Raw genomic sequence first — 72,089 nt, 5'->3', positions numbered from 1 at the left:
CAGCAAACTTCCAAACGATTTTTGAATTTGTATAAAACAGTTTTACATTTAGCTAGATAATAGGAAGTTATACACTGCATGTTTGAACTGTACATAATAGCTATGAGGTTCTCGTGAATAATAAAAAATAAAAAAAATACTAAATGAAGAGACAAACTCTTTTCCTGCATGAAGGTTACAAATTAGTCTGAATTTGGAAAGTAAATAAAATTACTTTTACAGAAGACTATTACTGCGTGAGCCAAGTGCACTTGAGGTGGGATTGTAGAATACTGTGATTTGATTATGGTTTATATCCTGTCCACTGGCTGATATTCTGAGCATACACTGAAAAATTGCCATATTATTAATACATTAAAATTCAGGTTATACTACACCTAACAATAAAATTCATATCCCTAACCTTAGGGATCCAGGCGACAGACAGCCAATAGCTGCAGGGTTCCACCCTCCGCGACACTCCTGTCCTCCCTCAGCCTAAAACCACCTAGCATCTGCACCCTCCAGCACAGTGAGTTACATAAAAAAAGGAGAAATGAACGGAGGGAGAACTTGGCCACCGCACTGGAAAGTAAGGTGAGTTTTAGCTTTCTTTTTTTTCCTTTTGGGATCAGGGACCATGATAGGAAAGGTTACTTTAACCAAAAGATTATTTATTTATTTTTTGTTTAAGTTGGAACTGAGCTACATGGCCCATTGTTCTGCTACTTTGTAATACAAGAATTAGTAACACCTCGGAATAAAATGTCTGGTGACGACAAGTGATATTTTACTATCTGATGAAAATTCATGTCAGTGGCATTTGGATTGAGGCAAAAATATTTATTTTCACACATACAGAGATTATAGTTTATATTTACAAGCAAATTCGGCCACATGTTCTACAAATGCCACGAAATATGTCTGACATCTTTCACTCATGTCAAATACTTCTTTTGAAGTCAGATTCCAGAAAGTGGAAATGTGGTCAGTGGCCTTTCTTGTAATGGTCGATAGATACCAACATCCTGAATCTATATATTCATGAACATTCAGATGATAGTCATAGAAGAAACCTGAAACAAGTATTGTCACCACCAGGCAAAGAAGTAGGACTCTAATAGACAGCACCTGAAAGGGAAATTTTAGCCGAATGTTATATTTTTTCTTGGGAGATTCTGGTGGCAAACTAAGTTTATCCACATCTGCAAGTTTAACGGTATCCCACATGCTAGTATCAAAATTCTTCATAGATGGGCTTACTGTCACATCAGAGACTGATGGTAATGGTGCTTTCTTGATTATATTTATCTTCTCCCTAAATTCCTGCACTTGCTGTAGGAACAGAAGAGGGTCAGATATCTCCTTGAAATCCTCAGCAATATCGCAAGCCTTTTTCTGGTCCTTCAGAATAGCATTCAGTTTGTTGATTTCTGGATCGTATGCCTGCATCACACCCAGCTTCATGGTTTCAAAATCAGAGAGGATCTCATTTTTCTTCTGCTCCAGGACATGTTGCAGTTTTTCAAAGTAGGCCTTTACTTTATCCGAATCCATAGAAAGTAAATGGAGAGCCTTCCTTTTATTTGTTTCCAAGGTTTTAAGGTGGGACAGCACATCATCACAATGCCAGTTCTCGGATTGCATTAGCAGAGACTGGACGGAACTCTTCTCCTGGTTGTAAGCATTGTCGATTGAGGAAAACGTATGACCTTTGTGTTCCTCACTGGTGGCACAGAACCCACAGATGAGTTTTAGATCCGTTGAGCAAAACATATTTAAAGGTTGTCCGCTGTGCACTTTGCACACGGGCATCTTTGGGGAAACCTTAATTTTATTGTATTTCTCTACAATCCCTTTCAGCAAATAGTTGGCCTGATAGCCATTAACGCCCGTTGTAGAAGTCTCCTTACGGCAGGTTGGACACTTCAAAGAGGACGGCCTCCATAACATATTCCTGGAATTTCCTTCAATAATCCCTTCCAAACATTTCTTACAGAAACTGTGTGAACAGGGCAAAACACGTGGGTCTTCAAAAAGACTGCAGCAGACTGGACACGTCAAATCTTCTTCCAGCATCTCCATCACATTCTGTAAGAAAAATATAAAATAGAAGTTATGAAATAATAAAAAGAAATTGTAGGCTTCATTTTCTGTAAAATCTAGAACTGCCTTAGTCAGAAAAAGAAAAAAATAAGTTTACGTTTATTTCTACAACAGTATCTTGTGATCCATGCATACTGATATTTTTCACAAGACCAAGAGTTCTTATTATGTTTTCATAGTGACATAGCAGGATAGAGACAGCTTTTCAATACATGGTAAAAGTTACAAGAAGCAGGGTTATTACACTAAAAGGTGAATTGTAGGGAATTCAAAATAGTCAAACTGAAATGCTATATTATAGGGTGAATTTTTCCAAATCAGCTATGGTGGCCTAAAAATGTGCAATTTGCTTTGAATTCCCATTAATTCACACTTCTGTAAATAACCCAGTAAGGCATTTCCTTGAGTAAAATGATATGGGAGGAGTGTAAAGTGGTAAAAAAAACCTTTAGCTATTCATAGTAATATTTTTTCTACTTTAAAGACACATCTCATTGAATTATGAGTTATAGTGCCTGGAGTCCTCTGGCACCATCTATCTATTTAGAGTTAAACAATTTTGAGCAATTTAACACTTAATAAGGGAGATTATACACTTCATTCTAGTCATACCAATTCATATCATCAATGGGTGTTGTGACAGGCTGCTGGGAACTCATGTAGCATTAAAACATTAAAAACTGTTTATTGCTGAATGCAAGGGCGGCGTCAGGGGACTCCAGACACTATAACCACTTCAATAAGATGAAGCGGTGACAGTGCCTAAAGTGTCCCTTTAAAGTGACACTGTAGGCACCCAGACCACTTCAGCTCATTGAGGTGGTCTGGGTGATGTGTCCCTTTTGCACTTAGTGCTGCAATGCTAAACATTGCAGTTCCAGAGAACTGCAATGCTTATATTGCAGCTCTAAGTCTGCCTTCAGTGGCTGTCTACCAGACAGCCAGTCGAGGGCTTCCAGAATCCAAACTGACTTTTGGCTTTCCTATGGGGAGGTCTAATGTGCGCGCGGCATTTGCCGCACATGCGCATTAGACCCCACTTGTCGCGGGCTGGAGGAGGGGGCGGAGCTATGACCCAGCGCTGAGGGACATCGGCGCTGGGAAAAGGTAATTAAATAAAGGGTTTTTAACCCTTTATTTACCAGGGAGAGGGGTAGGGGCGAGGGAGGGGATCAGTAGTGCCAGGAATACAGCTTTCTATTCCTGGCACTACAGTATCCCTTTAAGTAATTTTTTCTAATTTAAGTATTGTACATTTGGCTTAGAAAAAAAGTGTTTTCGGTTTATGACAAAACATAGAGGAAATACAGGACATACAAGAGTTTATCCATGTTAACTGCTCGATGATCAAGGCCATGTTCACACAGCAAGATCTTTCAAGCTACCTGCAATCAATAAATACCCCATCAACCTCATCTGTGTCAAAACAAATTACTCAGGCAATCCACTACTCTTTCTGCTGTTTTCCTCCATAATGATCTAACTGGAAGCATCCTCTATTCTACATGGTCGATTACTGGCAAGCTCCAAAGATGATAATGAAATACATCTTACCTTGAAGGCAAACAATGCAAATAATGGCCAACATGGTCGCACATCAGATGAGGATCTATCCAACTTTTTTTTATTAATGCTAATTCCGGAATCACTAAATATTTATTTTGTGCTTATAATTTTGATAGGAAATTCGATATTCTGGTGACAATAAAATTTAACTTACACATGTCTACTTAATTGGCTAGCACAGTGTACAGATGGAATCCTTTTTTCACAAAAAAAAACTATATCATGTCAAATACACCCCAGATTTTTGTTGTTGTAGGGATTCTTATAATAAACAAACATATTTTATTTGTTTTTCTGTTTAAAAACACTGGCTTTACTACTGGCTTGATTTCCTGTTAATGACAGTACTGTGTCAATCTAGAAAAAAAAAACGAAAATGTCCCGAAACTAACCCTAAATTTCCCGCCATTTGCCTTAAAATGGCACTGTTACTTGAAAATGTTTTTTCCATAAATCAGTGTTACAAACAATACAAATACGGTAGGTTAATATTATTTCCATCTAACAAAACTGTAGTAAGTTTATTTGGAATTATCACTCAGATCTAACAGTGTTTCAGTCTGAAGGCAGCCATCTTGGAATTGTATTATAATTTTTTTTTAAATGTTCTTTTATATTAACTGATAAAAAAAAAACAAGATGGCAGAGATCATGTGATGCCAGAAGTAAATTTAGAGCCTGAGATTTGAAAAGTGTAATATGAATTTCTGAAGAGATCTCTGTAACTGTTGACAACATTGACTGGGAATTCTTACAACTTACTGTTAATATTAAACAATCACTAACATTTTGTATAGGGACACTGTAGGTGCCTAGACCACTTCATCTCAATCAAGTGGTCTAAGAGTCATGTCCCCATATTTTAACCATGCAAATGGAAACACTGCCATTCTGCAAAACGACAATGTTTTCATTCAAACAGCCACTAGAAGCGCTTCCGAGGAAATAGCAGCGTAAAACTCTTGTATCTCTATCATATGGTCTTAGAGAGACCATTTGATTGGCCCAGTGTGACTTTTTGATGCGCATGCACATGAGCCTACAGGAAAGCATTGGATTGGCTGCGATCATCACTCGCCATGATCTCAGTCGAGGCAGCACAGAGACCGGCGCTGCAAGATAAAAAAAAAAGGCATGTAAACTATGGCACTAGGAAAACACATTTATATTCCAAATACTATAGTGTTCCATTAAGTGTCATGGACAAGGGCACATTTTCAGAAATTTAACATAAATACACTCAACTATTCTAACTTTCCCTGCTGTGCAGTAGTTCTATCTGAAACCCACATTTTCGGGATATCTGTAAAACCCTAAATACGCATAATTTAGTGATGTAGAATATAAGTTCGCTGTTGTGGCGTTTGATACTGTCATGTACCTATCTGCACAACAAAAATAAAGAATATAAAAAAAAAAATTTTTTTAGTGATGTAGTGGCATAGGTTTGAAAAATCACTATAATACAGACAAGTCTATTATCAATTCCAAAGGTAATTCCAAACTAAACTAAACTAAAGGGACTTTTCAGAGAGCAACACTACCGTACCGGCCTGAACATAATTAAATATTTACCTACAGCTTGTAGGAAAAAAACACACACAGACAGGATCAGAATCAAATCCGAATGGCAAAATGTAGGCTAAAATAGCAATAGAAGAGTAGATGACTATTTTCAGACCCGCTATCTGCAGGAGATAAAGAACAAACAATGTTACAAAGGTTAAAAAATAGCTTGGCTGTTTTTTGCCTAAATTTGCAATTCAGGTTTCGATTTACTCCGATATGTTGTTTTATGAATACACTGCACCGTTTTTTCCTTTAATAGTGTTTTCCCAAAATTAAATATTGTCTAAAAACATATATAGTTTATATAGCAATGACTCAATGCTCATGACACATAAGAGAGACAGTGCCCTTTTCACAAACAATGAGTTAATCTTCAGAGGTGTGTTTCATTATTACAGACCTAAGCAAATAAAACGCACTAATGCTTACGCTCCTTTCTAATTAAAACGCCTGCAAAAAAAAGAAAAAGTCCAACCACCTATTCATTGAAGTATGGATGAAAATTAGTCATTATGGGCTCTCCCACATACAAACAGTAATAGCAATCGCAATATACAGACAGACAGACAGTTATGTAGCCTGGATTCTCTTCTGATTTCCACATATTAAAAAAAAACAAAAAAACATTTCTTTAACTCTACAACTACAAAATGGAATAGAACACACACAAGTAAATAGCAATATAGATACATATACATATACACTAATTCCCCCAATTCCCAAGAACAGTCTTTAGGGGGTTGCCTTCAGTCATTACTGTTGCTGTGGACTCTGCTAGAGCCTGGTAGAAGTTGCACCCCCCAGCAGCCTTAGTGCCAGTGTATGGTAAACAGAAAGCATTGCAGGAGCTGGTGCCCTCAGTCAGAAGTCAATGCAAAGCTTGACAGACATTCTATTTGGAATTCTGTGATCAGGCCCCACATAGCTCACCATAAAGCAGCTCTGGACACAAAATCTGAGTTCCTGGGTTAACCCTTCAAAGGCAGGGGGTTTCAGCAGCACCTACTGCATGCTCTCTGCAGCAGCCTCTTCTCCCTCATAGGAATCCAGCTTGTGCACTCCCCCAGCCTGTGCAATGCCAGCCCAGGTCATAGCAGGAGCTGCTACCCAGACATCCCACTCTATGCCACTTCCTAAACCAGGCGCCTCCGCCTGCTGCCCCGCCTAGAGCAATGGCTGCAATGCTTTTCTAGTAGTCTGATCCCTGCCTGTAATTCATTATACTGGTCTGTCTAGGCTAGGGGAAAGCACGGCATGGCGAGGGAACAGCTGTTATTTTACAAAAACAGACAGGGTACTGACTGTGCCATCATGCTGGTGAGGCTGAGAGAAATGCATTCGTAGGATTAATAGAGGAGGCATGTTCTTGTGTGTGAGCATTATTACAATGACCAAATAAAATATATGATACTACAAAAAGTGTAGTGAAAGGAATTTTAATGTATGAAATGTTTATTGCTTATTGTATTACTTGTTTAATAGCAAAGTGAAAGCAAGACACTGACAAAATAAGCACAACATTTATTACCAAACCTGGGAGTTTTAGGACAAATTGTGGTAAATTCAAAACTGTAGAGTGTAGACAAAATGAAATTACCTAAATTTACAATCCTGTGAAGTATACAGAGCTACCTTCTGAAAAGTCCACCATCCAATACTCACGGAACCTGTGTGAAATCCCTAATTAGAGCGTCATACTCCAAACACAAAAATGTGCATTCTGTCACAATTTGTACGTAGAATGCTAGCTCATTTAATTTAAATGGTGGCATGGCAAGCCTCATTACGAACACAACACTCGCTGCATGTGCGCTTTAGGTTTCCCCTTACAATGAAGTCCGAGGAGACAGAGCCTTTGGTGCTAGAAATTGGTACGTGGTTTAAACTGGTTTATAACCCTTTCATTGCTTATGGGGGTTTAGAGGGACACTATAGTGTTGAGAAAACAGCTTTAATAATATATAACCTTATTAACCCCTTAAGGACCAAACTTCTGGAATAAAAGGGAATCATGACATGTCACACATGTCATGTGTCCTTAAGGGGTTAAAGAAACACTATAGGGTCAGGAACACAGACATGTATTCCTGACCCTATAGTGTTAAAACCACTATCTAGCCCCCCTGGGCCCCTCATGCCTCCATAAATATAGCAAAATCTTACTTGTATTCAAGCCTGAAGCTGTAGCTCTGCATGCTGTTTGCCCCAGAAAAAACAAGCTGTCTGTTGACATCTTGAGAAGTGGTGGCCTGATCCAATCACAGTGCTTCTCCATTAGGATTGGCTGAGACTGACAAGGAGGCAGATCAGGGGCAGAGCCAGCATGATTCAAACACAGCCCTGGCCCATCAGCATCTCCTCATAGAGATGAATTGAATCAATGAATCTCTATAAGGAAAGTTCAGTGTCTGCATGCAGAGGGAGGAGACACTGAATGTTTGGATGCATTTTAGGCAGCCATGACCCAGGAAGGATCTCTAACAGCTATCTGAGGAGTCGCCAGTGAAGTTATCACTAGGCTGTAATGTAAACACTGCATTTTCTCAGAAAAGACAGTGTTTACTGCAAAAAACCTGAAGTTGATGAGTCTACTCACCAGAACAAATTCAAAAAGCTGTAGTTGTTCTGGTGACTATAGTGTCCCTTTAAATATCATTAAATAGTATAGACACTCTTCTGTCAAATTTGGAGGAGACAATTTTTCAGGTCCACTAGGATTACAGGATGCCCAGGGCTCTTTCTATATAGTTCAATACATTAACTGCCTTTTATTGGCACCTTCATCAATGCCCCTCTGGATTATAGGGTAAATAATCTTTACTGCACAGGGCAGAGTGAGGGAGAGTGTTTATGGACGGAACTGCTACAAATCCCCATACTGCCATCCATGTGTGTTGCAACAGTCATGGCCATTTTCATAGAAGAGGAATGGCCTGTCCTAGGGTAATAACTACTTACTTAACTAGTTAAGATGTGGAAACCTTGTGCAAGCTTTTAATAACTCCGCCAGGCAGTAAGTGAATATAGTGTTGCCACCAGAATCTCACATACTTCTAAAATGTATGGATTTGCATTGCTGCAGGTGAATTTCAGAAGGGTGTAGCTTTCCTAATAGTATACCGAAATGCCACTTTGAATGTTCAATTTGAGAGGTCACTAGGAATTCTGGTGAGTAAGGAGGCATTTTATTAACATACTAATTGTTATTTCACTGGCAAATAGAGGACACTTTATGTAAGCAAAGTCATTTAGGGAATCAATGTGCTGAGGAATGGCAGTTGTGGGCTGTATCAACAGGTGAGAATTTACCTTGAAAGGCTGGTTGACTGGTAGATGCTACAATGATGCTGAACTTTAAATATTAATATCTAGGGAATGGGTAATCCAGAATGTGTAACATTTGAATTGCAAATAAAAGCAGACTTCTTAATAACCCAAAAGGTGCTAAACTTCAGGATGAGAGGAGAAGATATTAGATTAGATGTATTATACTCTATTCTGGTTGTTTCTTTTCAGTTCCGGTCAGGATAAGTCATCGCCAAACATGCAGAATCGGTCAATTCAGTCACACAAGACAAGGAAAAGGAAACGAATAAGTACGTGTTACTGGATCTTAGAGTGGCCAGCCTTAAAATAATAAATACAGAGAAATAACAAGGTAAATACAGCCAAATTTCAGAGATAACAGAGGTACACAGAATTGATAAACAGACCAAGGCGAAGGATACAGAAATCAGAGTAGTCAAGACAAGCAAGGATCCAAGAACCAGGAAGCGTTCCATGTCTGGAGTGATGCCAGAAAGCTCAGATGATGCCCAGGTGGCCAGGGATTCTCTAATATGGTGTCCAGACAGCAGAACCACCGAGGGTATCGTGACAGACCCCCCCTTCAAGAAACACACTAAGGGTGGAGAGGACCAGCTTGCACCGTATCTCTTCTAATGCATTGGATCGCGTAGTTAACCTCAGGATTCAGCGGAAAATAGGATAGATTACAACTCTTGACCATGGACCCTCATAGGAAAGGAAGGAACTACAGAAGAGCTGAACCGTTTGCAAGTCAATGGCTTTAACAAAGAAACATGTAATACATTAGGAATCCGTATGGCCTGAGACAGAGCTAAGGCATGGGACACTGGATTGACAGGAGTATTCTATAACGACCAATAAAATGATGGGCCAGTTTCAGAGAAGGGACTAAGAGATGGATATTCCAGGTTAACAACTACACTCCATTGACAAATGGGTCCATTGTCGATTTAGAATGAGTAATGGCAGTAATGGACCACAAGGAGTTTTCAGGGGTACTTTGTTTACTGCAGAAGTTGTACAAGAACCAACATATTGTTTTATGTCTTTGTCTATATAGACGGGCACCAGAATTGTTTGTTGGTTTAAAATAAGGTCTTTAAAAAATTGGTTTAAATAAGGTCTTTCTTATTCCTGAGTGTCCTGCTGATTTTTTAGAGTGATAAAATTACAAGACGTCATCTCTTTCCTCAGGACCAACGTATAATTTGTGTAATGGGTGTAATGGGTTATCAAAGGGTGCCTGCATCCTATCAAGTAAAGAGGAGAACAATGACAAGTCAGTTGTAGCAATTGTTCTTTCAGGAGGGACAATGGAAGATATTTCAACAATATCACCTGCCTTGGTGCCAAACAGTCCTGAAAGAAAATCGATCTTGGTATTGCGTGATCCAAGCAGGTATGTTATGACAAGAAAATTAAGACAGAAATAGGGACTGCCTATCTTTCCTGGAATGTAGTTGTCTAGCCTCACTAATATAAGACAGGTTCTTATGGTCTATTATAATCAGGATTGCATCCTTAGAACCTTCCAACAAGAATTTCAACACAATGTAACTCTCTATTGCCAATATCATAATTCTGCTTGGCCTCGTTAGCCAAACAGGATGATACCTGTTTACCAAACTCTGCAAGGTCCATTGCCTTGTCGATATGTCAGGATAGGTCGTTACCCAACACACACAGGACAAGAAAAGGGAAATGGATAGGTGCGTGCGTATTACTGGACCTTGGAGTGGCCGGGCTTTAGGTGCTAAGTACAGAGATATAACTTGGTCTATATACAGCCAATGGCAAAAAAAAGAAATATCCAGTCACACATGTGGTTTCTTCTAAAAGGCAGACTTTTTTTTATTTGAAACAAGGAAGTAGAGACAACATTTCGGCTCCTCTAAGAGCCTTTATCAAGCCTTTTATATACAGCCAAATATCAAGGATAATAGGAGGTACATGGAATCGATAAACTGGCCAAGGCAGGGATAAAGAAATCAGAGCAGTCAAGACAAGCAAGGATCAAACAAACAGAACTCAAACAAGATATAAACATGCACTCGGATATCCATAATGGAAACCATGACAGGGAAAGGAATGGTCAAGAGGAGCGGTTTTTATAGGCACAGGGGTTCTGTAATTGGCCAACATCATAAGTGTGAAGCCGGAAAGTGCACGTGTCTCACTGATGATGTCAGACTCTCAATCATAGCGCATGCCATAAATGGACGTGGGAACGCAGCGGCTGGAGTGATGCTAGAAAGTGTAGGTGGAGGTCAGGAGGCCAGGGAGTCTCTAACATGGCGCTTGGGCCGCAGAACCACGAGTATCGTGACCGTTTTACTGCGAGATGACATAAAATATAAGGAGGACCCATATGCCAGGAAAAATACTTCTTGACCTAGAAAGAGTGACAAATCCAGTGACGCTACTATAAAAAGTCTTACCATTAGGCTATAAGAAGGTATTTCTAGACAGAGTGAGTCCAGATGCAAATAATCACTAATTAAAGAAAGTTTCACATAAAGCAATATAATATCTGCTATTTTAAAAATAAAAAAGAGAACAGGAAAATGTAGGTGCAGAAACTTTCAAATACTGTGATGGTTAGTACCTGAAGGCTAAATACTCTCAAATTGAAACTTTTTACAGTAAACAAACTGACAATGTACTCCTCACTTAATTTCAACAACTGTTGTTGATCGGAGTATCATGTTGAGTCCACTCTCAATTTCCCCTCTTTTTAGCAGTTCTCGAAACATAGCCACCAAGGTCGCCAGTACACAATAATATGAAGTTCAGATTCAGGAATTCTTCTTCCATTTATAATGGGCAAGAACATTGCTATACAAAACATCCTTCATTGCATGTGAAAGTGCCAAAACGGGGTCAATAAAACTAGACTATAGCTGTTCCTAACACGTTTTGCACATGTAACGCACGGAATGCGGTAGCAGGAGCTATGGTTTGGTTTTATTGGCCCCCTGTATTGGCACTATTTCAGTTGCAACAAAGGATTAAGTAACATTCTAAAAGTCAAAAGGTATGTTAGGGGAGTAAATGTACACACAACTCTTAAAACTCTCTGAAACCATGTTAGAATAAAGAGCTAGATTAATCGGATTCTCGTGAGTTCGTGATTACAATGCAATGAGATTTAAAGTGGCTCCGTCACCGTCTGGGATCTTTTCAGATTTTGCAAAGACTCCCCAATGGTGACATCGCTGCTTGTAGTGCAGTGGCCCACGGGAAGCTACGTTTTATTCACCTGAAGCTGTCCCTTGCGGCCACCACCATCTTTATCCGGTGGATCCACTTCAGCTCCTGGGGTTTCATGAGCCAGTAGCCCATGTCAGGGCTTTACTTTCGTACATGCATGAGAGTACATCACCATCTATAGAGGATCCGGCAGACAGGAGGAGCCTTCATGGACATTGTTTTTTCTTTTCTCCCCACAGTAGTCACTTGTGATAGCTGGGGGAAAATGGCAAAGCTTCATGGCGGTAGCTCTGCATTTTGTCAAGTTTTATCAGGTTAAAGGAATATACAATAACAAAGATACCTTTAAACAATTGCTGTGTGAGATTATGGCAAAAAGAGCATGTTAAGATATTTAATTTTTTTTTTGTCAGTTTTCCTTTACCTCCCACATTGAAACCCCAAGCTGTTTTAGTGTGTCCCCCATGATTGGTATAGACACATCATCTCAATGCAACTGGTCACAATGAGTGGTTTACTGTAGTGGTATTATCTGCCACCGAGCAATGGAGACTGACACTGGAAAAAGTCTATTTAAGGTGTTTTAAAACAGTATTTTAATGTACCATACATTTTATTAAACTTGAAGAATGGGTCACAGAGTTCATTTTAGAATTTCAAGAATGGGTTTCTAAATAAATGCAATGCATGCAATTCGAGAGCCTGTCAAAAAAGGTTAAGGACCACCGCACAGAGAGTAGGAGACAACAGGAACAATGTTTCTCCAAAGCAATGTGTGCCATGGTCGTGCCAGGACTGATCTGGACTTTGATGTCAATTGCCAATTCTTTAATATGTGTTTAAAAGTAAACAGAGCATTACGTGGAAAACAGGTTTACACAAGTTATACGTGATTGCAAATTATATATTAAACAATGTACTTTGCAGAGAATTGATTGCTCGCTTTTAATGGCGTTATAATCACAAGATATTCTTAAAGAACTGCTTTTATTTAGCATGCTGCATAATGTCTTCTACATAAGGAGGTACAAACTCTAATCAAATATATTTAAAAAACAAAAAAAACCCATCTGAATAACAAAGAGAAACTTATGTAGAGATACACATTGCTCATTGTTTTATTGCAATTCATTACGAGCTGCTATAACTAAGAGCTGCTATTAGTGGTTATAAACAAAGTGCTTACACCACATGCACCAACACAAAAATAAAGACATTTTCTGTATGGATTCTGTTGAATGGTCAGAATTTTATTTTTTTACTTGTGAATCTACACAGTGTATTTTTAAGGCCTACAACGCCCATTGCTATACAGAAAATAAATACTCATGGAAGAGATATTTATCGCCATCTGCTGGAGCAATGTAGTAGTGCAGAGTTTTAGCACCCCTGGTTAAACAGCTGACATTGTTCATAAAGCGGTTTCTGAACGAAATAACTCATATGTTAGGTTTCAAAAGCTGGCATTCACTGTTTGCAAACCATTTGTCCTGTACACGGTGTCCTAAAAAGTTCCCTTTTGTCTTGTTTATACTTATTCTTATCTGTTCTCTCTACAAAAGTCTACCTGTTCTCATCTCACACAACTTGTGTTTCTACTCACTGCTTTAAAACTATTATTTACTTAGTCTACAGTCTCTATATATTGCATATACCTTTAATAATCTTCAGACTGTTACATATGGATTGTACACTTTCGCTTCTGAGTACATTGCACTTTAAGAGGATACTGTAATCATATAAAGATTAATGTAAGCAAGGGGTTTGGAGGGTACCTTACTGGCCCGCTGGTTGCAGGGAGTGCCAAACCGGCGGGCCGCCATAGTTTTGTGCAGCGTCAATGATGCCGGGTGCTACACACACACCCCTTTTTATGACACAGCGCATGCGCACCGGTGTCACTAGGAATGGAACATAACCACCGCCCTATGATATTTTGGGGGCGTGATTATGTCAACAAGCCTACCAGCCTATAAAACAGCTGAAGTCTAGGTAAACAGTGCCCTGTTATGGCGAACATAAAGGAGGAAAAATAGGAAGCCTAGAACGAGCACTCAATTGTAAGGGGATAACCCTCGGAAAACTACCAAGGTAGTTAGGAACAAAAACAGAGAGAGATGAGTGCCCTAAATAGTTAATACATAACTTTTAATAGTCTATTAAAAAGTGGTAATACCACCAATACAGATAAATAAAAGAACTGTTATGATTCCGGCAGGGCCGGACTGGGAAAAAAATTCGGCCCGGGCATTTTTCAATCACAGCGGCCCCCTGAGAAAGGGCCAGAGAGGGTATGTTTTGTCATCACTAATGACAAGCACGCCCCCTCTCAAAGTGAGCATGTTGGTTCAATGCGCAGAGCCCCGCTGAGGAGCTCTAGCATTAGAAAAAGGCCCTGTATTTGTTCTGCACAGTGCAAGCAAATGTAATAACAAGCTTGCGCTGTGTTTGCTTTTAACTTGTCTCTGGTGTCTCCATAAGTGGGATACCATAGGACAAAAGGGCCAGAAAAGCGTATGGTGCATGTGTTTGGAGCATGCTTGTGGGATTGCGTGTGTGTTGAGTAAGTTGATTGTGGTGTGGTATTGTGTAAATAGGTCAATTTAATTTGTGTTTGTGGTGTAATATGTGGGGCTAGGGGCTGTAGCGAGTGTTTATAGGGGGCATAGTGTGTATAGGGGATGTAGCGAGTGTGTGCATACGGGCTGTAGTGTGTGTAGGGGTTGTAAAGAGTGTGTGTTTAGAGAATGTAGTATGTGTTTGCTTACAAGGAATGTAGTGTGTGCATAGGGGATCCAGAGTTTGTATGTCAGGAATGTAGTGTGTGTAGGTGGTGCAGTGTGTGTGTGTAGGGGATCTTGTGTGTAAAGGACCCAGAGTGTGTATAGGAGATTGTGTGTGTTTGTATAGAGGATTCAGAGTGTAAATAGGGTAAGGGATCTAGCATGCATCTGGAGCGTAATGTGTGTAGTGGTGCTGTAGTATATAATATTGTAAAGCGCTACAGAATCTGTTGGTGCTATATAAATTGCAATAATAATAATAGTATGCATGCTGCACCCTTCACACATACACACAGCACACCCAACACACTGCGCCCTTCACAAATACAATACGTCCAAACACATATATATATATTTGGACGTATTGTATGTGTGAAGGGCGCAGTGTGTTGGGTGTGCTGTGTGTATGTGTGAAGGGTGCAGCATGTGTGTGAGGATTGTAGTGTGTGTGAGGGTGTTCTTATCTACTGTCACATTCTATGTTTCTATTTTTTTTGTCTGTTAACTTACTGAGTGTTATTTTATATATTATACATACGTGTGTGTGTTGTATATGTGTGAGTGTGCTGTGTGTGAGTGTGTTGTGTGACTGAAGGTGATGTGTGTGTCTGAGGGTGCTGTGTGAGTGAAGGTGCTGTGTGTGTCTGAGGGTGCTGTGTGAGTGAAGGTGCTGTGTGTGTCTGAGGGTGCTGTGTGTGTGTGTGTGTGTGTCTGAGGGTGCTGTGTGTGTGTCTGAGGGTGCTGTGTGTGTGTCTGAGGGTGCTGTGTGTGTGTCTGAGGGTGCTGTGTGTGTGTGTCTGAGGGTGCTGTGTGTGTCTGAGGATGCTGTGTGTGTCTGAGGGTGCTGTGTGTGTTAGTGTCTGAGGGTGCTGTGTGTGTTAGTGTCTGAGGGTGCTGTGTGTGTGTGTCTGAGGGTGCTGTGTGTGTGTCTGAGGGTGCTGTGTGTGTGTGTGCCTGAGGGTGCTGTGTGTGTGTGTGTGTGTGTGTGCCTGAGGGTGCTGTGTGTGTGTGTGTGTGCCTGAGGGTGCTGTGTGTGTGTGTGCCTGAGGGTGCTGTGTGTATGTGTGCCTGAGGGTGCTGTGTGTGTGTGTGTCTGAGGGTGCTGTGTGTGTGTGTGTCTGAGGGTGCTGTGTGTGTCTGAGGGTGCTGTGTGTGTCTGAGGGTGCTGTGTGTGTGTGTGTCTGAGGGTGCTGTGTGTGTGTGTGTGTGTCTGAGGGTGCTGTGTGTGTGTGTGTGTGTGTGTCTGAGGGTGCTGTGTGTGTGTGTGTGTGTGTGTGTGTCTGAGGGTGCTGTGTGTGTGTGTCTGAGGGTGCTGTGTGTGTGTCTGAGGGTGCTGTGTGTGTGTGTCTGAGGGTGCTGTGTGTGTGTCTGAGGGTGCTGTGTGTGCTGTCTGTGTCTGATGGTGATGTTAGTATGAGTGTGCTGTGTGTGTCTGAGGGTGCTGTGTGTGCTGTCTGTGTCTGATGGTGATGTTAGTATGAGTGTGCTGTGTGTGAGTGCTCTTAGTGTGTGTATATAGCACAATGATTGAATAAATATTTTTTTTTTTTATTATTTATAAAAACTAAAATTATGTATCCCACCCCCTCCCTTCTTACCTTTAGCCTGGGAGGGGGTGGGAAGCCGGGTTTCCATAGGGGGGTGCCTGGTGTCATGGAGGGTGCCGTTCTGCCTGATCCCTGGTGGTCCAGTGGTGATCTCGCGAGATCTAAGCGTTGCCGCGGCAACGCTCAGACCTCGCGAGAGGACCCGGCGGAGCTGCTGGCTAGAGCTCCGCCGGTGTTCTCTCCTCCTGCCTGCCTCACTACCCAGCACCGGCCACATGTAACAGTGCCTGTGGGCCGGTGAGGGAGATCTTTGATCTCCCCACCGGCCCATGGAGACACACAGCAGGGCCGGCGCTCGGATAGCGCTGGCCCTGCAGGGGCCGGCTGGGGAGATCCTGTGATCTCCCTGCCGGCCTCGGCCCCACGGCCATCGCGGCCCACCGGGCATTTGCCCGGTATGCCCGATGGCCAGTCCGGGCCTGGATTCCGGTAGGGAACAAATGTCTAATACGATAATGTGTCCATAAATATCGTGATCTCAACAGAAGTGTCTATAACAGATTCCGGCGTGAGGGGGGTTAAACCCAATCCTGTAGACCCCCGCCACGTCAGAAATACAAGAGGCTTTCTTGATAAGATAAAAAAGAGAGGACCTGTGCAGAGGTAACCAGTGTCCTCACAAATGTACAACTAAGTACTGAGAGGGAGATGGTTTGTCACAATCATCAGACATGGGTGAGCTCCCCCATGTCTGTTGGCATACCAACGTTTCGGGGGAAGCCTCTATATATAGACCCCTAAGAACGTAAAAGGTTAATAGAATGATATACTGATTCAACCAAGCCTGAATCTATAGAGAGGTCCTGTTCAAAAGTTTTCAGTGTCCTCTCATCAATAGCTAGGTGCAAAAAAGCTGTAGTTTTGCACGTTTAACATGAAATACTGAGACCTCCTGGGTGTGAGATGTCAGATTATTCACTAAACCATATATTATAGGCATAAATAGGTAACGAGCAACACGAATGACTGACATAAGTTATAAGTGTAGGTGTATACTGCATAATAATACATAAATACTGATTAAGTATACACCTATGTATCTCGTGAGGTGCCCTATATAGCCTAATAAATATATGAACGGGTACCACAATCAAAGGTGTACCCTAAATACATACTACATAAATAAGTCGGTAAAAGACTTCAAACTCAGCACGGAAGGACAACGTAAAAATCGGCCAACATGGTAGCTAATAATGGAAGGGTATAAGCCGCTAGTACATGGCAGTGAGACCGTAGCCACTCATCCTAGTTCTTCCTAGTCAGAGTTAAAGTCAGCTCGAGAACCATGATACCACTAGCGCCATGATAAGAGAGAAGTGGTGATGAATCTGGATCGTCGAGAGGCCCCTGACGCGCGCGTTTCGCCCGCAGCTCATCAGAGCGGAGCCGATGTGCGGGAACTGAACCGATATTTAAAGGTAAGTGGTGCGTTTTCATTGGAGGAAAACTAGAAAGACGTCAGCCGTTGCCGGCCTATCCCCATCAGGTAAGGATGTGATGTCACTAAGTGATGTAGACGTCAGACAGGTTAACCCCTTGAGGGTCTAATTGTAAAACCCAAAGTAAAAGAGAGATCAAGAACACTTATATCCTTACGATAAGGGGATGAATTTTGAAGTGGCCATAGATAAGTATAAATAACACTAAAATGATGTGCTAATAGACATGTACAGGGATATAGCGAGTTGTACTTCGCATAGGTAATCAGATGGTGAAATATCACCGCCGATGGGGAGACAGCACATTTAAATGTGAACACTAAATAGAATGTGGAACGATAGCCATCGTGTCTCATTAACGAGTATCCATAAATGATAGTGAGTTTGTATCGCATGGGTAGAGTGTAACATGAAATAATTAACTCAGGATGTGGGATATGAATACCAGGGGAGGGTAACCCAGAGATTATTATGGATAGTTCACGATACTGAAATAATAATAATGAATAGTTACCAGGAATACAGTACTGATGATAAAATTAAAATTAATAATGATTGTAGAAATTAATAAATAGAGATTATTATGGATAGTTCACGATACTGAAATAATAATAATGAATAGTTACCAGAGTTGCAGTACTAATGATAAACTAAAATGATAATGATTGTGAAAATTAATAAATAAATAAATAAATAACACTTGATCCGTCCCCAGAAACGTCTGGTGACGTAACACACCCGGGGGACAGCTGATAACATATGTCAAGGAGACTGTCACCTTATGGGGTACTGGTGACATCCCAGAGGAGATGCCAGTCCCCTGTTGCACTAATATAGCCCGAAAAATGGGGTGGACAAGTCCTATGAATACCAGGAGAGGGTGACCCAGAGATTATTATGGATAGTTCACGATACTGAAATAATAATAATGAATAGTTACCAGAAGTACAGTACTGATGATAAAATTAAAAAAAAAAAAAAATGTAAAAATTAATAGATAGAGATTATTATGGATAATTCACGATACTGAAATAATAATAATGAATAGTTACCAGAATTGCAGTACTAATGATAAACTAAAATGATAATGATTGTAAAGATTAATAAATAAATAAATAAATAACACTTGATCCGTCCCCAGAGACGTCTGGTGACGTAACACACCCGGGGGGCAGCTGATAACATATATCAAGGAGACTGTCACCTTAGGGGGTACTGGTGACATCCCAGAGGAGATGTCAGTCCCCTGTTACACTAATAGAGCCCAAAACCTGGGGTGGACAAGTCCTAATTAAAGAGACTAACAAGGGTAAACTCGATACTGTGAGGTATTTGATAATAGCCCTATGGACCGTTAATATGGGAGACAGCTTCCTCCCTGTTGATGAAATAGGGAGGAAGACGTATCTACTGGAGAACAAAAATATGACAGTAGATTCAACCAGAAGACCTTCACTTCCCTGGTGACACCTTTTTACGGCTACAACGAGGATACTCTGTATGGTATATAGATAGATTCCGTGATAGCGGGTGCCCTGTTATGGTCTCACGTTGGCCCAATAGCACATTTATACTACTTTGAATTACTGTTATTGACCCAACTTTCCACTTGACTATTCTGTATTCTGGTACCCCTGACCCAGCTCTGTCTTATCCTCTATCTGATTTCTGGTTTCCCTTGACTCTGGCTAGTCCTGACAATTCTACCGGTCTGTTTACTGTGCAGCCTGGCTATTCTAAGGCCCGATAACACGTTTGATTACGGAGGTAATACTTTGCGTACTGGGGTCATTGACAATGTAGTGGTTATGGTACTAGAAAGCTGAGCCTGTCCCTGAAAACATATGTTTTAAATTCTCAAATTTGTTTTAAATATTTAGGTTTACCACTGTAGATATTGATGTCATACAGGGTTAACGTAAGTTCCCTAATGAGCCATCCAGGCACTTAAGAGTATGTTTAAGTCTTGTAAGTCATCCTCCTTCACTTGTGTTAGCTTCACTGTGAGCCCTTGTACTTCTGCATAACTAGAACCAATGTCTTTGAGACTTTTTGAAAAACGTTGGACATTTTTCTTTTTGTTTTTTAAAAAGGTACTTTAGCCTTGAACTTGCAATTCTCTCTTTAGTTCTGCACATATTTAATATGTGTTCTTCTTGTTCTGAAGTAGTCACAAGGTAGAGTCAGAATATATATATTTTTTCAGTGATTTTAACAAGCTCAGTTGTTTCTTCCACATTAGGCACCGAATTCAGAATAATTCCATTACAGTATAAGTTATGCTTGGCTTTCAAAGCTCAGCAGATCTTGGTCCTGAGCCCTGCAAATGTTATAAAGCATGTTGCTAAATATGAATGTATTATAAGGGTTTGTGCGAATTATAAGTCAAGTAATAGTTGGAAAAATGGTCCCTAAACATTTTTGAATATGTCTAAGTTGTGGACCTTTCACAATCGGTGTGTGTAAAATGAAAAATAAATAGAAAATACACATGTGAAAATGAAGTGGTTTTTTTTTTTATTTTAATTTTTGCTTATTCATGGTTTTGGATCTCAGTGTGCCGAATGGAAAATTGGATAAAAAATGGCAGCTAACCCGCCAAGTTTCTTTTATGAGTTATTGTGAAAATCTAGTTGCAAGAGGAAATTGTTTAACTCTTTAAGAACCATAAACACTAAAGAAAATAATTGATAAAACTGGTTCTCAGGGTATCACCCGATTTGCTGTGACAGCAGTCCCTTAAAAGTTCTGTTAAATTTAATGCAAAGAGGCTAATAGGCAGTTGGTAGTTGTGGAAAATTGAGATAAGGTGGTCACAAGGGGATACATTGGGGATCAATATAATACGAAGAACATTAGGATCGGGCTTATGTGCGACACCAGCTCTAACCGGTGCCACAGAAAGTACCTGTACAATATTGAAAAGTGTACGCTAGAAGGAACGAAGCAACATGATTAATAAACAACGTGAGAGGGAACGGGTGAGGCGGTCCCACACAGACGGACCCCCTAATCTAATTATAGTTTAATAAGAGTCCTCTACGCAAAAGCTGACGAAGAGTCCTGAAACCCGATGACAGATCGGACCCTTGTGATTACTTAAACACTCTGATACAAAGCATGATGTTCTGAGAGTGAAAAAGTGCACTGTATGTTACGTATTCCGCATGCCCATTGTAATGTATAATCTTGTAACCTTTGTCCACAATGTGGGGTATTGGGGGATATCTATATGTGAATGCCTGTTCTTTTCTTTGTGCACGCAAAAATAAAGAATTATATTATAAAAAAAAAAAATCTATGCAAAGAAAATATTTTCCAATTTACAAATGTTGCAATATTGAAAATCTGTTTTTCAATTCCACTACTTTGATTCAAAATGTTTTTTTTCCACAATGGTTTGAGTATCTTCTGTTATCTAAGAACTAATCTCAATGTCTGAGACATTGGATTTTCGCTACAAGTCATTTTACTACATAGGACACCACTGGCAATTTCAAAATATAAGCACCCAATATTAAAACATTGGAGTGCTGGAGACAGTAGTTACCGGTAAGCACTCTATGACAACGTATATGCTTGGATTATTTTTTCCACTATGAATCTAAATTTTTTTTTTTGGTTTGTTTTTTTTCAGAATGAGAAAGAGAAACATTTGCAGTTCTCTGAAACACCGAAAGAAAACAAACATAAAAAATTGCAGGAAAAAAATAAAATCTATAAATTGTTTGAAAAAAAAAACACACATAGGCAGTGGAGTATCATTGACAGAAGGGATGGCAGGTTAGCACTTCATAGATAAATGAAATGTGAGAATTAACGAAAGTGAGAATTGTTTAAAAATCAAAAAGTGAATTTCAAATTTAAAGGGACAATATAGTCACCAAAACAACTGTAGTTTAATGGAGCAGTTTAGTTGTATAGATCATGCCCATGCAGTCTCACTGGTCAATTTTTGGTGACTACAGTGTCCCTTTAAGGCCAAAGAAGTCAAGCTGGAAGCATAGCTGACTTGGAGAATGTTTCCAGTTAATTTGTCCAGAAAAAGACACTACAGGCACCCAGACCACTTCAGCTGATTGAAGTGGTCTGGGTGCAGTGTCCTTGCCCCCCATAGTCCTGCAATGTAAATAATTTCAGTTTTAGAGAAGCTAAGACAGCCACAAGATGTAAGTGGACTTTTGGTTGCCTAACTGACACTGGATGTCCTCAGGCTCTGCATGAGGCTATCCAGCACCAGTAAATTCCCAATAAGAAAGCATTGCAGTATACATAACCCACCCCCCCAATCAGGTGACAGAGTGCAGACCACCAGGGCCTGCAGTGTTCCCCCTCCCTGAGAAAAATGTAAGAAGAAGGGAGGGGGGACATCAAGTTTTGTTGTTTTTAAAAAAAAAAAAAATATATATATAGGCTCCTTCCCAACCTCCTCCACAATATATATAGGCCGTACAACAACGGCCAGAGACATGGGACCTCACACACACACCCCCCATTACCCGTCATACACAATGCCCCCCTCATACACAGACATGGACTCTCACACACCCAGCTTCCCCTTACACGTCGAACCTCTCACATACACACCCTGGATACACACCCAGCTTCCCCTTACACGTCGAACCTCTCACATACACACCCGAACCTCACACACACACTGCACCTCTCACACAGAGACATGAAACCTCACACACACACACAGTTATCCCTCACACACACCCCGCACCTCTTACACAGAGACATGGAACCTTACACACACACCCCGTTACCCCTCACACACAATGCACCCCTCATACACAGACATAAAATCTCACACCCTGCACCCCTCACACACACCGTGCATCCCATTTAGACACTTTTTGCATGAGATGCCAGCACAATATTTGGCTATTATCTCCAAAGTAATAATTCCTCTTTACTAAATAGAGTTTATCTTGTATATCTGCTACACATATATAAGCAGACTTAATAACTACTAAGGTATGACATAATAAAGTAGTATGTAATGAATTTATAACTTTTAATGCGGCCTTCGGATTTACCTAAGGTTGGACAGCCTTGGTGTAAGGAATACAGCTTTGTATTCCTTACACTATAGAATCCCTTTAAATATCAAATTCACTCTGAATTCCAGATAACTCCCACTTTGATAAAAAACCATGCCAGTTTCACGACGTGGACAGTCATTCAACTGAGAAACAAAAAAATGATTCACTTCAATCTGAATTGTTGTAAATCGGTATCTAAATGGCACAATTTAGGTTAAAATAGCAAAACTATTGACTACTACAGAGTTGGAGAATGTTTCCAGACCAATTATTTTTACCTACAATTTGCAATTCAGATTTCACCAATTCAGTGTCTTGGAATCAACACCTTCAGTCCTAGTATGGCATCCATAAAAAATGGTGACTCTTGCAGGGTGTAGCTATAAAAAGAAAAATATTTTTTAAATATTACCCTAACAATATAGGTCTTAAAAAAATAGTTTAAAGATATGTGATGTGTGTTTAATCTTAAATGGGTTACAGAGCCTTTGAAGGGACCCGTCAATGCCCAAATACAAAAAATAAAATACAAGTCACTGTTTAGTAGATTTATACCAAATGAAAACATGCATGTATTTAATTATACATTTTGTCATTGTAATTTATATCGAAAAAACAGCTTGCAAAAGCTGCAGATCTCTTATCTGACGCTTTCACAAGTCCTCCCCTTCCAGCCCCGCCCAGACTTTCTGTGGCTGTCCAATCACAGACTTCCCAATGGAACTCAAAGAGAAGTCTTTGCAAGACAGGTGCTCTGAGCAATTACCTGCCTTTTGTGTTTAGCTCCACTGAGATAAACGAAGTAGGAAATAACAGGATCGGTTGTCTGATTGCCAGCCAGGGGGTGTAAACAAGGTTAATTTATAAAAACTTCAATGTATATTAAAACCTGCATTATTTTGTAAAAGAAAGAAAGAAAAAGGACACCCCTTTCACATACCAAGCACTTTTGCAAGCTGAAATGCTTTAGGGATCTGAAGTATTCATTTAATACAAGACCAACATGCCTTAACGTGTAACAAAGTAATAGTTTAAAAAGTAACACGCAGCATCCCATGACTTCTAGTATGCAAACACACGCTACAGATCATGGGATGCCAATTGTTGCAGAAGTACACAAAGCCATTAAACCACTGTAGTAGTTAGTCCATGCAGTGTGTTGAGAAAGTATTTTTGTTTCACTATTGAAGCCCATGGAACAGTGAAACAGGGGAGTGGGCCTTGACAAGGCCAGGAAGTAGGCAGGTGGAAAGGTTTGGGATGTTCAGGGCGGGGCTAAGTAGGGGAGGAGTCAGGTAGTGTAAATAGGCGGCCATCTTAAGTGAGGAGCCAGTTAATCTGAATTGCACTGACCTGTCACTTGTGGCTGGTCGGCGGAGTTCTTTTTTCTTTTTCTCCCTCTGCAGGTAATGGCGTCCCTAGAGGAGATTTTGGACGGAGTTCGGGCGGCGGTTCGTGATCGAGGGCTGGCGTGGCTGCATGAGCAGATCGGGGCTGCTGCCACCCACGCGGAGGGACCGGAGAGGAGGTCGGCGCGGAGGACCAGGCCGCCACAGAGGTTGAGCCCGGGAGAGGCCCCAGCGGCCCGGCGGCGGAGGAGCCCTTCAGCGGTCGGCGGTTCGGAGGCCGGACCGAGCACGGCGACGGCGGAGGGAATGCGGCAGGCGCCTTCGGGCGGACCCGCCGGGCAGGCGACTGTGGGCGCAAAACGGAGGCCACGAAGTCAGAAGGCGCCCCGCGTAATGGCGGCCGGCGGGACAGCGGAAAGAGGGACTGCGGCACCTCCAGTGGACCATGCGGCTGCGGATGGGTTCACCCACGCGGCCAGTGGGCAACGGACTGAGCGTCCCGGTGAGTCGACCTCCAGCGGTATCACTGAGGGGCAAGGTGGGAATACTAGTCGGGTTACTACAGCACCAGCGGTCCGCCAGGCAGTGCGGGGAGACCGGGCCAGCAAGGGATCCGAAGGGGCGGCCGGAGGGAGGGCCAGGACTGAGAGCAGTAGACTAGGAGTAGAGGATAGCGGAGCGGGTCGGGCGGCTCAGAGGGTCTCTGGAGCTAGGAAAGCGACAGGCGGCCTATCCTTAGGGGCTAGGGCAGAGTCAGACGGGGCGGCCGGTGGGGGGCCAGGCGCAGCGGCTGTGGGAGAGCCTGTGGTGTCAGCACGATACCGGGGAACTAGAGATGGCAGTATAGAGCGGGGGGGCCCATCCGGTTGCCCTCAGGTACGGCCTAGTGAAAAGGAAGCGGCCGCAAAGGGCCGGGGCGGCCAGCGGCGCAGCGGCAGCGCCAGGTACAGCAGTGACAGGAGCTGGTCGGGAGGACGGGACAGCAGGGACAGGAGCCATTCACGGCTAGGCCGCAGTGAGTCCAGGTTCAGCGTCAGAGAGAGGAGAAGGAGGTCCAGGTCAGAGGAGGGGAGGCGGAGCAGAAGGCACAGTGGATCGAGATCTTCAGAGAGGAGCTTCAGGGAGCAGCGACGGGGAGAGCTCAGCAAGGGAGGTCGGAAAGAGCAGTGGAGAGGATCCAGGGCAGTCGGAGAAGAGCGTAGGGAGGAAGGGCGGGTAGGGAGCTACCCGGGCAGACTACCCAGGATGTCTTCTCCTTACAGGTCGCGGAGTAACTCACCAGCGGTTCCGAGGAGGGACCAGGCGGGCAGGAGTCGGCGTCTACTGGGAGCTCCAGTGTCAGAAATGGCGGATGGAGGGACAGCAACCCCGCGGCCTGCGGCGGCCAGGGGCATCAGCGGTGAGTCTACCTCTACACCACACCCGGGGACATTCATACATTGTTTGAAATCATTTATAGATTCGTGGTCAGAGGATAGGGAGCCACTTAGGTGCGATAGGGTTTGGTCAGCAGGTGAAGGCAGTGGGTCGGGGTTGGTGGGGGTATCCTCAGGAGTGACAGGTGGTACTAGGGAGGAAACGCGTCCCACTGATAAGCCTGACGGATCATCGGTGGGGGACGGGGTACTCGACGTGACGGGGGGGGACATTACGGAGGCAGCACGTCAGAATGTACATGTGTCCTTCGCGGGGCCGTTGGGTTGCCATTTGAAAGGGGAGGTGAAAGAGAAGATTGCGAAAGGGGAATTCGTGGAAATATTTTCCCTTCTTCCCCTGGAGGAATTCTTAGATTTAAAAGAGGAGGACAAAAAAGACGCCAAGAAGGAGGAGGAGGAGAAAAGGCGGAGGTATCGCAAGATACCGAAAACCTTCGGCAATTGGCTGCGAGCCTTTTGCATTTTGGCCAGTGTTATTGGGGAGAAGCGGCCGGAGTGCTGCTCCCAGTTGTTTTGTTACTTGGACGGAATCGGGGACGCATACCGCACCTATGGAGGGTTGGCATGGTGGAGGTATGACGAGCAGTTCCGCCAGCGACTGGCGGCCAACCCTTCCATGCGCTGGGACCAAATGGACCTGCCGCTTTGGATGCGGTTAATGATGGCGCAAAAGAGTGCGCCCTTTCCAGGGACTGCCGGCACCGCTCCCGGGGGGGCGGTGGCGGCAGGTCAAAAGAAAGGTGCCTGCTGGGCCTTCAACGAAGGACAGTGTAAGTGGGGATCCGCTTGTAGATTCCGGCACGAATGCTCAGGGTGCGGCGGGAACCACGGGGTCAACAGGTGCTTCAAGAAAGGTAAGTCGGCCACAGGGGGAGGAGCAGCGGGAGCGGCCGCTCCCACAGCTCCCGCTGGGGGTGTCACCAGTGAAGGTAGGCGCGATGTTGCCTTGGCTAAGGCAATACGCTGATCAGGCCGTGGCAGAATTCCTTCGGGCGGGATTTGCCGAGGGTTTCAAAATTCCCTTCAAAGCCACGGGGCCGGGGGCACCTTGTGAGAACCTCAGGTCGGTCAGGGAACACCCGGGGGTTGTGCGGGAGAAGTTGGCCAAGGAGGTGCAAGCTGGGAGGATGGCAGGGCCATTCCCGGCTCCGCCCTTGGCGAATTTGAGGTTGTCACCATTGGGGGTGGTTCCCAAGAAGGAAGAGGGAAAGTTTCGTCTGATTCATCATTTATCGCACCCGAAAGGGTCTTCGGTGAATGATGATATCGACGCCGACCTATGCTCGGTCTCCTACACGTCATTCGACAAAGCCGTCGAGCTGGTTAGGAGAGCGGGGCGTGGGGCGCTGATGGCCAAGGTGGACGTGGAGGCGGCTTTTCGGCTGCTGCCCATACACCCGGACTGTCACCACCTGTTGGGGTGTCACTTTGAGGGTGCAATCTTCGTGGACTTGTGTCTGCCTATGGGTTGTTCCATCTCTTGTGCTTACTTCGAGAGGTTTAGTACCTTCTTGGAATGGGTGGTGCGCACGGAATCGGCCGGGGGTGCTGTAGTGCACTACCTGGATGATTTTCTGTGTGTCGGCCCACGGGACTCGGAGCGGTGTGCTCAGGTACTGAAAGTTTTTCAGCGGGTGGCGCATACCTTTGGGGTGCCGTTGGCGGGGGACAAGACGGTGGGCCCCACCACGTGCCTTAGCTTCTTGGGTCTCGAAATTGATTCGGAGCTCGGGGAATGCAGGCTGCCTAGGGATAAGCTGCGGCATCTGCGACAGCTAGTGGGCGTGGTCAAGGGGGCAAGGAAGGTGACCTTGCGGGGGCTCCAGTCCCTCGTGGGGAGCCTTAATTTTGCGTGCAGGGTGATCCCCATGGGGAGGATATTTTGCCGGAGGTTGGCGCAGGCAACGAGTGGGGTGCGGCGGCCGTCGCACTACATTCGGGTGTCGGCCGAGATGAAGGACGATTTGGGGGTTTGGGAACAGTTTTTGGGCAACTTTAACGGGACAGTGTTCTTTCGGGAACCGACGGTGTCGTCGGCAGCAATGAAGTTGTTTACGGACGCTTCCGGCAGTGTTGGTTTTGGGGCCTACTTGGCAGGTAAGTGGTGCGCGGAGGCGTGGCCGGAACCGTGGAAGGTGAGTCCTCTGATTAAGAACTTGGCGTTCTTGGAGTTGTTTCCCATCGTTGTAGCGGTGGTACTCTGGGGTACGGAGTTGGCTGACAAAAAGGTGGTATTCTACTCCGATAACATGGCGGTAGTGCAAGCGATCAATAGCTTGACCGCCTCGTCGCCCCCGGTAGTACGCCTGCTTCGACAATTAGTACTTAGTTGTATGTCATTCAACATAGTGTTCAGGGCTAGGCACATCCCGGGGCTCCAGAACGTGGTGGCTGACTCACTGTCTCGTTTTCAGTGGGAACGCTTCCGGGAGGCTGCGCCGGACGCGCTGGCCCAGGGTCAGGAGTGCCCGGGTGTGATGTGGCAACTCGGGACGGCCTGCTTGGAGACTGTGTGAGGAGGTCACTGGCGCCGAGCACGTGGGCGTCCTACGTAAAGGTTTGGAAACTGTGGGACGAGACGGTGGCTCAGGTGAGTAGCGCCCCTACGGAGGGGCAACGCTTGGATGCACTTTTGTGGTTACTCTGTCGACTGTTCGCGGCTCAGGCGTCGCCTGCCATGGTGGATAGGCATCTCTCTGCCTTGGCTTTCCTGTTTAAGTTCAATGGCTGGGTTGATGATACCAAACACTTCCTGGTCCGTCAGGCAGTGAAGGGATTCAAGAGGGGGAAGAAAACGGTAGACTCGCGTAGACCAGTGTCCTTTGAATTGTTGCGGGAGCTGGTGGGCGTTCTTCCGGGTATTTGCAGCTCCTCATTTGAGGTGTCGTTGTTCACGGTGGCATTTGTGTGGGCTTTTTTCGGGGCTTTTCGGATCGGGGAGTTGGTGAGCGCAAACAAGAAGGGCCTTGGGGGTCTTCAGCTCACAGATGTGGAGGTTCGCGAGGACAGGGTGCGAATTCAGTTACGCCGTTCGAAGACGGACATTTATGGCAAAGGTTGCGCAGTTGTGTTGTTCGGGTTGCCTGGGTCAGGGGTGTGCCCAGTTGAAAAGGGGTCGGAGTACCGGGCATTGCGCCCGGGGGGTGATGGTTGCTTCTTGGTGCACCAGGATGGCTCGGCCCTGTCGCGCTTCCAGTTCGCGAGGGTGTTTAGGATGGGGGTAAGTAAGCTGGGCCTAGAGCCAGGGCAATTTGGGACTCACTCCTTTAGAATTGGGGCGGCAACTGAGGCCGCACGGCTGGGACTGGGGGACGAGAGGATTAAACGCATAGGGAGGTGGGAATCCTTGCGTTTTAGATCATACGTTAGACCAGATAGGCTGGTGTGAGCAGGGCGATGGGATGCTGTGATGGAAGTGGAATCCATCTGTTTGGTATTAACGTGTTTTTCTTTGCAGGATGGAAAGTGTGGATCTGGGGCCACTCGTATGTCTATTGGGCTCAGAAGAGGGCTGCTGTTCGGAGAAGTGGAGCACAGCTGGGTTTTACTCAAGGAGAAGTGTCGATTTCTTGGTTTGGTTTTAGGGGGTTTAGCTGGCAAAGCCTTAGTAGTTTGTTGTTTAGCAGGTTGGCCGGGGGGTCTGCTCCGGACATAGTTTTAGTACACGGGGGTGGGAATGATTTGGGTCTGATTCCGCAAAGGGAGTTGGTTAGACGGATGAAGAGAGACGTGGATCGGCTGTTGGACCTGGTCCCTGGCGTGGTGGTAGTGTGGTCGGAAATGGTCCCCCGTTTCACGTGGCGGCACGCCAGGGATCCAGCTGCAGTGGCTCGATGCAGGGGCAAGGTTAACAGGGCAATGGCGAGTTTTGTGCGGCGAGTGGGGGGTATTGTAGTTCGGCATAGGGAACCGGAGGACATGCTTCCGGGCTATTTTAGGAGAGACGGGGTGCACTTGTCAGACGTGGGTTGTGACTTGCTCAATCTAGGCTTTCAGGAAGGGATTAGCTTGGCCCTGTTTCAGGGTGGTGGGGGGCGCACATGTCCTTAAGGGATCAAGTCATGTGCTATGGCGGAACAGGGCGTGTTAAAGCCAGGAGTTAGATGGAATTGGGAATGGACAGGCCAAGGCCTAGGCTGGAGTAGGCCAGATGGATTAGATGTTGGTAGGTTCAAGCTCTTCGGTGGCTACGAACCTAGGGGGTAGGGGTGTCTGGGTACACCCCTACAGTTAACAGATGGTTTTGGGGCCTCTCTGGTAGGCCGTGTGTTTCTGGTTATATGTTAAGTGAATGTTAATTATTGTTCAAAAGATAGGGTCATTGTCAGGGGTATTGTACGGGGGGATAGTAATATAATGTTAGATGGACAATGACCCTAAATTGTTAATTTATTTATTTACATATTTAATAATTAATAAAGCTGTGGACGTTATAATCCAACAGATAAATTCGGTGTCAGTGTTTTATTTAAGGTAAACTAAAATGGCACCTGCCGAATAACGACGGTGCATATGTCAAGACTTACCAGTGATTTTGCCAACACAGAGAATACATTTTTATAAAACCTAAAAACAGACTTCATGAGAACAAGAGCAGGATTATTTTCTAAAGTGAGAATTGCCAGGAATCCAAAGTGAATTTCCCATTTTTGACCGAAATAACTAAACTGCAAGCATAGCGCACATGTAGAATTTGTCGAATTCAGCTATGATGGTCTTAGACTTGAAATTCACTTTGAATTCACAACAATGATCACATTTAGTTATCAACCCTGTAAGAGCTGGCAAATAGTCAACAGCTTGTCCTTCACTTATTCATCTTTCAGGAAAGTTTTAGCTACCTTATGCCATTACAGGGAGAACCTATGCCAGTTGCAACTTGCACATCAGACTAATTACACTAAAAGGGACAGTACATGTTCAAAACGCTGGCAGTACAAGAGACACAGCTACCCCAGACAATCATTTTGGCCTTCAGTGCAAACCTTACAACATTGGGAGATGAGAAATCAGTACATTGGGATCCACCAGTGAAATGCTAGTGATGCAACTTGTTTCATATGTGATGTTGAGAAGGAAGGGAAAGCCCTTAAAAAGGGTGTCCAAATGGTATTAATGCATGCCAGGCTAACAGCCTCACTAAGAGCTGCCCATGCGTTAAAGGGACACTGTAGGCACCCAGACCACTTCTGCTCATTGGAGTGGTCTGGGTGCCAACTCCCACTACTCTTAACCCTGCAAGTGTAATTATTGCAGTTTTTTTATAAACTGCAATAATTACCTTGCAGGGTTAACTCCACCTCTAGTGGCTGTCTACTAGACAGCCACTAGAGGGCACTTCCGTGTCCCTAGCACAGGAAACCTGTGCTAGAGCGTCGCTGGACGTCCTCACGCTGTGTGAGGACCTCCAGTGTCGCTCAAATCCCCATAGGAAAGCATTGAAAAACATTTTCAATGCTTTCCTATGGAGAGCTCTAATGCACATGCACGGCGCATTAGGTTTACTCAGCCGGCGGGCGGGATCAGTCTCGCCCACCGGCTGACGTAATCACTGGGCGGAGCGGCGGCGAGCAGAAATCACCGCCTAGGGACATCGGCGGGGTCTCAGGTAAGTGACCTGAATGGGTTTTCACCCCTTCAGCTAGCGGGGGATGGGATGGAGAGGGGACCTGCAGTGCCAGGAAAATGGATTGTTTTCCTGGCACTGGAATTTCCCTTTAAGTAATCTGCTCAGCACAAGCATGCCTATGCCGATAGTGGACATTTTCTTTGTGACCCCGTATTCAGGCCATCAGGGAACTAAACCTGTAACAGCTCGAAAGGAGCCTGAATTCAGGACGGTCCCCTTCATCTTTCCTGGTAAAATATTTTATAAATAAATAAATAAATATTTTAGGCAGTTTAACTTGCCAACTTACTGATAACATAGTATATTATATATATATATATTTATAAAATTTACTTTTTGGTTTTAGAACTCAACCCCACCTAGAAGCACTCTGGAATTTGGGTCCCATCAAACTAAGTTCCAAGAATTTATCTTCCCCTCCTGGACTAAAACTCCTATCATACTCGATGAGATTCTGGCTGAGGCTGGCAGGAGTTAAAATATACAGCTAATGTAATGGCTTACTGGTGCAACTACTTGCAAAACAGCTTGTGTGCAGGGCCAGATTAAGAGCCCAGTGGGCCTGGTGACACCAGGGACACAGACACTAGGGACACTGGCTGGGAGACATGGGGACATTGAGACTCTTGGGGGCACTGGGAGACATAGGGGCACAGACACTGGGAGACTACAGGACACTGGGAGACTAGTGGACACTGGGAGACTAGAGGACAATGGGAGACTAGGGGGCACTGGGAGACATGGGGACACTAAAGGACACTGGGAGACCAGTGGACACTGGGAGACTAGAGGACACTGGGAGACTAGGGGGCACTGGGAGACTAGGGGGCACTGGGAGACATGGGGACACAGACACCAGGGACACTGGCTGGGAGACATGGGGACACTGTGTGTCTCAGTGTCCCCATGTCTTCCAGTGTTCCAGAGTGTCTGTCATAATGTCTTCCAATGTCCCTTAATGTTTCAGTGTAGTCTCCTTGCAGCCTTTCCCCCCATCCCTCACTTTTCTGAGGTGTAAACGGTCTCTGCAGGGTGGGAGTTACTGACTGGACTCTCTGTAGCTGCTCCCCTGTGGATTAGTGAGTAGATTTAAGCAGGTAGGTATATGCTGGAACTTCCTATCTCTGCCTCTCTCCACAAACATCGACCCCTACTGACCAGTGCATCATAATCTCTGTTTATATTGAGAAAAATACCAGCATTTGTGACATTTATGACTGCAATATCGGCACCGGCTGTCAGGATCCCGCGGGCGGCTGCGAGGGGAGGCTGCACTCCGCTCGTAGTACTCACCCTCCAGCCGTCCGCGGTCCCCTCCTCCTCGTGGGCTCAGCGAGCGGCATCCTTCCAGCCTCTGATGCCGCCCGCGTCTTCCTCCACGTCCCCCAGCGGCAGCATGCATAACGCTGCATGCTGGGAGACCGCTCAATATATTACACGCCGGGGTCAGTCACCTGACCCCGCGTTAAAGGCACAGTGCCTCTATCACAGTGGGAGGTTTAGATATCTCCCACGTGTGATTGTTAATTCTGATTGGAAATTATCCAATCAGAATTAACCTTATGGTTTAAATACTTACCTTTCCTGTTCCTCCCTGCCCTGTTGTGGTCTTTGCTTGCTAGTATTGCTACTGAACTTGTGTTTCTGGTTACGTACTCTCTGACTTGTTAATCTGACTTTCTCCTACCCTTTGACCTCGGCTTGTTTCTCGTTATTCTGTCTTCTGGTTCCCCTTACTCGGCTTGTCTCCTGACTATTCTTTGTGTGCTTAGCCTGGCCACTCTAAGGTCCGGTACTGCACCTTTTCTGTGTGTGTGTGTGTTAGCGTGTTGGGTTCCCCGAATCGTGACACCGGCCAGGCAGCCTCAAATACTGGCTGTGCCAATAAAATACCAGCCAGGTGGAAACCCTAAGAGTAGTGTGTAAAAAAACATCAAAAAAAAAAATCAATGGGCCTATTCCATGGGCCTGGAGCTGCAGCTCCATCAGCCCCTATGTTAATCCGGCCCTGCTCGTGTGTAACATATTCCCAATCACACCTCTTACAGTGATTAACCGCGTCTGATAATAATGTAAGTCCACAATAGCGTTATACGGCAAGTAAGAATTTTAATGTACACCTACCAAGTAATACTTAGAAACATAGAATGTGACGGCAGATAAGAACCATTGGGCCCATCTAGTCTGCCCAATTTTCTAAATACTTTCATTAGTCTCTGGCCTTATCCTATAGTTAGGATAGTCTTATGCCTATCCCACGCATGCTTAAACTCCTTTACTGTGTTAACCTCTACCACTTCACCCGGAAGTCTATTCCATGCATCCACTACCCTCTCAGTAAAGTAATACTTCCTGATATTATTTTTAAACCGTTGTCCCTCTAATTTAAGACTATGTCCTCTTGTTGTGGTAGTTTTTCTTCTTTTAAATATAGTTTCCTCCTTTACTGTGTTGATTCCCTTTATGTATTTAAATGTTTCTATCATATCCCCCCTGTCTCGTCTTTCCTCCAAGCTATACATGTTAAGATCCTTTAACCTTTCCTGGTAAGTTTGATCCTGCAATCCATGAACCAGTTTAGTAGCCCTTCTTTGAACTCTCTCTAAGGTATCAATATCCTTCTGAAGATACGGTCTCCAGTACTGCGTACAATACTCCAAGTGAGGTCTCACCAGTGTTCTGTACAATGGCATGAGCACTTGCCTCTTTCTACTGCTAATACCTCTCCCTATACAACCAAGCATTCTGCTAGCATTTCCTGCTGCTCTATTACATTGTCTGCCTACCTTTAAGTCATCAGAAATAATCACCCCTAAATCCCTTTCCTCAGATGTTGAGGTTAGGACTCTATCAAATATTCTGTACTCTGCCCTTGGGTTTTTACGTCCAAGATGTATTATCTTGCACTTATCCAAATTAAATGTCAGTTGCCACAACTCTGACCATTTTTCTAGTTTACCTAAATCATTAGCCATTTGGCTTATCCCTCCTGGAACATCAACCCTGTTACATATCTTAGTATCATCAGCAAAAAGACATACCTTACCATCAAGACCTTCTGCAATATCACTAATAAAAATATTAAAGAGAATGGGTCCAAGTACAGATCCCTGAGGTACCCCACTGGTGACAAGCCAAAGCTTTGAATATACTCCATTGACTACAACCTTCTGTTGCCTGTCACTCAGCCACTGCCCCACCCATTCAACAATATTGGAATCCAAACTTAAAGATTGCAGTTTATTGATAATCATTCTATGTGCAACAGTGTCAAAAGCCTTACTGAAATCTAGGTAAGCAATGTCTACTGCACCACCCTGATCTATAATTTTAGTTACCCAATCAAAAAAAATCAATAAGATTAGTTTGGCATGATCTCCCTGAAGTAAACCCATGTTGTCTCTGATCTTGAAATCCATGTGTTTTTAGATGTTCAACAATCCTATCCTTTAACATGGTTTCCATCACTTTCCCCACTACTGAAGTAAGGCTTACTGGCCTTTAGTTGCTTGACTCCTCCCTATTACCTTTCTTGTAAATGGGCACAACATTCGCCAACTTCCAATCTTCTGGGACTACTCCTGTTATCAATGATTGGTTAAATAACTCTGTTAATGGTTTTGCTAGGACACCACTAAGCTCTTTTAATAGCTTTGGGTGTATTCCATCAGGTCCCATTGACTTATTTGTCTTTACTTTTGACAGTTGAAATAGAACCTCTTCCTCTGTAAACTCACGTGTAATAAATGACTCATTTATCCTTTTTCTTAACTGAGGTCCCTCTCCTTCATTTTTGTCTGTAAATACCGAACAAAAATATTCATTGAGGCATTCAGCTAGACCTTTATCCTCTTCTACATACATTCCTTCTTTTGTTTTTAAATCTAACTAATCCTTGTTTTACTTTTCTTTTCTCGTTTATGTATCTAAAAAAAGTTTTGTCCCCCTTTTTTACTGACTGTGCTATTTTCTCTTCTGTGTGTGATTTAGAAGCTCTTATAACTTGCTTAGCCTCTTTCTGCCTAATCTTATAGATCATTCTGTCTTCCTCACTCTGGGTTTTTTTTATAATTACTAAATGCTAACTTTTTGCTTTTTACTATTTTGGCCACATCTGCGGAGTACCACAGTGGTTTCTTGAATTTTGTGCTTTTACTGACAAGCCTAATGCAATTTTCTGTTGCCTTCAGTAGTGCAACTTTTAAATAATCCCATTTCTCTTGGACGCCATTTCAATTGCTCCAGCCTGATAATGACTCCTTTACACATATTCTAATTTTAGAAAAGTCTGTTTTTCTAAAGTCTAAAACTTTTGTTTTTGTGTGGTGTGACTCAGTCACTGTTCTTATATTAAACCACACCGACTGATGATCACTGGATCCTAAACTTTCACCTACAGTAATATCGGATACCAAATCTCTATTTGTTCACACTAAATCTGGTATGGCCTCTTTACGAGTTGGCTCCTCAACGACTTGTTTTAGAGACAATCCCAGTAGGGAGTTTAGAATATGTGTGCTCCTGGCACAAGCAGCTATTTTTGTTTTCCAATTCACATCAGGAAGTCACCCATGATGATAACTTCCCCCTTCATTGTCATTTTAACTATTTCCTCAACTAGTAGATTATCTAACTCTTCAATTTGTCCTGGGGGCCTATAAACCACACCTACACGAATTACTGTGTGATTACCAAATTCTAACGTAACCCAAACGGACTCTATGTTCGCCTCACTAACTTTTATTAGGCTAGATTTTATGCTATCCTTCACATACAGGGCCCTTTCCTGCCTTCCCTGTCTTTTCTAGATAAAGAGTACCCTGGTATTGCTATTTCCCAGTCATTTTTCTCATTATACCATGTCTCAGTAACAGCGACTAAATCTACACTATCAGTTGCCATTATTGCCACAAGTTCATGGATCTTATTCCCTATACTGCGAGCATTTGTAGACATGACTCTAAGCTTATTATTTTTTAACACACTTGCTACAGGCACCTTCTGTCCTTGTTTTGGGGGACAATTGGATTGATGTTTTATCACCCTTTTGCCCCCCCCCCCTCCTAGTTTAAATACATCCTAGCAAAACCTCTGAACTGCTCACTGAGAACATTTGCTCCCTTTTGAGAAAGATGCAAACCATCTTTTTTGTACAGTTTATTTCCATTCCAAACAGAGCTAACATGAGAAATAAAGCCAAATCCTTGCTCCCGACACCATTCACCAAGCCACAAGTTAAATTCCCTAATACGCATCCGCCTGTCGTTCTGAGTGTTATGCACAGGCAGAACTTAAAAGAACACAAAGCACCATAAGCACTACAGCCTGTTGTAGATGTTATAGTGTCAGGAGTGCCCTGGTACCTTTCTATCTTAAATGGTCAGACCATTTATTCCAACTCACCTGGGTCCCACCTGCCACCACCTTCTCTGTCCATGCATGGCAGTACTCAGCTGATGACGTTCTCCACCAATAAGTCCAGGGTTAGCTCAGCGTAGTTAATAGAGCTCCCAGCATTAAAAGAGGTGGCGACGGGCACATGGCATTCCTCAGCAAAGAAGTCAAATTGCTCTAAAAACAGTTTGACTAGTTACATGGGGGCAGGGGGCCATGAGACTCCTGGCATAATAACCACTATTATGCACTGTATTGGTTGTGGTGGATGGAGTGCTCCTTAACATGCTAAGGATCCAGTAATTGTAGATTCCCCACAAAACTAACTCTCACATTAACAGTAAGAAAATTCAGTCACAATGTAGTTGCCATTTGGAAGAGCTCTTTTAAAAAGAATCTCACTGCAGCAATGAGATACATTTGAAAAGAGCAGGGATCCATTCTGCTTAATTCTGTTAGTATTCAGTTGTTGGTGAATACAGTAAACCAGAGAGGAAATGTAACAGCCAAATGCCGGATAATTTGAGCATTGAGCCAACTGCAATCAGACTAAAATGCAAAATCAAATAAGGCATTTAGCTAAGCGCACGCTTTGTTTGCGCTTATTCAATTTCGTATTCATTTTTCCCATTCGGGAGTTTTTCTCCAAAACGCAATATGAAGTTCACTTACTTTCGGCAATTTCAGTCTATTCGCAATACGAATGTGGATTGAATTTCTCCCATTATAACATTTCTACCTATTACTAAAAGTCAATTTTAACTCCCTTACAGGAAATAGAATTTCTGGGATTTTTAGTAAATTCCAAATTGGCTACTCTCAGTCTTCCATTAAGGATATTGAAGACAATTCGGAAGGAGATCAGATTAGTTTTAAACAAAGAACTTATTTCAATCAGATCTCTAGCGAGCATTGTGGGCCTATTATCAGCATCAATTCAAGCGATATTCCCTGCCCCTCTTCACTACCGTGTACTCCAAAGGCTAAAGAGAGAACATTTACGAATTGTTCTTTGCTATTCAGACAAGATCGCTTGAACTCCAGATACAAGAACAGAACTGTTTGACCTCTTTGCATCACGCCTCAGCCGCCAATTGAAAGAATTTTTCAGCTGGCGTCCAGATCCAGAAGCACTAGATCAAGATTATTTTCTTCAATGTTGGAGGAACAAAATCAATTATGCATTTCCACCGCAATGATTTCTCGGGTTCTTCTGAAGGCATGGTCTCAGAAATCAACCCTAGCGTTGATAACTCCCCTCTGGCCATCACAGCCTTGGCTCCCTCAACTTCTTATCATGCTAATAGATTACCCAAGACTCCTACAAATGCGATGGGAGTCTCTGCACGATCCGCTTGGGAATCTTCACCCCCTGGTGATCAGACCAACTACCTCTAATAGCATCACTCCTTTTGGGTCACACGAATCTCACAGAGAGTTTTCAGATTTAACTCAAAACATACTCTCAGAAGCATGGACACCAGGTACCTGTGCAAGTTACGGATCAGCCTGGAAAATTTGGCTTAATTGGTACTTGGAACGGGCTGTGGATCCCGTACATTCCTAATTTTTTGTCTTTTTCATTTGATTCAGGTAAAGCATACCGCACTATTAATGTATATCGTTCAGCGATATCAGCAAACCATGACCCAATTGAGTCATTTCCTGTGGGCAAACACCCCTTTTTATCCAGACTTCTAAAGGGCATTAAATTCAAACGCCCTCCATGCCCTAAATATAATTCTACTTGGGATGTCAATCTGGTTCTCCAATTAATAGAATCTTGGGATGACAATGATTCATTATCTTTAAAGTTCCTCTCTTTTAAACTCACAGATTTACTTCTAATTTCTTTTAAAAGAGTTTCTGATGTTAAGGCTTTAGACCAAGCATGTCAAACTTGCGGGCCGCATGCGGCCCACAATGAATATCTTTACAGCCCAGCGAGCTGGTGCCTAATCTGCTGAAATTTACCTGGCCGAGGAGGAGAGGTTGCTGGCGGCAGCGAGGGAGCTCAGTCTTACTGCTCCCTCGCGCGTGCCCTCTGTAGTGATGCCTGGTGTCAGAATATGACGTCATTCCGGCACCTGGCATCACTAAACTGCACGCATGAGAAAAGAGTGAGGAGCAGGTAGGAGACCTCCCGAGAGAAGAACCCCACTGAACATCAGGGAGAGGCCCCACACCAGCTCCCAAAGGTAGGGAGCAATAAATAAAATGATGTGAGTGTGTGCAAGAATGTGAGTGTGTGTCTGTCAGAGAGTGTGTGTATGTCTGTCTGAGAGTGTGTGTGTGTTTGTCTCTGTCAGAGTGTGTGTGTGTGTGTGTGTCTGTCAGTGAGTGTGTGTTGGTCAGTGTTGCGATGGCCGCGGCTGGACAGTGGAGGACCAGGAAGTGCATTGAGTGCACATTCCGACGTGACGTCAACGTTTAGTAGAGAGGGGTACTGGAATTTAGTATAGAGGGGTTGGACTGGGATTTAGTATAGAGGGCGGGAGGGGGGCTGGGATTTAGTATAGGGGGGGGGACTGGGATTTAGTATGGGGGGGGACTGGGATTTAGTATAGGGGGGGGACTGGGATTTAGTATAGGGGGGGACTGGGATTTAGTATAGAGGGGGGGAGGGGGCTGGGATTTAGTATAGGGGGGGGGACTGGGATTTAGTATAGGGGGGGGGACTGGGATTTAGTATAGGGGGGGACTGGGATTTAGTATGGGGGGGACTGGGATTTAGTATAGAGGGGGGGAGGGGGCTGGGATTTAGTATGGGGGGGACTGGGATTTAGTATAGGGGGGGACTGGGATTTAGTATAGGGGGGGACTGGGATTTAGTATAGAGGGGGGGAGGGGGCTGGGATTTAGTATAGAGGGGGGACTGGGATTTAGTATAGGGGGGGGACTGGGATTTAGTATAGGGGGGGACTGGGATTTAGTATGGGGGGGGACTGGGATTTAGTATAGAGGGGGGGGGGACTGAAATTTAGTATGGGGGGGCTGGGATTTAGTATAGAGGGGGGCTGGGATTTAGTATAGAGGGGGGGACTGAGATTTAGTAGAGGGGGGACTGAGATTTAGTATAGAGGGGTTGGACTGAGATTTAGTATAGAGGGGTTGGACTGGGGTTTAGTAGAGGGGGGGGGGGGGACTAAGAATTAGTATAGTAGAGGGATGCTGTTTTTTTTTATTTTTTATGCTGTACTTTTAAAAACAAGGGGCCACATTCCTAACACTTTAGCATCCCTTTAAAACCACTTCCAAATCCATTTTGTTTTTGCATAATCAGCCCACATTGTGAATTCTAACTTATTGTTTCCCTGATTGAATCAATCAGTGTCTATGCAGAATGCAGTGAGCCGGACCCTGGCATCCTGTTGGTCAGGATCCATCCCCATGCCTGGCTCTGTATAGTCCGCTGGGTGGCACCGCTCCTGCAGGTCCTCCCCGCCGACAGGTGGCGCTATATACTTCCCGGGACAGAGCCAGTGCCGTCTTCCTGCTCCCGCAGCCAGTGTGTGCGATCAGCTGGCCGCTCTGTACTCGCTCTCTCTCGCCATGTCGTCCGTAATGTGCTGCTTCGGCTGCTGCGGGGACGGCGGAGCCGGACACATCCCGCTCAAAGAGATGCCGGCCGTGCAGCTGGACACACAGCATATGGGTGAGACCTGTATACCGTGCCCGCACTAAACGGCATCAACCGCCCCCTCCTACCTGGCACGGCACAACGTACACAGCCCACCTGTTACAACTAGCACAACGTACACAGCACGGAGCACACCCACCCATTACAGCTAGCAACCAGCCCACCCACCGGACACTGAGCCCACCCACCCACTACAACCAGCGGACACTGAGCCCACCCACTACAACTGGCCCACCCATTACAGCTAGCAACCAGCCCACCGGACACTGAGCCCACCCACCCACTACAACCAGCGGACACTAAGCCCACCTACTACAACTAGCCCACCCATTACAGCTAGCAACCAGCCCAACGGAAACTGAGCCCACCTTTTACAGCTAGCTGCCACTGAGCCCACCCATTACAGCTAGCAATCAGCCCACCAGACACTGAGCCCACCTATTACAGCTAGCAGCCACTGAACCCACCTATTCACAGCAACCACTAGTCAGTCCGCCCAGCTAGTCAACCCACTCATTGTCACCAACCACCTTGCCCACCCATTCCTACCAACTAGCCCACCCTATTCCAAACACCTAGACATTTTCACTAAGCACTCAGCCCACCCTTTCCCATCAACCACCACCTAGCCATTTTCACTAACCACTTAGCCAACCCATTCCCACCAATCATCCAGCCATTCTCGCTAACCACCCAGCCCATACATTCCCAACAACCACCCATTCCAAAGAAACCACTCGGCCTACCAATTTCCAACAACCATCTATCCATTCTCACTAACCACCCAGCCCACCCATTCCAAAGAAACCACTCAGCCTACCAATTTCCAACAACCATCTATCCATTCTCACTAACCACCCAGCCCACCCATTCCAAAGAAACCACTCAGCCTACACATTCCCAACAACCATCTATCCATTCTCACTAACCACCCAGCCCACCCATTCCAAAGAAACCACTCAGCCTACCAATTTCCAACAACCATCTATCCATTCTCACTAACCACCCAGCCCACCCATTCCAAAGAAACCACCCAGCCTACACATTCCCAACAACCATCTAGCCATTCTCACTAACCACCCAGCCCACCCATTCCAAAGAAACCACCCAGCCTACACATTCCCAACAACCATCTATCCATTCTCACTAACCACCCAGCCCACCCATTCCAAAGAAACCACTCAGCCTACACATTCCCAACAACCATCTATCCATTCTCACTAACCACCCAGCCCACCCATTCCAAAGAAACCACCCAGCCTACACATTCCCAACAACCATCTAGCCATTCTCACTAACCACCCATTCACAACAATCACTCTGCCCACTCTCTCCCGCCAACCACCCAGCCCACCCATTCCCAACAAACACCTATTCCAAAGCAACCATCTATCTATTCTCACTAACCACCCATTCCTAACAGTCACTCTTCCCACTCTTTCCGGCCAACCACCCTTTCCCAACAACCATTTACTCTGGCTAACCACTCTGCCCACCTATTCCCACCAACTAATTTTCACCAACCACCCTGCCCACTCTTTCCCCACCAACCGCCCTGCCTACCCTTTCCCAACAACCAACCACTCATTCCCAACAATTCTGCCTACTCATTTCCACAAACCGTTCTGCCCATTCATTCCTGCAGTTCCAATATGTAGCAGGGGGCAAATGAGTTAAAGGATTACTCCAATCACCATGACCACTTAAGTGATTTGAAGTGGTTATGGTGCCTCTAGCCTGTATTTTCATCATTTCACTTCCAAATGCTACACGTACCAAGTTTAATTCCATTGGTACCGGAGGTGTAACTAGACACCTAGCAATTGTATGGAGGGGATACATAATGGAAAATATTTACATGGTATCTTTTTCTATCACTGGAAAAAAAATACATAATGGAATGAGATTTATCTAGGCAGCCATAAAGGCATTACCAATCATCGGTGTGTGATAAATATTTTTTATTATGAATGCAAATCTGTATATTGGCACAATTTGAAGATGATAATATTCGTAATTTAATACTGGCGTCTATTTAAAGAGTCTCATATAAAATCGGCAACAAATATAAAATTAGAAGATAAGCTTACGTGAAGGATAACTTTACCATACTGGCTCCCAGAATGGATATGAGTTGCTGCGTATGCAGTTACCATCACAGATCTTTGTAGTTTGGGACTGCAAGACTTTTTGCCACAGTCATTTTAACTGTGATTGACACAAGCAGAATCCTGTAATTCCCAGCATGCAAACACATCTAGGGGATGTGGATTACAACACTTGAAGAGATGCACTGTGGCTCGTGTTTTTTTTTTTTTTTTTTTAATACAGGGTTGTAAAGTAAAGTGATAAGTGTCAGGAATTCAAAGTGAATTTCAAATTTAAAGCCAAAATAGCCAAAATGGAAAGATTTAGGTCAGCTATGCTTCCAGTATGACTGACTATTTTTCCTTAAATTTGACATTTATAGTCTAAACTGCTAATTTGGGTAATGAGTTCTTAAAAATTATTTTATGAATATAGTGTGTGTATATATAAAATACCAGTGTTGGTGATGTCTCATAAATTTTTTTATTGTAAGGGTCCCTAATTCTTAGAACTGCTCATCCTTCTATCACACACACAGTTTGGACTTCTTACATCTGAACATATAACTCCTTAAGGACACAGCTTCACAAGTCGAAAGCCAACATGACAGAAAATTTCAATCATGAGTCCTTAAGGGGTTAAAGACCAAGACATTTTCAGTTTGGTACTTGTCTTTTAAACTCTTCCCACTGTGTTCTGTTCTAGAAATACCCTCCATTCTATTTAGTGAATTGGTATTATCAGAGTCACTATGGATTATTAGATTACTGAACGGTAACATAAGCCTCTATTATTTATTTATAGAGGCGGGCTAAAGACATGAGAGCCTGTAAATTAATACATTGGTGTCCTCTGTTACTGCTAACTGTTTGTTTAAATAATCCTTATATTCTGTTTTCAGGGACAGATGTTGTTATTGTGAAAAATGGAAGACGTATCTGTGGTACTGGTGCCTGTCTTGCCAATGCACCTCTTCACCAGAATAAAAGTTACTTTGAATTTAAAGTTCAGTCGACAGGTTAGTGCTCAAAATAGTGTGCAGAACTTGTCAAAACCAATGGAATAAAAACTCTAATTTACTCTATCTAGCATGCGAAATAAACTGTCAACCTGCCAAACATTTTATTTTAAATGAAAGAGAGGACACATTCATGTATATATTATGCCTGCAGCATTGCTAACAAATATTCATTTTTTTTTATAAATGTTTAAAAAGAAAATAAATGAAAAAAATAAATAAATTATATATATATATATATATATATATATATATTTTTTTTTTTTAATTATATCTTTATTGAAAAAGTTTTTCATTGTTATTTAACATAGACAACGAGTATGCTGAAACTAATACAGATCAACAAGTGTACACAAGTATCAAACAAATATATAAGTGATAGATGGTACATAATCAAACACAGTAATCGCATATTCAATTATAAACCAGCATAGCAGCATAGCAGCATACTAACATAGATTGACCACGACAGAAAAAAGAAAAAAAAAAAAAAACAACAGACAAAAAGGAAAAAAAAAAAAAAAAAAAAAAAAAAAAAAAAAAATAAAAAAAAAAATTTCCTTAGAGCATCCTAACAAACCACTGCCTTTCCATGAACTGAGGTTATTGGCTTCTGTTTTAATTTTATCCCTTCTTTCTCTATCTATACAGATATCCACTATAGCCATAGTAGAACTATCCAAATAATATACTATATTTGTCTAACCATTCACAATACCATCTTTTTTTCTTAGAGGTAAAAGTCGCATTATTGATCAACTCATATTCCATTGATAATTGGAATCTAATTTGGTCTATCAATAGTCTTTTTTCAAACGACTTAGACACTTTCCAGTGTCTTGCGATAATGATTTTAACCGCAACCAAAGAATGAATGGCAAAACAGAAATCTCTTTGTGAATCGAAAGACAAATTCAGATGTAAAATAGCCGAAGCAGCATTCTCCGGAATTCTGTTTGTAGTCATTAATGAGAAAATATTAAACGCCCAAGACCAGATAGACTTAACAGCTGGACATGTCCACCAGATATGTATGTAAGTACCTAAATGGCTACCACATCTCCAACAAGTTGGATCAGAAGAATGAAACATTTTAGCTAGTCTAGCAGGTGTATAATACCATCTATAGAGAACTTTGAAGTGGCATTCCGACAGGTTCAGACAATGGATATATTTATTCACCCAACTCAAAGAGGAGTTCCAGTCGTCTAAAGAAATTTGCAGTTCTAAATCTTGTTCCCACTTCTTAATCAAACTATATGGGGACTCTTTAAGAACTTCCAGCATTGATAAGGCGACAGACATGCTCTTTTTAATGGGTTGAGACTTAAATATAACTTCCAACTTTTTCGCATAGATAGAAGACGATTTGAGCACATTTTTATGGATATAGTTTTTTATCCGCAGATAAGTAAAAATTTCCCTGCGTGGAATGTGGAAAATATCAATTATGCTCTGAAATGGCAAAATATTATCTCCTTGCATAATTTGTGAAAACTTTATTCTATCAGCGTTAGCCCAATTCTTTAAAGAAAGATCTTCTATAAGAATTTGCAGTATGTCAATTGTGCATGATTTGGGTATCATATTTCCTAGGGCTAGTTTTTTCTTAATTAATAACCACTCTTCTAGGATTTGGAATAGTATCGTTGAGTTCTTAAACAAATTCATTAGAGAGTTCTTTGTAACTATCCACATCGAGTGTTGCAGTCTATCTGTTTGGACCATTTCAGATTCAATAGTATACCATGATTCTAAGACCTGCTCAGGGTCCTGAAGGAGGTAGATATGTCTAATAATATTAGCATGATAACTGTAGGTAATACTAGGAAAGTTTAAACCTCCGTTAGACAGTTTTCTAGTTAATATCTTTTGAGCAATTCTAGGTTTTTTATTATTCCAGATAAAATTATTGAAACTGGATTGAATCATAGCCAACCAGGGCCCAGGGACTTTGAGTGGAATCATAGAGAATAAGTATAGCCATTTAGGCAATATATACGCATTAATAATATTTATTTTGCCTTGCCAGGAAGTTTCTAAATTTTTCCATCTTTTTAGTTTGAGATTCATATTTCTCATAAAGAACATTATATTCCTCTCCATTATAGCTGTCACTTTGGCAGTTATATATAGTCCTAGATAATTTAATTCCAAGTCTGTCCATACGAATTTATAGGCGTGGGCTAAAGTGTTTACCAGGTCATTGTTCATATTCACATACATTACTGTGGATTTGGTTATATTTAGCTTAAAGTTCGAAATTGTAGAATATTTATTAATTTCGATCATTAGAAATTTTAGAGAAGACTCTGGGGATGTAAGAGTGAGTAACGCATCGTCCGCGTATAATGATATTTTAGCGTCCATCGAATTCGTATGGACACCTTGGATCAAAGGATTATTCCTAATATTGATTGCCAAAGGCTCAATAGACAAGATATACAGCAGGGGGGAAAGAGGACATCCTTGTCGTGTGCCGTTTTTAAGTGCAAACCACCCTGCTGTGATATTTGGTCCTACCGTTCTCGCTGTAGGGGAGGAATACAGAGCCATAATGGCGTCGTGTATCCATCCAGTGAACCCAAACGCAATAAGAAGTTCGCTAAGATAACCCCACCCGACCCTGTCGAATGCTTTTTCGGCATCTAATGACAGGGCCAGGAAGGGAATCCGATATCTGTTAGCCCAGTCTAGAGTGTCAATTATTCTTCTAGTGTTGTTTGATGCTTGCCTACCCGGGACAAACCCTATCTGATCTGGATGAATCAATGTCGCAATAATAGTCTTAATTCTGTCAGCAATTATGGCCGCATAGATCTTCATATCCACATTAATCAAAGCTATAGGTCTATAATTACTAGGGTTGTTACTAATTTTATCAGGTTTCAATATCGGAATAATATTAGCCTGTAGTAATTCAGTTGGAAAAAGTTTGTTTAGAGCTATTTGATTAAACATGTCTGTTAAAGGATTGATTAATAAGGACTGCATCTGTTTATAATATAAATTCGTAAAACCGTCAGGGCCCGGGGTTTTATTAATAGGGAGTCTATTTATTTGGAATTTAACTTCATCAGCCGAAATAATCCTATTTAAAATTAATAGATCATGCGCTGAAACTTTTGGGATCTGAGTGTCCGCTAAATAGTTTTGAATATCCATTAGATTAGGGGACATTTTGAGGTTGTATAGATCTTCATAAAATTGATTGAATCTCTCCCCTATTGCAGCGGGTGTAGAATAGACCTTTTGGCCATCTATCAGTTGTTCTACTCGATTTTTTGCGTGGTAATTTTGTAGTCTTTTTGACAAATTTTTATTAGCTCTGTTACCTGTACAATAGTTTTTTAATCTTAATTTGTAAATATTTAATTTAATTTTTTCTTCCACTTTTAAATTAATTTGTTTTTGTACATCATTTATTTTAGTTTTCATTTCTGCAGATGGATTTTGTTTATTTAACTTAGACAAGTTATAGAACTCGATATACAGATCAGATAGGGTCTTACCCTTCATAGATCTCGTTATATGGGCTAATTTAATTAGATAACCTCGCATAACTGATTTGTGTGTACACCAGTTATTTGCCGGCGATGTATCAGAGGAGCTGTTTTCTAACCAAAAAAATTTTAATAATTGGGTTAATTCTTCCTTATTTTTCGTATCATTGATAAGAGCATCATTCAGTCTCCAAGTAGTGCGTACCCTAGAAGATCTCTTGCCAAAGTCTATTAGAATGAGACTATGATCAGACCATAGACTCTCTTTAATTTCAATTGAATTACATAAGGGTATCGTATTAGCGTCTAATAGACATAGATCAATACGTGAGTATGAGCCATGCACACACGATTGGTGGGAGTAGTCTTTTTCCAGTGGATGTAATAGTCTCCAAATATCATGTAAATTATATTGTTTACAAATGTTATTAAATTTTTTAGACTGTTTGACCATTCTTTTATCAATTGAAGTAGTCGGAGTATATGTCTTATCCATTTTAGGGTTCGCCACACAATTAAAATCTCCAGCTATAATTAGATATCCCTTAGATACTTTATCAACTCTATCCATTATAGATAGAAACTTTGTCATAGGGTCGACATTCGGTAGATATACATTTACTAAAGTATAGGACAGTTTATCCATTACACATACGATAATTATATATCTAGCTTTTGGGTCCAATTCGATATATTCAATTTGCAAATCTATATTGCTGTTGAAAACAACTGCAACTCCTCTTTTTTTCTTGTCTCTTAAGGAAGCATGAACTATATTAACAAATTTGTCCCCACCCCATCTTTGCTTAAGACCCTGCAGCCAATGTGTTTCCTGTAAGAATGCCACTTGAATGTTATGTTCCCCAAGAGTATCATATAATCTGCTCCTTTTTTTATTGGTATTTAACCCTTGGACATTTAAAGATAGAAATTTTAACATTTCTGTTTGTCAATAAGTTATTCGAATATACTTATGTAGAAACCCCCAGTATCCATATGCAGGAATTTTAATATCTTTTGTTGTCCTGGATTTATCAAAAAATTCATATGCTCTAAAAAAAGAAAAAACAGACAGAAAAAAAACAACACAGCAAGACACCAGACTACACCAAACACAAACAAGTTAAAATTGAATCGAAACAGATCCATCATCTTCATCCAGCCGATAGCTAGAGAAAAAATCAGAAAAAAGAAAAAAAAAAAAAAAAGAATTAACCGTAGATCTCTGGTAGTAATAGAGATCAACGGAAACAGTGTAGTATCACTACACCAAGAGGGGCAAGCCGGCCACTAGGCCCAGCGAGCTGTCCTAGCAAAGTCAACTATAACTAATATCTAAATGAGGAGAGAAAAAAAAAAAAAAAAAAAAAAAAAAAAAAAAAAAAAATTATCTTTCAAACAGAACTTATATCATAATTTGTACATTGTGTGTCCCCATAATCTACACCGTGACCAATTTCTTAAATTATTCTATTGTTAAGGCTATTATTCTACTATTGAGGCTATTATATAGCAAATATACTATTCGTGATTAGCCAAAAATGTTTATTAACCTCGTGAAGATATTCAAACATATCCTATTTCATAAAAAATATATCGCTATATTATATTGTGTTATGTCGTTTTATCAATGTGTCCCTCTATTATATTATATTGTGTCATTTTATCACTGTGAAACCGAATATACCCGTGGGTATCCTTCCACAGTAGTGTTAAACTACATAATATGTAACTATTTATATAATTGTGACATTACACACATTACTGTTGTAGGGGAAAAAAAAAAAAAAAAAAAAAATATCAATTTGTGTTGGTATAAAAAAGGAGCCATCTTAATATTAATTTGACCGTTTATACACCTAATTTACAGTTTCCTTCCCCCTTCTTTCTTCAATATCTTATTCCTATTCCACCCTGTCATTTATATTTTCTTTGTGCACCTTTACTATTTCCATTTTCTCTTTACCTTTTAACCTAACACCCATCTTAAAAATCAAGCATTCCTTTAAAGTAGTGTCATTTTAAGTTAAATTCAACTGTGCTGCACCAACCATTTACTAACACACATGAATTTGCCAAGTTATCAATAGACCCATCAATATTCAAAACCTATAATAGGGCTTGTTATCCTCAGTGACCATTTCATTAGGCTCTTCTAGGGGTAGAAATGTAAAATTTTCAAAAAAGAAACTTTCTCTCTTTTTTTCTCCTTTTTTTTTCCTTTCTTTTTCCCCCTTCCTTCTTTCCTTTCTCTTTCTACCCATTAACCCTGAGGGGGAAGGTTATTGATAATTCATAACAATCATTGCACCCATAAGCCCTAGACCGAAGGGCACCGTGAGAGAAAAAAAAAAAAAAAATAAAAAAAAAAAAAAAAAAAAAAAAAAAAAAATATGCATATATATTCTGGTCTCCGACCCCAACCTTAACCCTTAGATCATCTATTTACAAAGTCAAATTGTTCCTTTTCAGCCAGTCTATTAATTTGGTATTGGACTCGAATAGCTCTCTTTTCCCTTCGTATGACAGACTTATTTTGAGAGGATAGAGCCACCTGTATTTTATTTCATGTCGTCTAAGAATTTGAGTAGCTGCGCTAAACGATTTCCTTTTTGTTCTCGTCTCAAACGATAGGTCCTGGAACACTTTTACATTTTGGAAACACCCCGAGGTTAACTGATTCTCTCTTGCAGCTTTCCAAATTTTTTCTTTGAAATCATAAGTGATAAAACATACAATGATGTCTCGCGGAGCCTCGTTCTGAATGGATTGAGGTTTAAATAGTCGATGGCACCTTTCTATATACTGATTGTGTGAGTTATACTCCACGCCCAGAGCTGAAAAATATTCCATCAAGGTTTGTCTTAGGTCTTCCGTTCTTCCCTTTTCTGCGATATTCCTAAAGCGCAAGTTTTTACGTCTGGACCGGTCTTCGAGATCATTCATTTTAAGTTCCAGATCTGCGATCTTATGGTGAGCCTTTTGGCATTCTTCTGCTAGATTTTTTACATTAAATTCCAAATCTTTAATTTGATCTTCAAATTTATCTATTTTTGCCGCTAGTACATTTATTTCTTGTTTTATTTCTGATTTTATTTCTGCGGCAGTTGCGGCGAGTTCCATTTTTATCTGTTGTAGATTGTCCTTTAGGGTAGAGCATAGGAAAGTAATTGTTAAAGGCTCCTTATTGGCCTCTGAGTCAAGGATTTCCAAGCTAGCATCAGTATCATTCATCTTCTGTTTAAGACTTTTGTGTTGAGGCGAGAAATACGTTGACAGAGATTTGTCCTGGGATGTATCTTTTTTCTCTTTCCTCATAGAGGATTTTGAGTCTTGTGCCTTTTTAGCAGCCATAGTATGGAATTAACTAAATTGCAGACACTCCAGTAATAGGTAGGCTGACTTTAATAAAAAAGTATATAATCTGACTTTGACAAAATATATCCCCCAATTGGGATAAGTAACCAGACTAAATATATAATAAATGAGTATTAATTCACATCAGAAAAACGAAGAAAAGAAAAAAAAAAAAATAAAAAAAAAAAAATATAAATAAAAAAAAAAAAAAAAAAAAGTTCTTTTTCTCCTTTCCCTTTCCCTCCAATTATTACAACTGCAGCGTTGTATGTCAGTATTTTATGACAGTATTTTATGTCAGCAGGTACAACTCCAAAGTAGAATAAACTGCAGCCTCATATTATAACAGCTCAGCGGCTGGTTTGTATTTTTTTTTTTTCTGCGGCTACAGATTAGATTAGATTGAAACAGCAGATTGAGACAGCTCGGCGGCTGATATATATTACCACAGTAAAGCGTCTCTGAAGATCCGGTTGTCCCGTATCAATTTTCAGCGTGGCTGATCATTAAGAGCTGAGACACGGGAGTCCTGGAATCCAGCATGGTTGAGAAGCTGGCTGTCCCTCTAATGATTAGAGGCTGCGAGAGGTCAAACTGCCCCCGATATATTTCCAAATTTCTGCAGTTCTAGATGACCCCTTTCAGTTGATGGCATACGATATTGGAGAGAAAGAGACCTGGTGCTTCTCGAGGTCGTCTCCCGCCGGGCGCACCATTACATGGCGGGCCGCCCCTCCTCTTCCGTCATCACGCCGTCAGCGCGTCAGCACGCCTCAGCACGTCTGCACGTCATGACGCCGCCACCTCCCACCGCCTCCATATATATATATATATATATATATAATTTTTATTTATTTTTTAACCCCCCACCCACCCACCCTCAATTGTAAGTTAAATGAGAATTGACATGGTTATAGGTATTACAAATATTGTAGTGATTATTGCAAACTAGAAGGTCAAATTTGTCAGAAAAGTTTCTGATAAAATAACAGAGAGAGAGAGAGTGAAATCCTTCCCAAGATAAATTGAGCCCTTAACATGCCTTCGAAGGCATCTCAACTAAAGTGCGTTATTCAACAACTCTAATTTTAGCTACTAATCCCTGAAAAATCAAGAAAGTATTCTTCAAAATCACAGTGATATATTAGAATAATACAAGAAAACTGGTTAAGCTCTTGTATAACGGTACAGTTAATGGTAAGGTCACCAATAAGTACAAAGTAGCTGAGCCAGTTCAGAAACAAGCCCTTTCACTGGTCAGGTCCCTCATGATAAGCTGCCTGACCGGCGAAACAATTGTCTGGCTAGTTTCTGAACTGGCTCAGCAACTTTATTCTTATTGGTGACCTTAAAATTAACTGTACAAGATTTTTACTTACGCCTTTATCCATATGTAGGTATCTTAGTGGTTGTACAAAGTTCTAGAGGTGGAGAAAGCACCATTGAAACTATATTCCTACTAATTGCTCCATATTGTAAGACTTTACTTAAAATTGCTCTTTCTGCATAATTTCGATTTGTTATTTCAATAGTGTACCAGATATTTCTTACATTGTAGTGCTCGTTGATTTGTATACCTGCATCCTATATTATAATTTTAATAGTTGTATTAATGCAACATAATCTTTTCCTGACCTTTTAGGGATATGGGGTATTGGAGTCGCGACGCAAAAGGCAAACTTAAATCAGGTACCTCTTGGTCGAGATGTTCATAGTCTAGTAATGAGAAATGATGGAGCCATTTATCACAACAATGAGGAGAAAAGCCGACTCCCAGCAAATAGTCTGCCCCAGGAAGGTGATGTGGTGGTGAGTGTTCTTTGTTAAACTTGGTAACTTGTTAAAGAAAAGCACAATGTATATCTTTGATATGTATGCTGAACGCATCACGCCATAATAACTTTGCTCATGTGTACGTTAATTTGAATCTGTCTAATCTATTTTACAAATGTACAGTTTCCTTCTAACTTTCGGTTGTAGCAGGAAGGAATAATATGTGACATAACAGGGGTTTTATTGTTGATTTGGTTATTCTGGTTTATCCACCTTCATGCATCCAGGGTAAACCTGAATAACCACACGGTTTGTGGCAATAATTCATTTCAGAATCCTAAATCTATCAGGATTTTTTTTCTTCTTCTAATTTTGCTATTTTGGCCTAAAATGCCCTTCACATAACCTTGGTGACCAACTATGGGGCCAGTTGGATAGCTTGGCAGATGTGCTTTGTAACTAGCTCTGCCACACTGTATCTGCTTGTGTTTTGCTCCCAGGTAGGGTTGTGCCGAGCAACCTGCAACAGTAAAATACTTTCTGTGCACTGAACTACGTAGTTTTTTCCATTTCATAGCCCAGGGGTATACAAGCACTGTCAGAAGTAGGCCACATAATGATAAGAAATGTATGTGTTTTGAGGCAACATTAATGTCTTTTATGCAGTACAATGGCTAGAATACCCCGTAAACTGTGTTTATTTTTATAACAATACAAAAACTGTGCTAAATGGGGGGAAAAAATGCTTTATTCCGGAGGCTAATTGCCAATAGTAGTACTAATATTGATGGGTAATAAAGTACATGATAACCAGTTGATGTAGTACATCAGGGTGCAGGCTATTTATAACCCTAAGGAACATATTCGTTACATGGTGAATGGAGATTTTACATTTAGACCAGTGTAGCTAGACCGAATGAAAAATTATATTTTTGAGAATTTATTTCAACATGGTAATATTAACGACTTTTATGCATTCAGTTGTCTGTTCATAATAACTAACTATTTAGCAGCGTATAGATGGCAAGTTGCTTTCACATTTTATTCTTTTAGCATAATCTAAAATTACATAAGATTTATATTTTTGTGATTACCACTGTCTGGTGTTTGATGGGTCACATATTGCACAGTTGTACACCGTTTTTAAAACATTTTTTATTATTTATTTGGGGTGTATGAGTGCGCAAGAAAACTGCACCACTACATATAAAAGATCTGTGTTCTTCTACAAATCTACATAACTTGCCATGTATGAAAAGTAAAACATTTTTTATTTTCTTCTACATGCTCGCCACAATGTCTTGTGAGTAGCTATTGTAATGTCGCTGGAGTAATACATTCTGTTATTACAGGGAGAAATGTCAATGCTTTTTTGGGGTTCAGAGTTTGTAAGTTCTGTAATTTAAAATGTTCATTCTGTATAAGTTATTTACACTTTTTTTTTTCCTTCTCCCTTTCTCAGGGTATCACTTATGACCACGTAGAATTAAATGTATATTTGAATGGCAAAAATATGCATTGTCCAGCATCCGGTATCAGAGGAACAGTTTATCCTGTTGTTTATGGTAATGTTTTATTTTTTTTGCTACTTTTGTTTTGCTATCATTTTTGTTTGCTTGTTACTTTATGTGACAAACAGTGGTAGCTTTTAGGTTAAACACAGTTGTTGTTTTTATCACATTTTGTAATATTTAAAAATCAGAGACTTGAGTGAAACACCAAGCTTGTACCATCATCAGAAAAAAATGGCATAAACATCTGGGCACTCCACAGTGCAAAGGTTTGGCTTACCCTGCATCAGTTTACACACTGGTATAGGGATTTTGAACTAAGGTTTAAATGGACACTATAGACACCCAAACCACTTCATCTCATTGAAGTGGTCTGAGTGCAGTAACCCAGTCCCCTTAACCCTACAATGTTAATTATTGCAGTTTCTGATAATTTGCAATATTTCATTGCAGGGTACTAGAGGCACTTCTTGCTTATTAGGCAACTTTTGGTTGCCTAACTGACGGTGGACGTCCTCACGCTCTGCATGGGGACATCCAGAGACGGTAAAATTACAGCAATGCTTTCTTATGCGGAGGGCCTAATGCACTTGCAGCGCTCGCCTGTCGGGTAACTTTGCAGGAGGCTGCATGCAGACCCAGCACCGAGGGAGATCAGTGCTGGAAATGGGTACGTATAGAAAAAAAACGTATTTGTACATGTGACGGACCGCCTAGCACCCCGACTGGATACCTCCGTCAATCTGTGCTTTCTAGCACTTGCGAACACCATAAGCACTGCACTGGAACACCATAACCACCATAAACCACACAAACCGCCGCAGCTTGGTTGGGGTCTCGCTGTGCTCCACCCACCCTGGACCCAAGACCAGGATCCAGCTTCCAGTGGGTAGACCTCTCCTAGTCCAGAGAGCATAGCAGGAACAGCTCTTACAAGAGCTTAGTGAGTATAGTGGATATACCCAGGGGAGTATAGTGATATAGCAATCCCCAGAGTGAATATAGTTCTCCAATCCCCCAAACATGAGCCAAGACTTCATGAAGGGGTAAACAAATCTCAGTTTAATGGGAGCCACACTTGGCCTTATATGACAATCCCCATGCAAGGGCTACGCGCACATGGACCTGATGGTAGACTGATTTACAACATCACAGACCAATAACAATGAGGTTACAAGGCACGACACACACAGCACACAATCCCTCCCCTCTGATAATTGAGTCCAATACTGTATTAACTCTATTACCTGCTGCCACGTGTTTTTTCGAATACTGCTTCAAACCACTTCAGGAGTTTGAAGTGTTACTGTACCAGTCCAAAAAGGCACAAATGGTGCTTTCAACCAGGCTTTAACACTGGGGCCATAGCCACAGGATAGGAGGCTGGCAAACAGGCCCCTCTAAAAGCCAGTGGCGAGGTTACTTTTCCCTCCCACTGCTACCAATCGCCCCCTTTTGCCCCCTCACTCAGCCCCCTGTCACCTCCTTTTCCCTCACTCTGCCACCTGTCGCCCCCTGCACACTCTGTCACCCCCTCCCTCCCACACTCTGCCATCTATCACCCAACCTCCACACTCTGTCATCCCCTCCACGCACACACACTGTCACCTCCCTCCACACAGTCACCCTTCCACACACACTGTCACCCTATTAACCCTGCCACTCACTTTAACCCCTCCTGATCCTGTCACGCTCCCTCCTCCAACATGCCAAACTCACCCTTAACCCTGCTACACTCACCCTGTAACATTAACACCTCTAATCCTGTCACCCCATCACTCTGCCACACTCACCATGTCAATTAACCCCCTCAATCATGTCACATTCACCTCCCCTTGCCCTATCCCACTCACTCCAATAATGCCGTATACCCGCCAGCCTTGTGATACCTCCCCAACCATGCCACATTCACCCTGTCACATTAACAATTTAAGCCTGTCATACTTACCTTATCTCACCCTGTAACACCCCCTCCTCAAACCATGTCACACTTGCCCTCCCTTATGCTCACACTCACTCCCTCACCCTGTCACACTCATTCTGCCACAGTTACACCTTTACTCACCCTGTTACAGTCACCTCTGAAGACAATCATCATACACACAAAGGTATAAAACATAGCTTCACCATAAACAAAATGCACAAAAGCCACAGGCAGCCCCCCATATACACAAAAATACAGCAAGCAGCTACCACACACATACGGTCCCAGACACAAACCTACACATACATTCACATACAAGGCTACTTACTCATAGTCACAGGTAGAAAATGCCAGGCACACTCAGAAGTACACACAGACCGATAAATACACATTGTGACTGTACGTCTGTATTAGTCAATATTTGTGTCTGTGTATGCATATGCATGTATGTGTGCATGTATTAGTGTGTGTGTGTATGCAATGTGAGATAAAGATAAAGTTGCAAGCAACATATATTATATTTATACATATACAATACACAGGGAAACACATATATGATAATATACATGTAAAGAATTATAGAATATGTGGGGAAAATGTCTATAATGTTCTTTTCTTATCTGCAACTTTATTATTTGGTAAATTATTTTTTTAAAAGCCCAACCAAAATTTTAATTTTTGTTTCCAATAACCCCTTCACACTGGCACTTATGTATACACGACTGCCAGGCTATACAACCATACCCAGCAATCGTGTATAAATCATTGCAAATGCAATTTGTTAATGGCAAATTATGCAATAACTACTGTCCGATAGCTCACAACATAGCGGCATAGGGAGCCACGACAATGCAAGCCTCTGAAGATGAATACAGAAACCACCTTGCTGTAGCCAACGCTGCAAGCTTGTCATTCAATATACCTACAGCTCCTTATAAACACACAAGGAAACCCCTATTTATTTCACTAATGGTGTTATTGGGGGCCTCATTTTTGAGTTTTGCATAAGGCCTTACAAAGTCTAGAGCCGCCCCTGCCTCTGTGTAGGTGAAATTTCCCCTGCTGCAGGCTGAATGTGTTTAAGAAGCAAGTTGTGTTGATGTCTTTATAAGACCAGGGTTTGGTAAAGGGTTTTGAGCGAGCAGTCCTCTTGTAGGAACAAGAGCAGTGTTAGTCATGTGATTGTCACACTTCTACAGAGGTTGCTCATATACTCGCTTAGACGCCTCTAAGCACTCTGCACTGCACTATTGCAGCATGAGAGGGAGATCTCCCTTTAATGCTGCCCCTTCACACAACTTATTAAAATAGAATTGGTTTTACTAGCGGATTCAATAACATTATCGTATATGTCACTTTAAGATTACTGGAGGTAGAGAAATGGTAGTAAATTTTTAATATAAGCAAGACATATGCAATCTTATAATTCTGAGCCAAAAACATAATTTTGGCATCAGTGTACAACAGGTCATGCTCAGATATACACTGCACTATGGTATTTTGCAACAGCTCATAAAATGAGACTCCCTCACATCTGATTGCATAAAATACAGGGAATAAAAAATATATAGGAAATGGTGTGATCACCAATCAGTAAACTAGTATTGATAAATGGATCAATTTTAAATCGTCTGTCATCAAAAACTGAGTATTCCATAAGTGTATTGGTAATATAGACTGTATTACAATTTTAGTGCAGTCAAAAGCGATCATAAGACCAAGTAACAACTACTACATCTTATCGTAAATGTCCAAGTTGTCATAATGTGTACATTTAAGTTTTGGCAACTTCAACAGTCATTGCTAGTGACAACACTGGGAATCCAATGTCATCTCGCTCATTGTGAGGAGTGATCTTGCAGCATCCTCCGTAGACATCAGTGTTGTGCTTTTGAGCATTGCATATGAAGCACTAGGAACTCAGGAAAGAAAATGGTGACACCTGTGCTGGAAAGCTCCAAGTGTCACCATTTTCTTTCCTGAATTCCTAGTGCTGCACACCCAGGCCACAGCAAGTGGGAATGTCACCATTGACGGTCTTTGTGAAATATGCTGCTTTATAAATGGAAGTATAGAAAGGGGGGGAAAAAGCGAAAAGACAAAATGTAGTGTATCACTGCATGGAAAGATGAAAACTTAACAAAAGGGAGTGGTAACTTCCTCATTTAAGTAGTGAGTGTTTCTAATTTAACTTTATTTTTTTTCAACGGTTTCATACAGTGGTATTGGGGGGGGGGGGGTGGTGTGTGTGTGTATATATAACAGTTCAATAGGGAAGCTTGCGCTCACGGTCTTTTGAAGTAAAATAATAAACTTTTATTGAAGATCCATTAACCCCTTAACGGCGTTCTATGCCGTCCCGCTTTAAGTGGGCTTTAAAGCCGTTGCGGCGGCATAGAACGCCGTAAGGGCTTGGAGCCCTGGAGCGCCTGGGTTACTTATCTTCCCGGCGCTCCGCTTCGGGAGGACTGCCTCACAGCCCAGGCAGCCCTCCCATGGCAAATCAGGCCCCCAGGGTGATCACATGGCCCCCTATAGCTGGCTGTGGATCTGCCAGCAGGGGGACTGTCTGAAATATCAAATATCAATATGTTGGTGGGATCTGTAAAAAAAAAAAAAAAAAATATATATATATATATATATATATATATGTATAATTACAATAATCAATAGATAAAATAATAAAATTAAATAAAATATTGAAACAAAATTTTATATAAATTATATATTCATATGTAATTTCATTCGAACTGTATTTTGTTATATATATATATGTGTGTGTGTGTGTGTGTGTGTGTGTGTAACAAAATACACTTAGAATGACATTCTATATATATATCTATCTATATATAAAATGCAAATAACCGCATATATATATATATATATATATATTACATAAAAGATTACATTAGTATACACGTAGAATTTAAATACCTATAAATGCATATAAATTAAAATTCTACGTGTATATTTAAGTAATCTTTTAACATAATTAGGTGATTTGATTAATTAAAATTTGATTGACATGCCTGACAACACAGGGAGAAAGTGCAGAGAATTTAATTTGCAAGCACTATATTTGACCCTGTAACTCTCCAAGACACCATAAAACCTGTACATGGGGGGTACTGTTTTACTCGGGAGACTTCACTGAACTCAAATATTAGTGTTTCAAACTGGTAAATTGTATTACAATGATGATATTTTAAGTAAAAGTGACGTTTTTTGCATTTGTTTTTACAAACGAACTGCACTTTTATGGACTATATTATTGTTGTAATATGTTTTACTGTTTTAAAACACTAAAATTTGTTTAGTGAAGTCTCCCGAGAATAACAGTACCCCCCATGTACAGGTTTCATGGTGTTTTGGAAAGTTAGAGAGTCACATATAAGGCTTGCATTTCATTTTTTTGACATTGAAATTTGCCAGATTGGTTATGTTGCCTTTAAGAGCGTATGGTAGCCCAGGAATGAGAATTACCCCCATGATGGCATACCATTTGCAATAGTAGACAACCCAAAGTATTGCAAGTTGGGTATGTCCAGTCTTTCTTAGTAGCCACTTAGTCACAAACTGGTCAAATATTTGTTTTGTTTTTTTTTTTGCTTTTTTCACACACAAATAAATATGAACGCTAACTTTGGCCAGTGTTTGTGACTAAGTGGCTACTAAAAAAGACTAAACATACCCCACTTTCAATACATTTGGTTGTCTACTTTTTCAAATGGTATGCCATTATGGGGGTAATTCTCATTCCTGGCTACCATACCGTCTCAAAGGTAACATTACTAATCTGGCAAATTTCTATTTGAAAATGGAATGTTCTATATTTGACCCTGTAACATTCGAAAACACCATAAAACCTGTTAATGGGGGGTACTGTTGTACTCGTGAGACATTGCTGATTACAAATATGTGCATTTTTTTAACAGTATTATGACATTCACAGCTAAAATGTCAGACGGAAATACAAATTTTAAAAAAAAATCTTATTTTCTCACTTTTTAAAAATTTTTTATTCATAATAAATTATGTTCTTTATATGAATAGTTAATGATAAATTAAAGCCCTGTTTCTCCTGAACAAAATGATATATAATAAGTGTGTGTGCACTTAATATGAAAGAGGTGAATTACGCCTGAACAGACATATAGCGCAAATTCCAGTTTTTGTTTACATTTTGTTTTGATCAGAATGTGCACTATTGACTCTGTCCTGAAGGGGTTACGCATCAACGTTTCAGTCCGCATTTTGTACTTTCTTCAGGATGATCATGGGCCAGCCTAAGGCACACCTTTGCAATAATCATGCTGTCTAATCAGCATCTTGATATGCCACACCTGTGAGGTGGATGGATTTTCTCTGCAAAGGAGAAGTGCTCACTAACACAGATTTAGACAGATTTGTGAGCAATATTTGAAATAGGCCTCTTGTGTACATAGAAAAAGTCTTAGATCTTTGAGTTCAGCTCATGAAAAATGGGGGCAAAAACAAGTGTTGCGTTTATAATTTTGTTCAATGTGTGGGTGTGTGTGTGTGTGTGTGTATGTGTGTGTGTATGTATGTATATATATATATATATATATATATATATATATATATATATATATATAATTAACAGCTAATTTCCACGATAACAAATACAGTGATAGGACAAATATATATATATAATTTATCGTGGAAATTAGCTATCTGTTAATATGCATTTACTGATCAATAATCACTGTATATCCTTACATATATATTTAACTCTGCTTGTTCAAGTTGCTTCCCCCATTGAACAGTTTGACTGTTAGTACTTTGAGTGTATAATTGAATTAATAAAGTTTATACAGGTGGTTTTCCAATGCCTTACTGTAAATCTACCATGCAAGGTAATTTCATGCCTATTTTAATTTAAATACCCAAACCATTACTTTCATAGCAAAGCATTTTGTTATATAATTATTTTTCAATAAGGTCTGGCGTAATGCATCCTCCTAACCAGTTGTATACCTGCTTTGTTTCTCCAGTTGATGACAGTGCAATATTGGATTGTCAGTTTAGTGAATTTTATCACACGCCTCCATCTGGGTTTGAGAAGATTCTGTTTGAGCAACAGATTTTTTGAAGACTGGACCAGTCCCAATTCCTCCAAAGCTTCAACCCCTTGTCCCCCTACCTACAGCTTCTTCACAGTCCATACTGAAAATGTGCTTTATATTTATATCTCACCTGATGCAGTCTTTGCATTTTTTATATGTGTAAGTATTTTGCAAGGTGCCCCCCACCTGCAGTGATCACATACCTGTTTAGCATGGAAATTTATGAATTCTTTGAATTCTGAAAAGTTCTTTAAAAAGCAATTTGTTGTCAGATGGTGTATATGGAAATAGATCACTAATCTCACATTTTCAGTATTAAGAAATTCTTTACTTACTCAGAAGTGTTTTAATGCATTCACTATAGAGCTTCTCGGTTATTGTGATTCAGACTTTGTGCATGAATGAATAATGAGAGTTTAGTATCATTTGTATTTTTTTTTTTTTTTTTTTAGATTTTAATTAAATTTAGTTTTAGTTCCCCGGTGTGCAAGATTATGGTGATAGCCAAGGCCTGTACATCTGCCATTCAGTAGTTGTCCATCATTGGTCTCTGAAACAAACCCAGTGCCTTATGGAGTATTTTGCATATGTCACTGTGCTGATGTAAAACTTAAATGATGCATGCAATCCCTGACATCTCCTTGACTAGAACATTATTACAGCATTTTCACAAGCCACAGTGTGCCTGCATGGATTTATGTGACCCTTGTTTAGAAATTATTTTTGTGCCCTCATTCGATCAGACTGGCATGCTCTGTGTTTTTTTTTTTTATATAGGAGTAGAGTTAAAAATCTTTCTAACTAGTCGATGATTAATATAGGGGAGTCATTTTATGTGCTGATGGTCACAGAAAATCTCTATCGTGAATGGTTAAGATGGAACCAAACTCAAAACTTCACTTGCAGTCTACCCAAGCAATCCGAAGTCGGAAAAGTGAGCATTTCTAACTAACTGCACAAGTAGGAATGGCCATTTCACTAATACAATACATTGCTAAAAGTGTTCTCCACAACCAAACAAGTAAAATATTAATGCCTATGCACATTACTTACGGTATATGAAATAGCTTCTACCAGTGGATTGGGTTTATGTAATGTGTAGACGCTGTCTAAACGTAATGAACACACATTCACTAATGGCGTACAATTCACTACACATGAGGGTACTTCAGTATTGGGCTATGACACAAATCAAGAACATTTTTATACCGAATATTTTGTGTTAGTCACCTGAAATTTTTTTTTATTTTTTTTTCCTATTTCATTTAAGCTTTTGTAAGATGACTTATTTGAAAGCCAAAACTATTTCACCATATCACACCTGAGGTGCTCTATGCGATGGGGTTGTGTCACATTGAGTCATTTTAACAGAAGAAACTATCTTTTAGTAATGCAAGCAGCTTCACCTTGTACAGTGCTTTTGGCTGTCAGAATTAATGGTTACAATGAATGGCGCCCATTTTTTAAAGGTAAATCAGACTGGGGACGTGTTATGTACACAGGGTAAAAACATAAAATATTGTCCTGTAATTGGAGATAAAAAAATAAATCTATGTGACTTCTGTGCAACAATACAGTCCTTCACTTTTTGATACCAAAGATCACACACAGGGTTTATTGAGCGTGCATTGTAAAACATATCACATCCCTCTTCGGGTACATTTTTATTTTCTATATAATTGCATTATAGATATTCTCTTAAATTGCCTTGGTTATCTTGCTCGGTGGTAGTTACGAAATGTAGTGCTCCAGTGTGGCATAATCCTCATACCCTGTAATGTTCCATTGGAAATCTAAACTATAATAAGTATGAGGATAAAAGTTGGCCATCGCTCTCTTACTTTCCTTGCAGTAGAGATGGGACATGACTTAAACACATTGGGATATAGAACTGGATAAACGCATGAGACCCATTTAGTGCTCTGTTTTCTTTTTTTTCTTTTTTCTTTTTTAAATCAGGGCCTTAAAATGAAAGCCATAACCATGAAGAAAAAAGGACCTTAAATACCTTTTTAAAAAATTAAGTTTCTTTCCACTATTCATTTTAGTGTAATTGTTGTTTTTCTAATCTACATCTGAAAATTGCCTAAATAATAGAGCTCGGTAATGTTGCAGTGTACAATGGCGAGGCGCCAGGCAGATCAGTAATCTCAGATCCCCCTTTATTAAACATTTTACAAACCATGCCATTACAAAAATATTAGCCCTATATTTATCTTGCGACTACCTCTGCTTTATGCTGCACAAGAAGCTTGGCTTTTGAATCCCTAACAAACCAAGAGGGCAGTAAGCGAGAATGCACTTTCTTTTTAATTCTTTCTTCTCTTTTACGGTGTCATTTGTGTGCGTGTGTGTTTCTCTTAATGCCAAGCACTGAAGTGCTTTGTTTGTTAAATGATCTTCATCATAAATAGCGGGAGCGGGAGGAAAGTATATTATTGGTACTACGTAATTGCCGTCTTGCCACAAGAGGGTAGCAGTGAACTGTCTTAGATATACAGAATGAGCAGGAATCCACATCATAACGCTTTTTAAAAACAACAATTGCAACTGTCTTGTTATAATACTTAACTACTCACCACAAATTTATAAATATAAACAGGCAAAAACATTTCTGTGGATAAGTATCAAAATACTGTCTGCTTGATGTTTCCAAGCACTTTTAGGGTAAGCAATGTAGTATGGGTGACAGAGAAAAAAATCATGCTAGTGTTCATGGTGAAGGAACCAGTGTTTGTTTTGGCAGCAGATTTCAATTTACTTTTAGTCATTGTAGTAATCTGACTATAGTAATCTCCAGAAGATTTTTGTTGACACGACTAAATTCGAATGGGTTTAGTTAAAGCCCCTATCTATTTAGTTTTTGTCATTTAGTCTTTTGACTAAAAAGCCATTTTAGTTTTAGTCTTATTTTAGTTTACTTGCAGTCGACTAAATATCAAAAATGTTAGTCCACTAAAATCTGACTAATTTTTAGTCACCATAATTAACACTTGAAGAAACACTCTCTATGTAAAAGATAAGATAGCCTAAACCGTAGCTAAGAAATCATTTGGGGCTAAAAGGCATGTAGAACTCCTTCAGACTCACCAGCAGGACAAGCAAGTAATACCGTGGTCTAAAGTGAAAATTTAGAGTTATATAAAACCACAACTGGGGTAACCATGAAATCCATGTATGAATTTGTCAATCCTGCTTTGAAGAGTATAAACCATGCCAGCCAGCCAGCCAGCCATCATTCTGCTATATGGTTCTTTTTTAAAATGGGTCATTTTCATAATTCGGATTCATGCATACATAGCATGTCGTTTTTAAAAGTAACCCTAAAATAACCTGGGTAACATTGAAGCAAAGATGACTTAGACTTGTTATGAAACAGACTCCAACTCGGGTGTACTCAAAATATAAATAACGTACTAAATTTTGCAGTTGGTGTACATTGCAAAGTAGAAGGCGATGACATGACAAATGCTGATTAAAGTAATATTAAGATACTGTGCTCTGATATATTTATAGATTTCTTGATTATATTTTTTCCTTGCTACAGCAGTGATCATATGGGACTATTTTAACCCCTTAAGGGCACATGACATGTGTGACATGTCATGATTCCCTTTTATTCCAGATATTTGCTCCTTAAGGGGTTAATGCAACCAAACAGACATGCAGAACACGGCCTTCTTATCCCTGTGCTGATTGGCCCAGGTTTGAACTGAATGAGAGAATGGGCTATTTTAGAGAAATCTAGGAATCTGCTAGCTCAATGTATAAATGCAATTTGATTCTGCTGCCAGAGAGTAACAACGTTTGTTGTGCAGAACACAAACCATTGGCTGGGAACTGTCCGCTAACATTCTCGGGCAATTAATGATGCCGGATGCAGATTGCAGAAACCCTTTAAGATAAAAATGGAAAATCCAGCTTTTTATTTATTTGCAAAGAACTCATTCCTGACAATTCCCCAGCTTAGTGAATAACACAAACAATCGAAGACTACATACAGTATGCATATTTACTGATATTTGATGGGGTGGCAAATTGTAGCGTGTAACAAAATGTTGGATATCTAATAATCGTTGCAAATAGTGAACCACATGATATAATACACTGTCAACGTTATTGTCAGTCAATCTATACTATCTGTTACGGTTTTATCAATACAATTGCTTTGGTTGCGTCTAAGTATAGCTCTCCATTGGTGTTTATTTTTTTTAGTTTGTAATTGGTGTGTGTATAATGTAATTATATTTTTATTTTATTGATATGTTTTTATAAACACTACATCCTGCACTCTGGAGAGGTCTAATCCCGACACAAGTTTATATATGAATATTTTGACTGTATACAAATAATTTTGTGTGCTTCACAGAAAATCTAGTATACACTATTTAAGAGATTTACTAAGTTAGAGATTGTCTGTCTGGTTTCAAAGCATTGCATACATGTCTGTTTTTTAACTTTGAATTCCAAATCCAGATTTCAACTGTTCATTATTTTCATAAAAGGGTTGGTCATATGGTATTTGTGTATTTAAATAAAATTTTACATTTCCAATTTTTTTTTTTTTTTCACTTTTATAACGCTACAACAATGTTGTTTCGGTCTTAATATGGAATGCATAATTTTTGTTCGTCTAAAACAGGTCTAATATGTGTCTGTGGCGCCCAGATATTTTACATACTGAATTGGGGGTGCATTTCAACATCCCTGGTATAAACATACTGAAGAGTTGAAAGATTGGAAAGTCTCCAGCAGATCAGTTTTTTTATTTTATTTTATTTTATTCCCCCCCATTTGTTGCTCTCCAGACGCTGGTTAAAAAATGGTTTAACACTTAAATTGTATGAAGGTGATGGTCAATTCCATAACCACTTAATCACATGGGGTAGCCCTTTGAGTACTTTTTTACTGAAATGTTTAGTTTGTTACATATCAATACATTTTAAAATATTTTATTCCTGTCCATTTCATTTATTTTTTTTTCCCTCCCACATGTTTTAGAGAATCTAACATTGGTACGCTCTGCATTCTGTTCCTGCAAAGCCTTAACCCCTTAAGGACCAAACTTCTGGAATAAAAGGGAATCATGACCTGTCACACATGTCATGTGTCCTTAAGGGGATAAGGGGTTAAAATCATTAATTTGCAGTGGAGGCTTTGGTGGTTTTCTTAATGTTTCAGATCGTACCTCCTGCATAACAGAGATCCCTGGTTATATGTATTGCCTGGTTCATATGGAATGTAAACTTTAAACCAGAAGTATGTATTTACTAGATCAGGGGTAGGCAACCTTTTAGCAGCACTGTGCCGATCTAGGATTGTGATGTCCCGTAGCGTGCCGGTCCTATTTTTTTTATAAATCGAGGTGTGTATGCTGCCGTATTCTGCTTGTGTTATTTTTACTGTAATTGCTTTGTATCGTTGTATTTGTGCGGATATATGCAGGGCTGTCTTTAATAATGACTGGACCCTGGGCAAAGCATTTGCTTAGGGCCCCCTGGACCCTGTCCCCCCTTCCCAGGCATGCAATCACGTCCTCCACCTCAACACAGTGGCGGACCTAAAGTAGAGAGGTGCAAGAATTCTTGGCGGTCTCCCTGTTGCACGGGTGATTAAACGGCAGATCCCCATCTGTCGTGCAACTCCAGAATAGCATTGACAGCTGGGGCTTTACCATTTACTCATGTTTGCAGGTCTGTATTTAGCACTAAGCAGTTTTTGTGTGTTTTTGTGGAATATGTTTGTGTGTGTTTGCAATCACGCCAACACCACATACACACAAAGACATACTGACACACACAAAGACATACTGACACACACAAAGACATACTGACACACACACACACACACACACAAAGACATACTGACACACACACACACACACACACACACACACACACACACAGACATACTGACACACACACAGACATACTGACACACACACACACAAAGACATACTGACACACACACACACAAAGACATACTGACACACACACACACACAAAGACATACTGACACACACACACACACACAAAGACATACTGACACACACACACACACAAAGACATACTGACACACACACACACATACTGACACAGACATACACTTTAAAACTCACCCTCCAGTTTCCTACCTTTCCTGCTGGTGGCTGAAGGCGTTGGGAGTTGGGGCCTAGAGCTCTTGGCCAGCCCCCCTCCAATCTGCCTACTCTTCTTTCCTGCGCGCTCCTCTCTTTGTGGGAGGAAGTGATGCGTGGCCGTCACTTCCTCCCAGCCTGCTGCCGAAAAGCAAGGGGCCCGCTTGCGCTGTTAAAGCACCTCAGTGTGTGACCGGGTCCCTGCTGACAGAAGCCCAGCGGGTGGTCATTTGTGCATGGGCCACCCGGTGGGCCTCCTTAGTGTGCAAATTACCAGACAGAGGGTTAGAAATAGTTGAGGCCAGCAGGGCTCACGGTGCAGCTGCCCAGTTTGCCCCGCATTAAAGAAGGCCCTGCGTATATGAGCTATTATATTGTTTATGTTCATGAGTAGTTTATGGTATTGTGTAGGATACATTTGAATGTAGGCTGTGTATGGGTGCTGCTTGTGGAATTGTGTGTGGATGGATATGTCAAAGTGTGTGTTTGGTAGTGTGTGGGGGCTGTTTGGGGTATTGCATGTGGGGTTGTGTGCATGTATGTGGATTGTTCAGGTGTTTGGTTTGTGTGTGGGCTGTCTGTATTATTTGTATGAGGGGAGGGTTATTCTGCATTTCTGTGTATATCTAGCAGTGTGGGTGGCTTCCCTGGGTTCCAGTGGGGACTAGTCCGGCCAGGTACATGTCAAGGACAGGAGCTGCAACAGCAACTGTGAGCTGCTCTACTACAGAGTGGCTTCCTATTCACAAGTGCTGGGAGGAAGTGATCTCTATGTGCTGCAATGCATAAATTGAGGATTGTCCTTCACCACCTTTTCGGATTAGCAGATATCTGAAGTTTTACTGGGACTCCTGATAGGCCAGACCCTGTTTGACTCTAGCAGCCTTGAGTGCCGTGCAAAGACACCTCGAGTGCCGTGCATGGCACTAGTGCCGTAGGTTGCCTACCCCTGTACTAGATTATTATTTTTTTCTTCAATAAAATAACTATGCAGTTCTCAACATTCAACCATTTAAAAGCATTTTAGACAGGCCTGAGTTTGATCCCACTTTAACCTTATGGAATCTTAATACTTTCAGACCCTGTCTGTTAACTTAAAAATTACAGACTCTGTCCACTGTTTAAAATAAATAAATGGTGACACAGTGATGCTCGTGACTAAACTGGAGTATTTGCTAGACTTGACAACCTGTTTATAAAAAAAATAGACCAGCTAGCTTTGTTGGGAAGACTTTCTGGAATGTTAGACAATTGTTTTTCAACTCCATTTATCACATGCTTCATTTTGCAAGCTTGTTGTCAACGCCCCACAGTTTTCATTTGTAAAAAAATATATATTTTTGTTAAAAATTTTTGCTGCTTTTATCAATGTTTTTTCCATTCTTTTTCTGTCAATGTGTGCTTCCATCTTGTGTTGATTTGAATATTTTTTTGTGATACTATGCTGCGAAGTGTTCTGATTCTGTATTTATAATAATGTTAAATGGAAGGGAAGAAATAAAGTGAATTATAGTGTTACAAATTCCTTAGTATGTGGTCTGTGTTACGAGGAATATACAAGTGCAGTAAAAACCTATCCATTCATCTTTGCAGGAACATTAACCTAGTTAGCTATAACCCACAGCGCACTCAGCCTATCAACCTTGTCCAACTTCGACGAAACTGACATTGGGAATGCGGAAGTGTTAATTCATTATTATTAACACGGCCAGTGTGACACCACTTCCTGGGCACCTAGAAGACAAACTATTGTTCAATACTTTTGTGTCTGGCCACTCTAACCAGCGAAACCACTACAGCCAGCTGTCTTAGAATCTCAGTGGTAGACACTTCCCCAACTAAATACAGTAATACCTGAGAATTCCAACAATGTCGTGATAATCCAATGTGACCAAATATGTGTATAGGTTTGCATCCTATCAGTTCTACTAATTATCGGTTCTAGAACATTGTTATTCTATTTGTTAACCATAGAAGGTTGGTTTCATCCAGAGATGGATACTACATGTTTGGCTAGATTTTAGGACTTTAATTGTAATGGAATGCTTAAAAGAGGATGTGGAAATAGACATATGGTGAAGCAACTAAATTTGGAAAATTTGGAGAGAATTGTATCATGCACTGTACATTGACATATAGTTAAAGGACAACTGTCATGTTGAGTATATTGAAACTTATACGTTTGTTAACTAGTGAATGTACTTTATCGTGGGGTTCTCTCCCGTTTTTTGGGGGGGAGGGGGGCGGGGGACTTATCTGTATTCCTGGCACTATCACTCTCCCTGCCTCCCCTTTATTTACTCACCTTCTCCTCTGACTGCAATGAATCATTGAATCAATGCTTTCCTATGGTGAAAAATTTGTCGCTGGAGGTCCTCATGCAGAGCGTGAGGATGTCAGCGTCAGATACCGGACCAAAGGTACGTTTGGATTCAGGAAGCCCTCTAGTGGCTGTCTGGTAGAGAGCCACTGAGGGCAGACTTAGAGCTGCAATGTAAACATAAAGTGCAAAAGGGACAAGGCACCCAGACCACTTCAAATAGCTGAAGTGGTCTGTGTGCCTACAGTGTCCCTATAACTTAACTTGCAGAAGTGGACAAGTTTGGTTGAGCAGCAGTTGGTAACAGAAGAGCTTGAGCCAACTTGGCTGACCAAACTGATTTAAGTTGAATTTTTTTTTTTTTTTTTTTTTTTAATTCTTTATTTTTCGTTGTGCAAGTATTAACAAGGCATCTTACACTGCCACAACGGCGTGTGCAAGGACAGTTTTAACATATTTGAACATTTGCATGACAGTCTGATCTCGGCACAATTTTTAAGTTATAAAGATAGTCAAGCTTTGGTACTCGTTTGTTGCAAGTCTTTGCATTTTTTAACCTAAGTTTTACAAGTGCGATAAGTGAACGGCGTGACCTGCATATAATATTGATTAACACACTATATAACACCTCTAAGTTTCCTAGGATTAGGTGGGATTAAGTGAACCATCGATATCTGTGCGTTCTACCAGTACATTAATATGGTAGTTGGAGCGTAATAGGTACAGGTGATACATGCTTGTTGGTAATACTGTGAACGCTGATATACATTAAGCAGTATAATTGATTCAGTAACCTGGAGTGCACGATCAGATAGCATAGGATACTAGTATAAGAGATAGGTACATTAGATGTAAATCACGAGGTGTGCTCACATTCACTAGGGAGGCTGCTTATTTATAACACAAGGATAAACAACAATTAATGAGAAACAGGATAGCGTTCAGTTTTATGTGAGAGTGAGTCCTGACCCATGGTTATAATGGGTGGCCATAGAGTCTGTACATTGTAGACACTTTACCCTATGTCTGCCTGTGGGTGTGTAGAGTCCCGTGGCCAGGTTTTGTGCTTCGTATAGTTCACCTGGCATGCATGTGGGCAAAGAGTGTGAGGAGTCCTGCATGCCAGTCCATATGTGCCTAGCCGATACCCTGTCTGGGGTCCTTGCCTGCAGCTTTGGGGTGAGTGTCCATGTTGCTGAGCTTGGTGGACTGGCTTACCCAGATACATGCCCGGAGTAGACTGTGCTTCACTCTGTCGGAGACCGGTGACCTGTGAAGGCTCTGGTTCGGCCCCAATGCGTCAGGCCGAGAGGTCCTGCAGGTCCGTCGTGTGGGTACTGTTTGGCACTTTGCTTCTCTCCGCCTGTGCCCCGGGGGTCGTCTTTTCGAGGATTTGGGGGCCTTTGTCAGGGTTTGGTGGCTCGTGTTGGGGCCCGCGACCTGTGATGGCCCTGATGCTGGGCCCGTCGTGATGTGTACCGGTTTCTTGCTTAGTGTCCATCTTCTGACCGGCCCTTTCACTGCTCGAGGTTGAGCTTTCCCGCCTTCCTGCTGTGGTTTGATCGCGGGCTTGGTAAATCGCTGCTGTAGCTTCCACCAAAAGCGCTGGAAAATTTTGTCGAGCCTCGCCATGGTGTCAGCGTTGTGGTCATCCGACCGTCCCAGCATTGGGCCCTCACCTCGTGTACTCGAGTAGCCGCCATCCGCCATTATTGGGTGTCTGGAGTGGGGCAGCGTTTCTCGGCAGTGCGGTGAGTGCGGGCATATGGTGTAGTCTCTGAGTGGACCGGGATGACCCCCGCCGGTCTGGGGGGGGGGAGGTGATTTTGTGGTGTCTCCTTGTCAGCCAGAGAACCGGGAGAGCGGCCGTCTCTCCTCGGCTCCCACCCGCACAGGCCACAAGTTGCAGTGCGGTCCGCCTTGCACCGGAGAACCAAGAATTGGGTATCCCCGGGTGCAGTTCGGTCTCCCAAACTCGATTGTTGCGGTTTGCAGTCGGTGTGCTCGGGTGGTCGGGCGTTATACCCTGAATCTTGGCTCCAGACTCGGGAGCTCTCGCTTTGCACGTCTAGTCTGCCTGGGTGTCAGGCTCCGCCCCCTTAAGTTGAATTTTTAAAAATATCTATAGCTCATTTAAAAAAAAAAAAAAGTGTGTGTGTATATATATATCATTATGGTTAATTAAATGTAATAAGCTTTTAGAAAACATGAAAGGAAAACCAGTGTCCTTTAAATATATCCCAAATGTTTATTTAAATGTAACTGAGTATTATTTTCTATCATTTTGAGCCCAAGCGTGTTTACTTGACTTTCCTGTTTATTGAACATCCGTTGACAAATTGTAAAATTTACCCTGGGTAAGAATCCTTGTATCGTTTTGTGTTCTAGTAAAATTTTGCCAGAGTCTGATGTTATCCTAAAAACAGCAATATTAAAAGAACACTATAGTGTTGTCGGAATATAAACATGTATTTCTAACACTACAGTTCTACAGTGGCTGTTTAGCTGACTGTCTCTCTTCAGATCGTAGTGAAAAGGTATTTTGCTTACCTTTTCTCCCTTGCTACAGCTGGCCCCGCCTCCATGACTGAAATACTGCTTCCGTATGCACGGAAAAACACCATGATGCACCATTCCGCATCTCCTCATAGATGTACCAATATGTGGAGTGTTCAGCATCTTCATGCAGAGCGTGGAGACGCTGAATGTAGACTAGGAAGCACCTCTAGTGGCTGTCTGAGTGACTGCCACTCGAGATGTTACTAGGCAGTATATGTTACTCTGAAAAGGCGGTGTTTACATTGAAAAGCCAGCACGGGAGTGGCTTGGAGGACAACATGAATGGCCACATAGAAGCTAAGCTCCGCATTCTACTAACCCTAAAGCGTGTATAATAGCGATGCCAGCGACCGGAACGGGACCAAAACTAACTTTGATTATCCAGCAAAAAAAAAAAAAAGCAAACGACAAACTGAGAAGGAAGACCTGCATGTTTTTTGTTTTATTTCACAGCCTGTACCCCTCAAACTAAGATTTCAGGCCTCCCAGAAGGGGAACAAGATGGCAGGGCAAACCTACCCCTGGTGATCAACCCTTCCCCAAGGGATACTTCAGTCCTGATGGGACATGATTTCGGATATACTACTCCGCAAGTTCTACCAAACGGTGAGTGAATCGCACAACGAAATCCAGGAGCTGGGGGGAAGAACTGCGCACGTGGAAACCATTGCATTAATTTGCAGATTCCCGCTGTCAGTCCAAGGGTGCATAATTCATTGTTGCACTATAGAATATTGCCATTTAATGTA

The 72,089-nt window shown here is 41.6% G+C and overlaps 2 protein-coding genes across 2 annotated transcripts in view; one reads left to right on the top strand and one right to left on the bottom strand.

Moving 5' to 3' along the window:
• The window catches only part of TRIM13 (tripartite motif containing 13), a 6,526-nt gene extending 187 nt beyond the window's left edge, over nt 1–6,339 (bottom strand). The window contains exons 1-2 of the mRNA XM_063444839.1: nt 6,151–6,339; nt 1–2,070 (exon numbers count right to left, since the gene is read on the bottom strand). The exon at nt 1–2,070 is cut by the window's left edge and continues 187 nt beyond it. Coding sequence (XP_063300909.1) covers nt 844–2,070; nt 6,151–6,153 — 1,230 coding nt within the window. The 5' untranslated portion in view covers nt 6,154–6,339 and the 3' untranslated portion in view covers nt 1–843. The remainder of the gene's footprint in view (nt 2,071–6,150) is intronic.
• A 33,580-nt stretch (nt 6,340–39,919) lies between these two features.
• Nucleotides 39,920–60,631, top strand: SPRYD7 (SPRY domain containing 7). The gene is made up of 5 exons (XM_063428800.1): nt 39,920–40,079; nt 43,054–43,170; nt 51,673–51,839; nt 53,266–53,368; nt 60,254–60,631. Exons 1-5 carry the CDS (start codon nt 39,977–39,979, stop codon nt 60,349–60,351), a joined length of 588 nt encoding a protein of 195 aa, XP_063284870.1. The 5' UTR covers nt 39,920–39,976; the 3' UTR covers nt 60,352–60,631.
• The last annotated feature ends 11,458 nt before the right edge of the window (nt 60,632–72,089 follow it).

Source organism: Pelobates fuscus, chromosome 1 (genome assembly GCF_036172605.1).
Source record: "Pelobates fuscus isolate aPelFus1 chromosome 1, aPelFus1.pri, whole genome shotgun sequence".
NCBI lineage: Eukaryota > Metazoa > Chordata > Amphibia > Anura > Pelobatidae > Pelobates > Pelobates fuscus.
The sequence above is the reverse complement of the archived record's forward strand: the minus strand, read 5'-3'. Positions and strand labels throughout refer to the sequence as shown.

Coding starts and splice junctions, on each gene's coding strand:
- SPRYD7 (XM_063428800.1), top strand. CDS start 39,977: ATGTCGTCCGTAATGTGCTGCTTCGGCTGCTGCGGGGACGGCGGAGCC. Junction 40,080..43,053: donor GCTGGACACACAGCATATGG/GTGAGACCTGTA, acceptor TTCTGTTTTCAG/GGACAGATGTTGTTATTGTG. Junction 53,369..60,253: donor AGTTTATCCTGTTGTTTATG/GTAATGTTTTAT, acceptor TTGTTTCTCCAG/TTGATGACAGTGCAATATTG.